The 72,089-nt window shown below is 31.9% G+C and overlaps 2 protein-coding genes across 2 annotated transcripts; one reads left to right on the top strand and one right to left on the bottom strand.

Moving 5' to 3' along the window:
- Window positions 1–46,829: 46,829 nt before the first annotated feature.
- LOC123660151 lies at window positions 46,830–63,682 on the bottom strand. Its single transcript, XM_045595253.1, has 3 exons — window positions 63,521–63,682; window positions 59,422–60,377; window positions 46,830–46,953 (listed from the first exon to the last, which is right to left on the bottom strand). Exons 1-3 carry the CDS (start codon window positions 63,680–63,682, stop codon window positions 46,830–46,832), a joined length of 1,242 nt encoding a protein of 413 aa, XP_045451209.1.
- A 6,515-nt stretch (window positions 63,683–70,197) lies between these two features.
- LOC123660147 (transcription factor hamlet-like) lies at window positions 70,198–71,262 on the top strand. Its single transcript, XM_045595250.1, has one exon. It carries the CDS (start codon window positions 70,198–70,200, stop codon window positions 70,969–70,971), a length of 774 nt encoding a protein of 257 aa, XP_045451206.1. The 3' UTR covers window positions 70,972–71,262.
- Window positions 71,263–72,089: the final 827 nt, after the last annotated feature.

The following is a 72,089-nucleotide window of genomic DNA, read 5'->3' as shown; positions in this document are numbered from 1 at the left end:
ACGAGAACATGTTTTTGTTTTAATAATATTTTATAGTTCACTCCATAACTGGTCGATGGCTGATCGGCTTTCTTGTTCAGATTATTTCAAGGCTGCGTCCACACAGTTACTCATTTTTTGTACCTCTTCATCGAGTAATATTATTGCGGCTTCATTTGATATTTTTTATGTAATTAAATACTTGTACCTCATCAAACCTCATTTTTTTAAATACTCCTTATGATAAAATATTCATGACATTAAAATTGTACGGTAGCGTAGCAGGCTTCGCTGGCCGATACTGCTTCTTATATTATTATTTTTTTACAAAATGGTATGTTGGTATTTTATTTTATAAATAAAATTATTATGATTTTTGTTAGTGTATCCAAGTACTTAGACACGCACTCAGCTTCTCAGGAGACAAGTCGCAGAGGCGTGGTCATATTTACAGTTATGGTCACCGAGACATAGCTTCGATACAAATATCCATATCAGAGGGTTATAGCGATAGGAATTAATTATTATATGGTTTTTTTATCGTAATTGCTCTATAATTTTATCTTTTAACATAAAGCATATGTCAGAGCTTTCTTGATATCTATTAATAGAGTCGCGGTTAAAAAATATAGAGTCGCTAGAACTAAATATGATACCATACAGTTGTCCACACTTTCTTAAGATCCATTCCATTCAACTGTCAACGTCTATATTAAATTAAAAATACATCTAATAAATGTTCTATAAAAAGTCGTCGCATATTACGCGTACAAGTACACAGCTTCGAAGTCGAATGCCATGTAAGCTAACTGTATTTAAATCGATCTAACAAAAACCGTATCTATTTGAATAGTGCATGCAATTTAAATATTCAGGGCGTTTTCACGTTCGTCATAAATATCCGAGTTAATTACGGGAAGACAGCCGACCACCCGCACGATGTTTTTGCTACGTATCAAATGACGAGGCTTTATAGGAGTGTATTTTGCATCGCGTATCAAGCGGTGATTTTAAGGCTTCTATATTTGTTCGTTGAACGAAGATAGCTGTGGTTTTTAATATCCCGTTTAAGGCTATTTCATCGTAGAGCAGAATCAGTTGCTCGTTAATTAATTGATTATACATGGAATAAAAAGATTACATGCAAATATAACGAGACATGTATTGTAAGTGTGATATATAAATTAACAAATTTACTGTTAAATATAAAAACATTTTTGGAATTAACAAAAAAAAACTACCGTAATTTTTTACTGTCACGCTTTTCAGATATATTTTTTAATTAATATGCAAAATATATCACGAACAAGTTTCATTTTATGACTTCTTATTCTATGTCTTATACACATATTCGTATATAAATATGACGGAAGGGCCTTACGAAATCGTTAGATGTATTGTGGTCGACGTACAATTCCGCGGTATTAGTTTCTCTACCGTTAAATGTGGCTTTTCTATATTCAATCAAGCTGCGTTGAACTGAAATGCAAATTTATATCGAGCCAAATTTCCCGATAGAAGTGAATGGGAAACGTCTAGAAACAGGTTTTAGAATATTTTGTTAATAGAAAACTGTTTTTCATATTGCATTTAAATTGTTTCAATAGGATACAATTATTTGTTACTATATGATGAAACACATTATTTGCATAGTATGATTAAAGTATATTTACAATCATTTCTGTCGAGTACAAATGTAGCTTTACTTATATATTATAAAGCTTAAATCCTTTGTTCCTGTGAAGATTAAAGGTTGGAACTGAACACATTTACGTCATATCACACACCATAACAACGCAATAAATTGCTATTGCTGTAAAAAAGTCCAAAACAAAATCACAGAATTTAATTTTTATAACACTCTCATTTTTAGGACGCAATATTTACTTACTACTTACTTATTGTAAATTTTGATATTTGTACACTAACGTGTCTTAAGTGTAATTTTAAATTGAGTGTAATTATAAAACAAAGAAAATTGGTAAAAACCCTCAAACATCAATTTATGGAGTTAACACATCAAACGCCGCAACCAATAAATTATTATTAAATTCGCGATAAATGATTTTATTGCTCCAGTTTTCTTATTTTATAATTAATTAAAATAAAAATCGTAATTTTTTACGAACTAATGTTGCGGATCCACCGGTATGAAGACATCACGATTGATTCTCACGGATCACAAACTTAAGATGCTTAGAAAGACCAGTTGTCATTAAAAGATAACCCAAGATATTTTCAACCAAAAGCAAAAATAATAAAGTCCAAAATTTAATATCATATGCAAATGTTGTATCTCGGACGCATCACATCAGCTGTCAATTCACACGGGGCTTTGGTTAGATAGCTTGTGAGTGTCTCTATGTCATTTCATTATAAACATTATAGATCAATTTTAAGCCATTTTGAACGACCGTAAGACTGTTCTAGTGTAGTGATACGTTAGTTTCTTTAATGTTGACGGTCGTAAATTCGAATCGAATAAACGTGTTTTTTTCTTTATTTCTGATAACGATGACGATGTACCTATAATTGTTAATAATACTCAAACCGATCAAGTCATAAAAATAATAATAAGGTAGGTACAGTAACGGAGGTAGGGCACAGCAGGAAATTCCCTGCTCAAAATATGGAGCAGCCCGACTAGGGTAGTGCGGTAATGGGGTAGTAGTAGGAGTGGGCCTCAATCTTACAGAAGACAGCTAAAAAATACTATTTTCAAGCAGTGTTTATTGTATTCCTGTTGGTGAGTAAGGTGACCAGAGCTCCTGGGAGCGATTGGGAATAGAGTCAGCAACGCGCTTGCGATGCTTCTTTCACACACAAAAATTTGTCTTGACTGAAGTCAAAGTTGCTATCATTATTACTAAGCTAGCGTTGCTATGTTCACTAAACCAATCCGTCGACGTCATAACGTTAACACCTAGCCTATAAAAAATATGAAAAATTACGTAACAAAATACATGATAAGTTCTTAGAAACCGACATAGTTGTACATAGTGAGATAATTAGCATGCAAACTTCGTTATCAACATTAATTAATGTGACACTGATTGAAAAAAAAAAACAGAATCGTTCATCATACCTGTTTGACGGTTGACATTACGCAACAATCAAGTACAGTTGAATTGAAATGTTGTAAACAATTTCATCAGTAATTAGAAACTTTTTGATCTGACTGACAACGTGCCTACCATTTAAATACTTTGTCAGAATATTAATGTATAAAAACAAATTTGTCAATGCCTTATAACTCCTTATGTGATAAACGCAAACAATTAAAGTGACATTTATCAAGTGCTTATTAATTATATATACCTAGTGTAAACGTAAAAACTTCTTACATTAACTATTAATGTTATATTTTAAAACATAAAGGTGAATACAATGTACGTTGGTAAATTTGCAAATCGGTCAATAATTTGCGGTCCCCAATTAAAGGCTTATCATTAAATATTAACAGCACTTAATATTAATCGGTTCTGATAAGCCAGTCAAAAGCGGTACCGCACTTCGCGGGATACAATTTAAGGTGATTTATCTTTTGCACTTTTAAGCACTTTCTACACACAAGTGAAAGCCTAAAATCGAAGCACATCAACCGTGAATCTTCTTACACTCGACGTAACGTGAAGCGGCCATTAAAATTATCTTCGCGACAACGTCCACTCTAATCTGCTTAAATATAAAGCTACGGTCGTAGAACATGACACAAGAAGAAAATGGCATTAAAATATTGTACATATTGAGGGATTATACAATAATATTTATTGCTTTTCTTTTGTTTCGATACGATTGTAATAATACTGATGATAAATAGATTTTGATTCCACATATTCTATAAAGATAAACAAAGTTGTTTTTTATTTATTTCTTTTATTTTATTAAAAGATGATATCTTTTGATCTCAGTATTGCCTTATTATTTTCGTTCGCTAGGAACTTCCACGCTACAGCTGTTACGCTATTGTTCTGTGTCGTACAAAAAGTAACCAAACCTCTTTGATGTCACCGACCCTGTTTAATTTAAGGTACTCGGCTCATTTGGGCATCCAATTAAGCGCGAAATATATCGCAACCTGAGTAAAGGGGTTCATCAAAATTTCTCATTCTCATTGTGGTCTTTTTTCCTCGGACAATGATATGGCTGTTAAAATTTTTTTGTTCTGCATTCATTCGCCGATTTAAAAATTATTATGGCATAATTTTGTCATCGTTTTATAATTTCGTGATAAACGAATTCTTACTAATATATGTTTATTTTTTTTTGTCAATATTAAATTTACTTATTGATTGTAGCCTGTCACTTCCCGGGGGTGTCGTAAGAAACGACTAAGGGATAACGCAGTTCCACTATCACCTTGGAACTCAAAAAGCCAACCGATGGCAAGATAACCATCCAAATGCTGGCTTTGAAATACACAGGCCGAAGACGAGCAGCAGCGTCTTCAGTGCGACAAAGCCAGCCCTGCGGTCATCAACCCGCCTGCCCAGCGTCGTGACTATGGGCAAAACACATGATTTTACGCCATTTTTGGCGCGAACTTGTGGAGACCCAAGTCCAGCTGTGGACTGCGATAGGCTGAAGTGATGAAATTTACTTATTGATTGGTCAATTTTTGGAAAACCAATAAATTAATGGCTATAAGCTAGTTCACATGATAGTAAAAAAATATGAATTACAAATTCGTCTTCATTTAATTATACGAGTACATACATTGTACACATACATACATACATACCTGACTAATTTACCTATGTGTAATTTACAATCATAGTTTCGATTAATTTTGCAAGTGAACCTTTATCTCATAGATGTTATGATAACACAATAAACTACGCAACGTAATATTCATTCGATGCCCATCTACCTCTGCATCAGTTTCATCACCCGTCCACTCCTTGACTCACTCCGATGTCTCATTCACGCATGCGTCACTCTTGCTACTATCACTAACATCAGTTTTCGATCACGCTTGATCCCATGACCCCTGATTTCGGCTACCGTGGGCACGATTTTTATAAACGTCTACAAATAAATTTGTTTCTTAATGATTTATAGATAAAGATGATTTTTAATCGTAATCTATATTCATCGGAGCCTTTGAAATAACTTATATTTAACGATTTATTTAATATTAAATATTACCGTCTAGTTCACTCTTTAAATGTTAGCCAAATGAACTATAATTTTACGCTCATTCATATGTAAATGTAATGTCTCAGTAATAAAGTCGGAACATTATATTTGTTGTAATGTCATTATAAAGTTTGTTTTTATATTTATAAGAGATAAAATTTTAACACCTTACTGAATAAAATACAAATTAAATATCACATGCTACGCGTATCCTGGTTTGTTTCATCGCTTATGCTTAAACAATAAAAAAAAACACACTTCCATAGAAATAAAACACTACTATTTGTCAATGCGCAAGTCATTTAGTCCCTAGTAGCCATTAGTAACTTAACACAAATATAATAAAAGCCGTTAATTAAATATTTGGTTAATTACTATGTAGATAACGTTTCGATAACAGCTCTCTGATTACACTGATTTTCTTATCGAAATAATTTAAAAATAATCATCATTTGTATCTCAGCTCCTCGGCTTGTTCGTTAAAAACGATTTCCGAGATCAAGATTTTGCAATAAAAATGATCGTCAGGCCAAAGCCATTAAGCTAATGAATCGCGAAAATGGGGCAACATCCTGCGAACGTAGGAAATCGGACCAGTTTATGACTAAAGCGGAGATGAGTCGGGTGCTCTTCAAAACCACGTACGGTAATGATTTCGTTTTAGAAATCGTACTATCCGGTCTGTGTACGTTGGATTGTTTATATTTATTTATTTACGAACGTGATTTTTGAATTAACTTATGCTTACTTTCAAATTTAATTTCAATATTTTGTGTGACAATTATTGTCATGAATTGCTTAACATCATATTGTAACATTACAAAAAAATGTAATTTAATAAAAAAAATCTACTTAAAAACTTTAAAGTTCTCGAAAATTAATGAACTTTATTTTATATATGGTTATCAAAAGTTACTAGGGGCGTTACATTCGAGGAATAAGATGAGCTCAATGATTAATTCCTTTAATTAATCCGTATCGTGAAAGATATCGCCTTAATACATTAGTAACATTACGATAATTCTTAAGATAAATTAATCCTGAATAACAAATTAGCTTAATTAAGCTTTTTTATGGTAATTACACTCCAGTTTCATTAATTACTCTGAAAAAAATTAAGTATTACCACTGATACAATTTGTTTTGATTTATGTTTAGTAAGTATGCCTTTACTTACTTATACTAGTTCATTCATAGATAAATTTGCCGTCAGAATTTTTTACAAGTTCACAAGATAGTTTTGTTTATAGACCATATATGCATTATAAATTAAACGCGCAATTATTGTCACCCTTCAACTTTGCTTATAAAACTACAACATAACATTATACTACGTTTATGTCATTAAATCAATTTTGCAAATTATGATATCGATATAATAGTGGTACACATAAGGTTTCGAACAAAACTTAATTACAGTAAAACCTTTAATTAGAGCTATTTTAAAAAGGCTTAATCATTAAATGGAAAAAATATCCTTTTTATTGTATCTTCTTATACATACATACTCAAGAACAACCGTCTCTAAAGTTCAAAAAAAAAAACAAAGATGTAACAATTTTTTTGTATCAAAAAATAGACTTCAACTTAAGAAAGTAGGTGGGTTAATATGAAGTTATATTTACCTATCAAACATTATTCAAAACACAAATATTATAGCAATCAAAATACCAGACGATTACGTATTACGATTGCCCTAAATAGAACATGAGCAGGGCGTAACAACTACGGCGCTCTGCAAAGTGCAAGGACAACGTTAAAGCACGCCAACACTTAAATGAACTGAGGTCAAGCAACAGTGTACAAGTTACAATAAAAAAACGTTTTTATAGAGTCAGCGAAAACATTCACATTTTCCGAATACTTACACTTTAAGATGTACCGTTAATGTTACAAGCGGCTACTTTTCAAAGGCATGACATTTTTTATGTTAACATTTTGCCAATATTTTAAAAACGATGCTATGGTCATTTTGTAAGTAACAAAATAAATATAACATAAACAGTTGAAGAATAAATACAATCAATCGCATCACACACTATTGTAAACATACACAGACAGAATGCATTTTATTAAATATTGCAATAAATAATGAAATTATATATTAGTACACATCACGTGGTTACTATATAATATATAAATCATTAATGATACAAATTATTCATGCACACAATAAATGTTCTTAGATCGTGAGTTAAGCCCTTGTTTCTTCAATTCAGATATATAGATATCGAATTTACGATTTAGTTAATACCGTTAACAAATATTATGAAACTAGCATTTGTTTCATAAAATATAGTCTAAATTTTCATTTTAATTTATTCTGATTGTGAATTTCTAGATAGTAGCTGTTTGAATAACTTTACATGTTTCTTAGAAGAAGTAAATTAAAAAATGAATATAATGTGTTTGCTAGCAAACGAAAAAACCCGACTTCAAAATTACATCGACAAGTACCTAATACAACGTAAGTGGACGAAAAAGATTAACGAACGCACTAGTCGCCACTACGATTTTCGAAAAAACAACTGCGAGTGAGATGCGTGTCTTCTGGTTATTTTACGTCACAACTGACAAATCTACCAGTTGTTTTGAATAACCATTGCCACCCTATTTTATCAAGAAGCATATTTTTTATTCATTAAGTTCCTGAAAAACTGCAGTCCACTAAATTAAATTTTTATCAAGTTAAAGATTTTTTTTTACGATTTATAACTTCAATTGAATGCTGAAAAAAGCTTAACGAATTTGTATAAATTTGTATAAGGCCAATAAGGAGTATTTCAATTCATATTTATTATAAATAAATTTCCATACTAGCTTATCTTCATGCTCACATTTAAATGAAATATAGCAACCTTTAACAGGTCAAGAAGGTTTATATATCAAAAACTACTAGCTCTTGAGTAAAATAATTTAATTTGATGTTATACGAATCTTCATACAATCTATCATCCGACTTATTATATTCATTTAATCGTAGCGCTTTCTTATTGATTTTTTTCCTAATCTTAAATGTAACTATTATGAAACTTTTATTCTAATTAAAAGACTTTTTTAGTTTTAAAACACATATATATAACATTGAAATTACCCTTAATTTTTAAGCAAACAAATTCATCTATATTTTACATAAAATGGTAGGAAAGTCAAAAATTTACATTGAATATTTTTTTAAAAGAATACTTGGGGTGTGATCTACAATCAATACCGGAGCCAAAAACATAGTTTTTAGATTTTTTGTCTGTTTGTCTATTTTTCTGTTTGTCTGTATGTATGTCCGGGATAAACTCAATAAGTACTACATGGATTTACTTCAAATTTGGCACGAATGTTATTAAGAAGTCGGGTCAACATATAGCCTACATATTATCACGCTATCACGTACGGGGAACGAGCAGTGAACCTTTATTTCTTCAACGCATTCTGTAACAACGTGTAATCTAACGACACATATTTGAATGTTGTTGTTATTATGTTAATAACCATGCTATAAGCTAGCTTCACACTATAAGGAAAGACACTCTGTAATATTTTTAGTATCAGCATAGCACCCGTGCGAAACCGGGGCGGGTCGCTAGTATTTAATTATGTGTTAGTTCTAAAGGCAGCCGTCAACCTCGGTGCAAATAGTTAAAAAATATCAATACGACATCGAGGCAAGTCACTATAAACTTCCTTATACGACATATAGGGAAAAAACTACTCGAATACAACTTACGGTTTCCATGAAATGCGATGATGTCGAGTAATTTTCCAAAGATTCATATTATTGTCAACAAATTATTCTTAAGATTGGTAGTTTAATACGGCATAATAAAATAAGACTTGGCGTCTTATATTTTAAACGATAAAAACACTGTCGTAACCTTATTTTATCGACATCCGTCAATCGTAACAATACAATTAAAGACTCCTTCATAAATTTGCATGCACTCTTGCATAAGAAGCAGCTTTCGAATGTAGTAAAAAATCAAATGTCCCAAATCGCGAAAAGAACCCTTCTCCTCATTTCGACGATCGTAAATGTTACCGGAGTTTCTGCAATTACCGCGGATGATATACATTTTTGTAAATTTTATATACGCTTATTATTTTCGTTATCTAAAGATTATTTACTTTTACTTCTCCTTTTGCAACACTTAATAAATAAATGCATCAGGTAGAGATACTTATTCTTATAAACCGTTTCAATTTATGTTACCGTACGTTAATATGCATATATGTATATCATGTAACAACAATTTATTGTTACTTACAAAAATATACTATAGCTATGAAAGTTATGTTACCGTAACGAGTAAGTTAACTTATTTTTAGCGATGCGGAGGAACGTTGTGTGAAGAATCACGTCCGTCATCGAAAAGGGAGGATCCTCCACCAGACGGGTGTTGTGTCTGGCGGGCTACCGGCCCCAACGGTTGTTGTCGGGATCTTGTATATATAGTTATTCACTTTGAAAACTCTGATAGCGCGATGTAGCATACGTCAGTAATTGCGTCTCTAATTACGTAGTTTTGAAGTCGTTCGTATTTCGCGCGATAGATGTCGCCACATCACTCCCCTCCGAGACCGGAGGTCGATAGCAGGTTAAATCGTCCATTCATCTTGTGATGCTTGCCGGGCCAGTAGAGTGTTCCAGTGAGTTGGAACCAGATGCCGCATAGTTCACGGTGAGTCGGAACTGTCTGCGGTGATGCTGCATATGCTCCAGTGAGTCGGAGTGGTGCAGTGCTGCGTAGTGGCTGGCTGCTGCGTCGACCAGGAGAGAAGTGCGTCTCTGCTTGCTGACCGGCCGAAGTGCAGTGTGCTGTGCCAAAGTCGCTGAGAAGGCTGTGGGTGATGAACAGGAATGCGCGTCCGCTGCATGCTGGTGGTCAGAATACCCGTAGTAGCCGTAGATGCTGGCTGGCTGAAGCCGTAGATGCTGGATGCTTCTTGCTGCTCGAAAGCTTGAGGAAGTGATGATGACGATGAAGGTTGCGCTGATGTTCATGCTCGGGGTCAAGTGATGATGAAGTCATGATGACGTAGCTTGCGAAGGCTGCGCTGATGTTCATGCTCGGGGTCAAGTGATGATGACGTCATGATGACGTAGCTTGCGAAGGCTGCGCTGATGTTCATGCTCGGGGTTACCAGTTTAGTAATGTGGAGGAACATGGTGTGAAGAATCACGTCCGCCATCGAAAAGGGAGGATCCTCCACCAGACGGGTGTTGTGTCTGGCGGGCTACCGGCCCCAACGGTTGTTGTCGGGATCTTGTATATATAGTTATTCACTTTGAAAACTCTGATAGCGCGATGTAGCATACGTCAGTAATTGCGTCTCTAATTACGTAGTTTTGAAGTCGTTCGTATTTCGCGCGATAGATGTCGCCACATATTAAAATATAGTAAGCGAATTATTTTCAATTATATTTTTACTGTTCAGTATTGCAACTCTATTTAAGCTTAAAATTAACGATTGAAACATAATTATATAAAGTAAATTTTATATGTTCATACATCAATTTATTTGAACATATATTATTGAATGAATAAAATAAATACAAACAAAATCAAATTATATCTGGTACCCAAATACTCAGAGCAATAAAATAAGTTTCGGCAAAATAAACTACAACATCAAAATTACTATTTGACTCAAGATGGCTAGAACTTAATTATTATTACATCAAATAGACCACCGGCATTCATTGGATTTTTCTCAAATAATAACTCTTATGTCATACAAAATAAAGATGAACCTAAAAAATGTGCTTTGAAACGTCTCATTCCACCATAATTGTAGGTTATGTCGTCGTCTACTGGTATAGAAGTATGATATTTTGTATAAACAAGCTCTCGGTTTTTTTAACTGCCTGGCTTGTGATACTACGTAACATCATGTCTTAACGTGATGAGGAAAATGAGTTATTTAATTTTCTGTAAATGTGCGTCTCCAAATGTTCCACTTCTACGCAAAAACTCCTCTATAAAGATGAATTAATAGGAGCTTCAAATAGAATTCCTTCACCGCGCACATCTTGATACTTGGGGATGTTACTTACTTTAAATGCGAACCTGCTGGATCTTTTGATTTAATTAATATTATTTTGTATTATTAATGTATTAAAAAATAACCTTAAAAGGATTCATAACTTTATTTGACAGAAATACATATTATAAATCTATATTAACGGTATGACATGGCTTTAATTATTCTTTGGTGCTTTAGTAGCTTTCCATTGTTTAAGGGTCACAATCTTACTCCACAGTGAACCTTAACCTACATCGAAAAAAGTGTATTACACATCAGAATGTCACAACAATCACCTATGACGATTAATAATCGCCTCCCAATGCTTTGTATTGGAATCATCGCCTATTGTGTGATATGATATGTATACGGTTCGAGACACACAAGTACTTAGAATTAAAACAAAAAACTGGTCTTAAAATAAACACAAAATGATATTCTTAATAAATTTTACTAAAAATATATTTTTTTTCAATTTATGAAAATACATTCGAGTTTTCTAAGCTTTAATCAAGTAGTCTAATTTACAGATAATCAAGTTAAAAAATATAGCATTGAATTTGAGCATAGGTAATATCACATGCGCCGAGTAGTGAATAAAATAAAACATTTTTTAAATCATTTTTCAATATAAAACAATTGTTAATCACTATACTATATACTAAATCATATTGCTGACTCAACACGATGGCTGCGTTTACGGCTACTTTTATCAATAACGAAACCTCTGATGAAGACCGCAAAATTTTTAAGCCTTTGTTTTCTAAATGTGAATGGGGCTCATTCATGCATATGTTATTTAAAAAATCCATCTTGTTGAGCAAGAGTATCATCATTTGTTATGAAAGGCAGACATTGTATGGAATTAAAGTGATTTGTTCGAGATCAAGCTATAAGGCTTATATTTATTGCTACAGACGTACGTGGGCGTATATTTTTTTTTAATTAACTTCGTTGCGCCTCATCTTTGTCTACTCAATTGCTTATAATACTGAGTTATTTTATTAAAAGTATTTATGTATTGCTATACCATTTTATATGTAAAAAGATTATTTATGAAATACATAAAGTATAAATTATTTTTCTTTTCTTAATTTGTGCGTGTTGTTCTTTAAGTTTCAGGTGATAGATGATTTTTTTTTATATTAAGCATATTTTTTACACGTTTAGAGTGGCAACATTTTTTCGGAATGTGTTTACTAAATTTATAACCTATAAACTTAATTACTATGAAATGTTATCTTTCCATTAAAGCGAGTTTATTACCTTGTGACATTACGAGAGCCTCAATTTGTTAATTTTTAATAAACTTAAAACAAAACGTCATAAATAACAACCGCTTTACACTCTCTTTATGACACATTAAAAAGTTCGTATTAAAACGCCTTTAAAAATAACGTCATCATTCCATTTACAACGGCAAACCTTTTTATGAATACTGTCAGTTTACAAGCAAAAGGTTCTATCACCTGTACTTACACCATGAGATAGACTTGAAATGCGTTAATTTATACAGAGATAAAAGGGAGCATAGAGCAAAAACAGAGAAGAGAAAAAAAACTAAAAAAAGGAGTAGAGAGCATGAGAGAGATCACATTAGTTTTCTTCTCTTCCCCTCATCGTATAAAGTAGGTACTATGAATTGTATCAACAAAATGCAATTAATGAGTTATTAAACTTTAATTTTATGTATAACTGTATTATTATACAAATATTTCTGTTTCATAGTAAAATCAATTAAAATGTTAATTATAAATATACTCATATTTCAACTTATAAAGTCATATATTTCAGAGTTGAAATATGAGTCGGCCATTTAATTACGGCATTCGCCTTCATCCTAATCTAATGACAATACAGGGTTTGTTAACGTTTGGCAATAGTTCAAAGATCACGCAATTAATTTCAAAAGTTGATTTCTAGAATCGGATCTGTGGCCACGGATCACGATGCGACTAATTCAGTGGTAATTTTGCAATGTTATCATAGAATAATTGTCATTGGATACAATGTCCCAATTGTTTGGATGTTGAAATATTAGGTGTCTCTGAAATAGTTATGTAACTCTGGATTTTATTGATATTCATTTTTTTAAAATATCTCTTACGATAGACATAATTGCACCCTCGATACAACAAAATGATACTTTAATATTTATTTATCTTTAGTTTATATTTTACAAATGAATTCGGTCATTACTGAAATACAGCTTTCCTTGTACTACTACTTTATTTACTTGTATTTAAAATACAAACTTTTTTAATATTTTAACCAATGAATTAGTTTTGTCACGGGAAAGCAAGCTTGATGTACAAGTAGGCATATTTACAGTTTCGCAGTTTTCGATTGTTTGTGATTTTGTTGAATCGAACTGTTAAAATTGTTATTGATAATTTCTGTATTTTTAATTTAAATTTTTACTGAATAAAATATTTATTTTATTTTTAATATGTTTAAAGTATATTTTTCTAATCATGAAACCATTACTTAGATCAAATAAAAATCTCAAATAATAACAGTAAAAAATATACGCTAATTATTTATTTTCGTCTTGTTCCAGAGTACAAAAAACGCCGCCAAACTGTCTACCGCAAATGAGATTATCCCCAGTTTCCACGTCCAAGCGCTAATAGGTAAGTCATTGAACTAATTTCCTTCTTTCTTTTTTCTTTTTTGTGTCTCAAAGCTGTAATATAGGCTCTGTTGTTAAAAAAATCTTTAGAAATGTTATCATCTAGTGGAATTAAGTATTAAAGTAAAATATAATAAAAGGATATATATGAATATAACTTTCCTACCGTATAATAAGGCGAATAGAGTTTTCATTCCATGTAAATTTACCAATGAAATAATTACTAGTAAGCGCGTTCATACTCTAAGATAAAATTAATTCCGCTAATGTAACCCTAACCGTATAAAGGGCGATGGCTAAACTTTATAATGGCTTATTATAATAAACGCGGTGGTCTCGACTCCTACACGGTCTGACCCGCGGCGATTAGTCGGCTACCGAGGCCAGTATCGGGTATAACTTGAACATGCTAATACCTATGAACCTACTAGAAGTGCTTAATTACGTAACTTGATTATATAAGAAATATGAGCAGCTTATTTCACGTACATCATAACATAGAATGATTGTTACTTTTACTGACAAGATATGTTGTAGTACTACAAAAAAGAAAAAAGGAAAATCCTTCAGTCAGTTAAATATAGGAAATTTTTTAATTAAATTATGATGTTTATATTAGAATATAAACATAAGAATATAAATCACATCCAGAATTAGAAAAGCTCTGTGTACTAATATCGCATGAGACGGTTCGTGTAACTGCTGCTAACGCGTAACATACTTCAATGCAGCTTAGCACATGACCGTTGCTTAGAAATTTCCTTCGGTATCCCAACGATTTTACGCCATAAACTATGCAAATTTAGATAATTTCATGCAACATTCTCGCTCGTCTATAAAACACCTTAACTAAAATCCAAAATAGGAAGATATCGTGCAAGCAGAGCGAACCAAAATCCAACTAGATGTTGCTTCTTAGAAATACTACGGAATTACTTAGAAGTTGATAGTAATACTACCTAAATAAAAAGTAGTTTGAGAATGTCGACTTACTATTGGTTACGCAGGCATTTTAAATGTATCTGGATCACGTCGAAATTAACAGTCTCCCACAGAATAATCGTAATTCAAGTTTTAATATTCATATACTACCAAACTTCTTTTTCTAAATAGATGTCTATAGATTATGTACTGAGATAATGAGCATATGTAATTCCAGAACATACCAAACATTTTTTTTTTTATTAAATTGATACAATTGATAGACTCTGATATACGCCACATACAAACAGCTATAAAGAAGTACATAGATATTATAAAATTGAATTGAGAATTATAAAAAGATTCAAAAAAGAAATGATTTTAACCTATTTGATGTAATTACTAGCTTCTGCCCGTTACTTCCGCTCCTATTGGTCTTAGCGTGATTATATATAGCCTGTATCCTTCCTCGATAAATGGGCTAACTAACACTGAAATAATTTTTCAAATCGGACCAGTAGTTCCTGATATTAGCGTGTTCAAGCATACAAACAAACAAACTCTTCAGCTTTATAATATTAGTATAGATTTTACAAAATATTACTATCTTGAAAAAGTTAATACTTTTGTATATAACAAAAATAACATCAAAAACAATAACGTTCAATAAAGATTTTACGCGAAAGATTTTACATAAACTACTAAACATTTACAATATCATTATTTAAAATTAAAGTGTAACAAAAAAACAAGCCTTTATCAACTGGTTGTGTTGCAGCAATAGAAAATAAAAAGTATAAATATATATATATATATATATAAATATATATATATATATATATATATATATATATATATATATATATATATATATATATATCACATACCATTACATATATATCTTATACCTATATATAAGCCTTTATTATTATACACTAGCAATAAAGTGAAAATGCTAACAAAAAGGCACAAATGAAAATAAACTCAATCTATATCGTCCTTTCAAAGCTCGAACAAGGTTTTAAGCAGATATAGTAGATAATAATTATAATGTAATAAACCTATTCATCGTAATATTATATTAATGCTCTCATTGCATTCACTGTAAAATAAAACAAAACCTAAGTACTTACATTGAGTACGAGCTTGATTCAAGAGCGCTACATACATTAGGTCTCTTACAAGTAAATTTAACATTAGTGCCTATTGAAATTTAGCATTAACTTCACTTAAAATTAACTACGTAAAAAGAATAATGTAATTTTAAAATATTGAAGAAATTATTGTGCAATAAAGGTTTTTCAAAAGTATAGTCTTTACTTGGGTATCTCAGTCAATATGTCAGTAAGTATTTGAGACACTATTATGCTAGATTGATTTCAATCTTAATATATATAAATCTCGTGTCACAATGTTTGTCCTCAATGGACTCCTAAACCACTTAACCGATTATAATAAAATTCGCACACCATGTGCAGTTCGATCCAACTTGAAAGATAGCCTATATTTTATTTTGATATATTAATTATTATATTTAAGAAAAAAATAAAGAGGGCGGTACAAAGTTCGCCAGGTCAGCTAGTTTACTATAAAATCTTCTCATACTACACATCTAATTACAGCCTTTTGTACTTATCTTCTGTTTATTTTTGTAATTATGCTCACTCTTTGTGTACAATAAAGAGTTTTTATTATTATTATTATGATTATTATTACTAATTACAGCTTTACATTATATATAACGTGTGTGGCTACGGCAGTAAAAATATAGCCACTCCCTCTCTTGCCGTGGGTGTCGTAAGAGGCGACTAAGAGATAATACAGTTCCACTATCACCTTGGAACTTATAGAGCCGACCAATGGCGGGATAACCATCCGCTTGCTGGCTTTAAAATACACAGGCCGAAGACGGGCAGCAGCGTCTTCGGTGCGACAAAGCCAGCCCAGCGTTGTGACTATGGGCAACACACATGAGTTCACGCCATTTTTGGCGCGAACTTGTGAAGGCCTATGTCTAGCAGTGTACTGCGATAGGCTGAAGTGAAGTGATTAAATATAAATTAAAAAAATATTATAGCTATTTCAATTAAGCAAAAATTATAGGAAAATTCGAATTACTTAGATAAAATCTAATATTGTTTTTTTTTTTTTGCATTTTGTATCTCCTATTTTTTTAGTGTTTCCTTTTTGGGGAACAAACAAATACTATTATTAACGTCATCGTTGCATTAAAAAGTCAATACAAGAATTAGAAGACGTATTATAATCTATATTATATAATAATAACTTAAAGATAAAGACACTAAGTAACTTGTGATAATTATCTTTAATAACGCATATTTACGTCGCAACCGGTAAAACTATTTGCAAAATGTGTCGTCATAAACATATCGCTCTTGAGACAGTACTAACTAATGCATGCGAAGATTCTAATTTATATGTATTCGCAATAAATTGCCGAGGAAATAACGCGTCACGAACATCGTACATTGTAACTTGTATATACTCCTACTCGCTAATAAAACAAATTGTTTATTACGTTCAGTGAAGACTAAGTAAATATATTGTTTGTTCTTGTAGATCCTTAAATATGTAAGTACATAAATGTCGCTCTTTCGAGGACTTTAGATAAGCGTCTGTTAAATAGGTGTATGCTAACATCTTTATCGTGATGTTTTAAAATAAGCATTTGAATTTTAAATCATGAAACTAATATTTGTTAATAAATGTATGATTTCATTTACCGAGTTCTTAGTATAAGTTGTATATTGCTGAATTAATTTGAAATATTCTGAAGTTCGATATGATATCAAAAATACGTAACGAGCCATTACAGGCGTCGATCCGTTTGAGTTTAAGTTTTACACCGTAACAGCACAATCGCAATCGCAATAGATTATAAAAAAGAGATAGGTATCTAACAGTACACGTTTCACTTTTCTATAAAGGCGTCGTAGCACGCGACCAGCCTTATCAAACAACATTGTGGACTAGCCCACTTTCCTCGATATATCGAAAGCGACGGAACCGTAGACCCGCCGTATCTGCGGTTACTTACAATCGAATGCCGCGAGGTTTCGCTTCACCACCTACTATGTTTGTCCACTCTCCCCTGCCCGTCTTTGTTTATTATATTTAATTTACGTATATCATTTGGAGAGGAAATCTCGTAGGCTTATTTATGACCAGACCAGCTGCTCGTTAAGCTAAATGAAATTTACTAGGTGTTTTACATAGCAATTTCATTAATGTTACTCACTTTATTATGTATTTTAATGTTTATTTAAATAACATATTTTTAAAGTACTTACAGACAATTTATTTTAATTAGTTTTAAAGAAAACATTAATATTTCCTGTTATGAAACATTTCGATGTAACTCATACCTGTCCTTAACAGAATATTAATTTTTATGTAGGTACTTGTACATTAATAACAATATTGTCACTAACCTCATCAAATTTTAAAGCTCGTTGACTATTTAGAAAAATATTCATCTTCAAAATAATTACAACCTCAAAGACCAAATATTTAAATAATAGGCTCTTACATCATAATTGAATATATTTCAAATTCGATAAGCGATGCTGATACTACCAGGAAACATTACGCAACGCGTTTTCAATGGTTATCTGGTGCATTTATTACGATGTAAAACGGTTATTGTAATCGTAAGAAAACAAATAAATTTTCATTACGGAAATCTATTGCAGCGATATAAAAATATATAACAGTCTACCGTCTTGTAGTCATATCGGACTACATTTATTTTACCGGCGAATTCATTAAAATAATCCTACCTCGATTCCTTATCGCTAACACTAAAGTAAGCCCGCCGCGATCCCTTATAAAGTCATTGGAGGCGTCAAAACGCGTCCAGTACTATAAAATATGTGGATATGCAAATGGATAGATAAAAGAAGGTTATAATATGCAAACCTAATGATGCAGACATCGGCACACTCCGAGGAAATATTATGAACTGGTTTAGTGTTGCGGTAGACACTCCTTACCGTAAACCTAGGTACACAATTTAACGCAATACATTTTTTAAGTGTTACTCTTGTATTTTTAAGCACTAAAATAGTAGAAACAATATGGTTTTAAGTATATAAACAATTTAAAATCTTTTTTGTCTGAGTAAAATTTTAAGCAATGATAAATGTAATAAAACGAGAAAACAGTGAGTGTTACGCTGCATGACAAAACTGTTATTGCTGTAAAATATTATTATATCGTGACTCTAAAAACACGATGTAATAATTTTTTAGCCTATTAGTGGAAATGGAATACAATTGTGTGTCAAATGTTCGTGAACTTTCTAACATTTTGTAAAAAAAAAATTAGCTCCAAACCATGTACAAAATTAAAGCTTTGGCTAAAAACTCTATTCCTGATAAGTGTGTGTGTGATTTGATTAATAATAAAATCAGTATAATTTAAAAAATAAATTAACTTAATTATATTAAAATTTAACAAAATTTGATGTTACTTTTAATCAAAAATAAATATATAATTTCACACAAATTTCTTTGTACATTTTAAAATCAGACGATATAGACAGAAAGATTGAGTAAAAAATGGCTCATGATTTTATGTAACGTAATCCGTGCTAATTCTAAAACGAAGCCTAATAGTGAAATAATTCACAAAAAGAGGTGAAACACCGAAATCGAAATGTCTTAAATCACGAAGCACTCACGCGTAAAGTGGTTACAAAAAGTAGGTACTCCTTTTTATTGATCTGTTTAACACAATTTACTGAAATAGTGTTATACTTTTACCTCCATTTAAGCGAAAGCCGCAGACAACGTCAGTTGACTAGATATATTCTACGAATAACTATTTGCTTTTAAGATGATTGTTATACCGTTATAACAAACGAATCAAAAATCAATGCACCGAAACTTTTATATACCATTACGCAACAGGAAAAGTTCGTACATTTAAAAATATTTACTCAAATATTTGTTCAACATTGCCGCGACTGCAAAATAATCATTGCTAATATGTAAACAAGTTAATTTAATCCATTTCTTATGTTGTCACTAAAAAGTAATAGCATAGAGTATTAATTTTTTAAACCTTAAAAAACCTTTAAAAATTGAAACTATGTTTATAAGATTAGGGTATTAATAAAATGTAGAAAATTTATTAAATAAAACAGATAAATACATACAAGTACACATACGTTCGCATTTATGATCAGCTCAAATGATATCGCAAGCGTGGAGCTATTAAATAAATTTCTTTCTTACCACATCTTATAATTTTATATCGAAGTTTCGAAGCGTAAATCTTTACAAACAACATTCACGCATTTAATGATCTAATATCTGGAGCAGTTCTCGTAGTTGACTGACAGATAAGTGATTGTGGAATTTGTTACCATCGTACACTTAATAGTTATCATATTGGATATATTGAACCACACCTGTATTCTTGTAATTATATGTTTGTGAACTGAGATAGCGACATCGATTTTACGTATAATTAACGTCGCTTACTCGGATATTCTTAACGCAAATAATCTTTATCGTCTATTATCGTATACTGGGAATAATTCAAATAGTTTTCTAAGTATAGCTGCCAGGAGTGAAAGTATTTGATTGTTTTACTATTCACCGATTATTTTAAACGTCAAACTGTAACTAACAATAAAGTATTGTAAACAAGCTTTTTACGTGTAGTTAAAAAGGCATAAAAACCAATGATACACATATATTTTTATACCATGTAATAACAGCTTAATAAAACACATTGACCATAGTAATAGTTATAAACTCTATCACGACCGTAAAAAAGGTAAATAGAGCGAACAGTCGTATATCATCAGTGTGTTATAATGAAGCGCGGTCTCTCAATGCGACCATGATTTATTCCGCTTGTACCTGTTTACATTCATTTGGTTCGGCAAGATACATTCAAAATTGTTATATTGTAATTAAATTCTTTTCTTTTTTGCAACTTCATTAAATTAAACTAATATTCAAATTTATGTACGTTTATTAAAGTTAATTTAAACTTATTACAGTTAATTTTAACTTTTTACTTCGGGGATTGTGAGTTAGATTTCTGAACCGGGTTTTTTTATTTATTTAAAAATTTACATCCACGGGCTCAAAATGCCCATGCCTTTTGTTAACACGCGTGCATTATTACTACCACAGGTGATTATTAATTACAACTACAAATCGACAGTCCTGTGACTGCCTAGTAAAACTAAGACTTTTTTTCCTTGTGGAACCTGGTTTGTATATAACGCTATCTACAATTTATTTCCGTCTGAACATAAGAGAGGTAATTAGTGCGATGGAATCATTTTATTTATTTTATTGTTGTTTAATCGATTGATAAATATAGTCGTGGAAGAAATCATAAAACGTTGAAAGCGTACGGGCGAAGACGGAACAAATCAGACGAGGCACTTATAACGAAGCGGTGGCTGGCACGCGCTCAGAGCATCAATTACCGGGTCGTGATCGCTCCCGCACTACAGCCACTATATATAAAACTGCCCATATACCAGTGGTGCAATAGCAAAAGGCTAGACGAAAGGTCTTCCGTTCGAACTTCAGACTGGTTTTCTAGTGATAATTAACTGATGATTCACTTTTCAAGTCTAGCTTAGATGTGCCAAATGTTGCAACGTTTAAGTGCACATACAAAATTTAGAGTGTGCCTCATCACATTAATATAATAAAGTATAAGTAAATCGCTTTTAACTTAGTCAATATAATATAAACGATCAAACGTTGCTACTATATAAGCGTACGGCGGTGCACGCTCGGCGGTCGTGACTTAGTAATGTGCGAAGTGGCACGTGCCGACACGTCACGTCACGGTGCAGATAAAAGCTAAAATACGGGTGCCTATTCTTCATTTTTTTTTCGCATCCGTCCTATTTTCGTTTTCCTAACAATAGCCTTGGTCACGCAGAAGTCGTTTGATTCGCTTTCGCTTCCTACGCGGTGACGACACAACTCGGCCCTTGCTACTGAGTTATTGACGCGAAAAGCTTGAATCATATTGTCAATTATACGGTTCTTGATTTACATCATTTACATCATATAATCCAAATTTTACAGTTTTTTTTTACAATTTCATAACTCATTTAAATGTATCAAATAAAAATCTATTTGGATATTTTTTGTAGTAGTTACATTTAGCAATGTATTATAATACTTTAATTTAAAATTATTGTTAGACCTTTTACCGTGATAAAACTGCTATAAAACAGCTTTATAAAATTTTCAACATTAATATATATTGTATGATAAAATATTAAAAAAATAAAGACGGCTATTTATACACGCGTAATATAGGCTATATAAAATCTTGGCAAGATAAGAAAAACTAGAAGAGTAAACGCAAACCTATCTTCTATATTCTCGATACATTCGTAGAAAATAATTTAGTTACCTAATAGCAATAGCCCCCAGTTTAATGTAAATATCGGCAGTAACATTAATACGTCGTTCATTCGACGTGACTCACATGTGTCTAACGATGCCCCCGAGCTATGCATTATTTGAACAAGATACGGCCAATTTATCTCTACACAAGATCACTAGTTTTCCTTGTCATCTCATCTAGTCTAGAAATATTTGACGGTATAATGAAGCAGTTTTGATAATTCTAACGATAAGTACTATTTCACGATATCGTAACTATATAATGTACATTTTAATCACAATATTGCATATTACTTAAACATGTTTACTTAAACTTTATTTCACCTGCATGTAATCATAACTCTTTTAAGGAATTTCAATTGTATATGATGCGTTTACTGACGTTTCACAGCTAAATATTTATGTAAGATGCGTTGAAAAAATAACAAAATGTAATAAAATAAATTATCGCTTTATATATTTTTAATTTCATCAAATATATAAAGAAATAAAATAAGATCCACTTTATACATGAAGAGATTAATATTACATGAGTATTAGTTACTGCTAACAAACGGTATCACATAAAATTTACGTAAATTGACAACTCTACCTAAATATTTATACATCAAGCTATCTTCTATTTATGTATAAACTTGAAATGATTGTTGTATAAAACAAGTGTGTTACACATACGCAATAATGATGTTATAAAAAAAATAATAAAGCCACATCATTTCATTGCGTCATTGTTAACATTTTAAAATAATATTCGATATTTTTTTTAATAAAATTAAAACATTAAAGCTATATTGTTTAATGTTTTAACCAGTTTAAGGTATGAAGAGATAACAAAACTTTTATTGGTTCATTTTAAACAGAAACCAATAATATTTTCGTAACGCCGCCGTATTCATTAAAAAAATAGTTATTACCATGATATTGCTTGCTATACAAGAAGTAAAAATACTTTTTCATTCATAAAAAGATTGTAAAAAGGAATATTCAATTTCAATAAAAAGTTGTTAAAAATTACTAAAAAATGTTTTTAAAAAAACAGTTAGTATATAATAAGTTTGCGTTTACTAATCCGCCAAAATTAAAACATTAATAAATATATTTTGTTAGAACTTAAAAAAAACCAGTTTAATTCAATTTCAATAAGAATAGTCGTTATTATTTTACGCAAACAATATTCGGTTAATGATACACGCATTGGCTAGTTTCACCGCTGGTTCGGTGTGCTCGTAACAATCGGTCAGCAAATAGCCTCCGGCAGCACATTATCGACCTGGAAACAAACAAATTCAATTAGGATTAAGAAATTAAACGCTCAAAGGAGCCGCGAAGATGTTATCCGAACGAGGTCATCGACTCATCGTCGAACGAATTAAAAAAAAATCGATTTTATCGCTAACTACTTTTTAAATAAAAAAAACTGCAACCAACAAAAAAATTCGAAATACTTGATTTTAATTATATTATTTCATCGATATCGATAGTAAATCAGTTAGATATTTTTTTGTTAGTTAGGCTTTAATGCTCGTTTGTTACGGTTTTATGGTGCGAAAAAAGCTGAACAGTTACTTTTTAAAACCGTTTATGCGTAACGTTGTGACATTCTCAGAACTAAGTGCGTGAGAACGTTTAGTTTTGAACCACCTTTGACTTGACCATCCAAAACGACCACTTAAGAAGTATATAATTGTACTAACTTCATATAACAACTTTAGGTTGTAGATTACATTGTATGTGCAACGTTGAACTATATTCACGCCATAAAAGTACTAGTGTTAAACCAATTTAAATAGATAATAAGGCTTTAAGGTTAACTTTTGAAAAATAACTGTTTAAATGCATATAAATAAGTATATCCTTGAAAACGTACATTTTATTAGAAATTATAATTGTTGATTTTGCAATCTTGTCAGCAGTACTCGTTGAAGTCTTTTCAATAAATAAAAACGAAATCAACGTTTATATTTAAAAGAGATCCATTTAGTCAATGCGAAATCATGTTCTTTAAAAGTTAAATTTGATTCAATTAATATTAATTATTAGATATAATAATTAGTTATTGTAAAGTTAAAGAAATTTTAATTTCTTTCATTTTTGTTCTGTTTAACACTATAAAATTCTATACATATCGCCGCTATATGACACTCCCTCTTCCATGACCGTTGGTTGACTGGAAGAGATGTCTTCTAGGGATAAGTCCCCATTTGCCATCACTTTACATGTAATTTTTTGTATATAATACGTATCAACACATTTATTCATATCTTAGACAAAACTTTCCATAATTCGTCTCCTTCCCATAAATTCTTATCGAGACGATAACAAGCAATAAACAAATGTTCGAAAATGATAGTATGACGTGATATAAATGGCAATATGAGACACGAGCGTTGTATTATCTTAAAGGGGACGGCTACTTTCATTCGATCGAGTTTTCTCAACTAGTTCTAGTCACATCACTTAGCGGAAACTGTCGTTTTCAATCGTATAACCGAAGCGATGATTCCTCTTATCAAATTGCGGGTGTTGGTCGGTGAAAATTTTCCCACATTTTCTCGTGGTCCATCGCTGATCATATGAATCAGTAGAAATTGTAAGTTGACGTCGCTCAAGGCTGATAATAGCCGGTTATTTGTCAGTTTTCTCTGGACGTTACGCGCCATCGCCTATCACCCGCTCCGTTTAGACACACCTTTTAAAATATAACGATTGATTAATTTAAAACAATTCGATATTTTACAATAACTGAATACAAATAGTTTTTTTTTATCTTCGAATAAATAACAAATTCTAAATCAAAGTAAAAACAAAACTTAAATATTAGATATTTTAAGCTTTTTAGTTAAATATGATGGAGTATAATGGGTGTGCTAACAGCTCACGTAGCCACCTACGTTTAGTTATATCATAATCTTACATACAGATGTCAACATACTATATATCTGAAACTATAATTTGAAATAAATTAGCACATTAATTTATAAAATTTGTTACAATCTTCTTTTTTTCATTAAACAGCATTAACATTTTTTTATCTATTAGAATAGCTGTGGCTTAAGTAGGTATGTATAATAATAATAATAATAATAATTTATTTCAGACATAATTATGTCCATATTTTTGTTAGTTACATTTTTTCCTACGCTATGTTAGTTCCAACAATTGTGATAAATGACAAACAAACAAATTATACCAAGTCAAAAATCAATAAAAATAACACTAACATCAAAATCAATATACAAAAATTCAATCAAACCCAAAAATTAAAATGATCACCAAATTCAATACTAAAATTCAATCAATATTACAATAATTAAAATTAAAAAATTAAAATAAATACTAAAATTCAAAATTACAATAATAAAAAATTTAAAAAAAAATCAATATTAAAATTCAATCAAAATTAAAATTAAAGCTAAAAACTAAAATCATAATTCAATCAATAGAAAAGCTTAAGAAATAATAACTTATTCAATTTAAATTAAGTTTCAAAAAATTTCAATATATTAAATTATCACAAATTATCACCGTAAAACCAAAATCAAAAATTAAAACTAAGAATCAAGGCAAAATCGAAATTGAAATCAAAATTATAATTAAATGTCAGTTACAATAATTCTTAACAACTATGTTAGTTATAAAAAAAAAAAAAAGTAAAAGCTATCAAAATTTATTTCTTTAAGCTTCCCTCGCAGCTACGTGTGCACCATCCCAGCGTCTCCAGAGGGGACTATCTAGCTTTACAGCCAATGTGCTGTATATGAATACAATATATATATTTACGCACTCGTGTATACAACTATACAACATATTTTATTTATTGTTGTAATAATGCAGTGAAATGCGTCAAGCAATAAAGCTCTTAATTACATCTGTTTATTAACGGATATGTCATTATTTTAACGAGTGAAAGTAAAAATAATAACGGTGAAGAAAATAGAGCATAATTGGGATATAATAATTTTATTGACTCATAATCTTATTTAATGTTTTTATTGCGTAGCGCGTCGATCTGTTATTGATTGATGTATTGTGTTCTGTAAAATGGTAAATAAATATATATCATACTCCTCCCAAACGGCTGGACCGATTTTTATCAAGTTTTGTGTGCATATCGGGTAGGTCTGAGAATCTGCCAACATCTATTTTTTTTATGTCACTAGGTCGGCAAACAAGCGTACGGCTCACCTGATGGTAAGCGATTACCGTAGCTTATAGACACCTGCAACACCAAAAGCATCGCAAGCGCGTTGCCGACACAATCCCCAATCCCCCCAGGAGCTCTGGTCACCTTACTCACCAACAGGAACACAATACTGCTTAAAAACAGTATTATTTAGCTGTGATCTTCTGTAAGGTCGAGGTACAACCCTAGTCGGGCTGCTCCATATTTTGAGCAGGAAATTCCTGCTCTGCCCTACCTCAGTTAAAGCTGATAGATCCAACGTTTTGATGTAACATACATAAAAAAAAATACAGTCGAATTGAGAACCTCCTGCTTTTTTGGAAGTCGGTTAAAATTGTTAATTATGATACAATGCTAAATGCTTATAAATTATAATTTATAGTTAATTATTTTACACTATTAATCCTATCGTATCGCGTGGGACGGTAGTATAAACGTTGACAGTATTAACTCCTTTGAATCGTTAATTGCTTTTTTTGTGAAATAAAGGAATGTAACAAGTGGTAGCCAAAAACTATGTAGTATGTAGTATGTGTATCTTTTAGGATTTTTATAATTACTTTTTTAATTTTATTTCCGTTATACCTACATATCATTATTTGTACATGTGTTAAATCTACATAATAAAATATCAAATGTCTTGTTTTTAATGATACTGCATTATATTGTATTCATGCGTTAAATATAATTCATCTTAAGAGACCATTAATAGTTCCCGATTTAGCGACAAGCGGTAAAGGGAGCGGTGAACTCATTACACGAAGCACGACCAGTGTTCGCCGCAGGCGCCGATCAACTGAGGAAGTGACGCCGCGCCCAGCGCACGCGCACCTTTATTTAAGGGCTGTAGACTATTTCTGTTTTATATTTATCACCTATAGAACATTAGATTATCTGCTCGGATGACATATTATGTAAATAAATGTCTGTAATATCATCAACATACCAAATCCGGTGTGAAATAAAATTATCGGCTTATTTTTTTTTAATGTTTGCTATTTTAATAAGGCTTAAAGAACGACAATAAGTTTTGTATTACTAGTTATTTTAAATATAAAAATCAACTCAGCAACTCGTAACACAGTCAGCGACAACCATAACACAATGGCTACAGGCGCAAGCACGGAGCCAGTATTTGCACAAAGCGGAGCCGCGCACCGCCCTCAGCAATCGAATGTCATTTCACAACTTAACATTAGTCGCATCATGACAGACACACAATTCCAACATTTCCTTCTTATAATTGCAAAATAGAATCTTATCAACTACGATCCTACACACTTTTATTACACGACAGCTACAGTGGTATTTTTATAAACAAAACAAAAAAAAACTAAAAATTAAATCTATGTCTCCTTTGATTTACGCCAACACCTATAGGCTGGTTATAATTAAGTTTCTATGTAATAAACTATGCGGGAGAGGCAACTATTCTAAACTGCATTCTCAAATTCCTGTCATAGTTAAAGATCTTAGGTACACGATAGCATCTGAGTATTGGGATAACGCGATACCAGCAACAAGTATTCAATTATGCCGCAAATCGCTTGTTTACAAATATTTATTCAAATAAACTCGCAAATAGCTCCACATGCAGATATTGAACTTAATAGTTTAACGGAATCGGTTAAATTTTCGCTTCGAATCACATTTATCATGATCTTCGCGTACGTACGCGTCATTCGATGAATATTTAATACATTCATTCGAAATGAATGACCACCATATTAAGTGTGTTAGATCTTTAATACCTGTATTTGAGCGTTTAAAGTTTGTTTTTAAATGGCTATATTGATTTATCTCTGATCTGTTGGAGATCTAAAAACTAGTCAGAGACATGTACATAACGTCACCGAGATGGGTTGTTGGTACAAATAAGTACAATGTTGTAGTTTCGCCTTAAATGAAAGCATTATGTAGCAAAATCGACCAAGATATACACTTAGAAATCGGATTTCGTTATGTTGTTAGACCTTAAAGTCCGTTGCTATCCAGGCGTATAAACGTTCTGTATTAATGCTTCGCGTGGGCCGTCCGTCCACATTTCTATGATGAATCGGTCTCCGGCGCCGGCACGTTACGAAAATTCGCCTCAATTTACATATAGATACAATCCTTTGACATACTCGTATTCCAACTTGAACCATTGATAGTTCACTGTATTGTATTGTTGTTACAGGAAATATTTATTGACCACCGCAATAGCCATTATGGAAGCTGAATCGAATTATGCAACTTATAAGTAAGAGCGATCATAACGACCACCGTCTTCTGTTTGAAGTAGAATTCAATTTGAATCGTATTATAAATTAACATTTGTCTAATGCGTGATAAGGCTTGTAAATTATTTAAATCACCACATGCCATTACACACACGCAGCTATTTTTTTTTTCAAAATTCTCGCTAATTACATAGCATGGTACACCAGAAGCGAACGGGTAATCAAAAAATACCAAGTATTTGGCGCTCGAGCACGTGACCTCGTCGTAAAAAATATAATCAAAGACATTGCGTCCAGACGGTCAAATGTTAACCCTGTGTTGCAAAACATTAAAGGCATTAGAATGTCATGTGGTAAAGAATGGCCCACTGGGTGATTGATGGTGCGCAAGGGCGTAGGCGGTGCGGCGCGCGCGCTGAAAACACTCGCTAAATTACACCATGCCATGTCAATTGTGATTGGATAATTTTAGTTCTACGACTATGAGTATGAAGATCATCATCTGTGGCCATTGTTTTGAGCGAATCATTATTTAGGCACATCTACGAAACGACTATAATTTATTACATGTGAAACCGAAAACATTGCTTAACTATATAAAGAGACTAAATAAGATTTACTAATGGCATGCGAAACATTAAATTTGTTTGTAGTTAATGATCGTTCTATTTTGTTTTATAACAACGCGCCGCACGCGCTGCGCACGCGCCGGTAATCATCTACTTATAGAAGGCCCTATTTGATTGCTATAAAAATTATACATATAATAAAATATGTCAAGCTCTTGCTATAACAAATATATTATAAATATATGAGTTAGGAAAAATGCAATTGCTACTATACATCTCTTACAACACTTAGAGGTAATAATAGAGAAACAAACAAGAAATATATTAGTCAAGGATACAAGATTAGATTTTAAAAAGTAGTATAGACCATTCACCTCATTTTTGCGTGCGATTATAAATGCCTATATATAGTTGTAAATATGAACTATGATATGACTGGCTGTGACGCAACATTCGCCATCCGAGTAAAGCGTATCTTATTGTTTATTATGTACTTTACTAAGGTAGGTCAATATAAAACTACTGAAATTCTCGACGTAGCGATTTTTAGTTTTTATTTTGGACAATGACGAAATCGTCAATCATTTCAGCCTATCACAGTCCACTGCTGGACATAGGCCTCCACAACTTCACGCTAAAAATGGCGTGAACTCATGTATTTTGCCCATAGTCACCACGCTGGGCAGGCGGGTTGGTGACCGCAGAGCTAGCTTTGTCGCACCGAAGACGCTGCTGCCCGTGTATTTCACCCAGTTTCACCCTCCGGCCTGTGTATTTCAAAGCCAGCTTGTTGGGTGGTTATCCCGCCATCGATCAGCTTTTTAAGTTCCAAGGTAGTAGTGGAACTGAGTTATCCCTTAGTCACCTCTTACGGCACCCACGGGAAGAGAGGGGATGGCTATATTCTTTACTACCGTAGCCACACAGCAATATTGCGATTTCAGCGAAATTGTCAAATTTATATTCATTTAGTTATTTATTTACAAACACCACCACCAGCATTACAAACATTATATTACAATAAGCTATACTCTACAATATTAAGATAGTATGCATTTTTATTAACATTTATATATAAAAACGCATGTACGCGAAATTATAATTTTCGCGTACACAATACCACTGCAAAAAATGAAATGAAACATCTTTAGTAGATCTGTTTCTAACAAGTGCAACACTACAAAATCGTATTTACATAGCAGAGTAACACATATAATACATTAACAAGAGAAACTTATGCTTTCCGTAAGCTACATATTAGAGGTATTAATAAATTGACCAATGCTTACATCTGAAGTAGCTGTGTAATTAGGAACGGTGCTCGGAGGCAACTCACGTGAATGTATAAATGGGATGCGGTCGTAAATGTACACGAAGATAGATTATTGTTTAAATAACAATACCTTACCTTAATGAAAATATCTTGTGGTACAAATGATGTTACTCTTTTTCTTTCGTTCTTTACCGTCACACTTCGACAGCGTGTAAGGGTCAAGATCACTAAATAACTATAGACACCTACCTATAGACAGCTACTTTACATATGAAAGACTATAAATGTTGTTTAACTGTCAGAAACGAATACTTAACAATAAACAATTCATCTCATGAATTATATACCATAGACTTGTGCTTAAAAATATGCTTTCAATATTTTTATTTTTATAAAAAAAAATAATTTAACGAAAAAATAGCACAGTAAATGTATAACAATATAAGTTTAATCTTCGTCTATCGTAATTTAAACCACTGTTACATACACTTCATGAGGCTAACAATCACCTATCAAAGTTTACAAAATGTTTACTTTTACTCGTAATAACATAAAATAATAATATGACAAGATAAATACACATATGTTTTTATCTTCTCTAATATATAAAATTCTCGTGTTAAACATTGATCTCCTCCGAAACGGCTCGACCGATTTTAATAAAATTTTGTGGGCATATCGGGTAGATCTGAGAATCGGCCAACATCTATTTTTCATACCTCTAAGTTATGAGGGGGGGGGGATTAAGCGGGTTAATAACATATATGGCAAAGAAACGTTTGCGGGGTCAGCTAGTTGTGATATATTAATAGTAGAAACACTTTTGATAAGAAGGTAGATTAAAAATAAAAGAAAAGAGCTGTGTTCAATATTACACGATAAATAAATAAATATATTTTTAACGAACTTCAAAAAAGGAGGAAGTTCCTCAATTCACCCGTATATTTTTTATGTGTGTTCGCGGATGACATGATGATAATAATTTATTGTTTATGAACCGATTTCGATTATTCTTTTTTGTTAGAAAGGAGATATCTCACGGGTGATACCATGATAAAGAAACCAGAATCTCATGATGGCATCCTAGAGATATAAAGAGAAGCCTTCGAAAACTGTAGTGGCGACTAGTGCGTTTGTTAATTTTTTTCGTCTACTTACGTCATATTATTTGTCGATTTAATAAAGTCGGATTTTTTTTTTCATTTGCTAGCAAACAATTATAACATACACGCACAGTCGCCTATTCCTAAGATTAGCAACTTAATGCTTGTGTTATAGCTAGCAGCGGACTGTTTTAGGTAAATATTTTTTTATAAGTATCATCATCATCATCATCATCATCATACTTAGATATAATACATATATAAATACATAAATACAAATATTACAGTCAGGCCCGGGTGGAAACCAAACCCGCAACCCGCAGAATAGAAAGCAGGGCCACTAATCAACAAAAATTAATGAAACCAATTTAAACTATCAATAGTGTAACCTATTCGTGCATAAAGAGACACTAATGTCAATTTATACCTATACAATATTAGCAATTGCATACATCATTCAATTAAAGGCTCCGGACATTGAACACGGCCTGTCCGTAATCGCAATGGCCCAGTATTTTATAAAGGCATGCACACAATCATATTTAAGAGCGAGGCACGCAACGAAATGCAAGAGGGTAATAAAATGAGCGTTCCAGTGGACACTAGACGTTTACCGCATTGATGTAGTGCCGCATCAGTTTCAGCTTAGATGGCGACCAAGATTTACTGTTCTCTAAGTCATGCGGGCGATTTGAACGTATTTTGCGGTGACATGACGCGAGTTAGAGACTTCGAGCGGTGTTAGTGCGTTCAATTGTTTTACACCTCACAAAACCGTACTGTATCAAAGACTATATCAACTTATCAATCGATCGATCTAAATAATTCAAACACATTAGCTTTTGTTAAGTTTTAATATAAAAATGTACATAACATTTTAAATACTTCGTTTTTCATAAAACTGCATTGATATGACATAAATATTCGGTTCAATATTTATTAATTAAATTAACATTGAACTTAACATAGGTATGTTTTATTGATTCTTGCGCCATAGATGTTTGTCGCTTTGACGATACTAAAGAGTGGCTAGGTATATTATTTAGCTGATTGTGATGTATGACAGGATCGTGCGCATAATAGCCGGCTAAGTTTCGATTGGGAGGGCTTTGTGTAAATCTCATTCGCTTCGCTTTGCTTCGACTAATGCACGCGACTTGTGTTTTATACATTAATAATATAAATTCTATTAAGATATTAGAATGTACAGAAATATTTCTTGCTTTTAACAAATACAATTTTTCATATATCACTTTTTAATTTTTTTTAAAGTATTATGGACTTTCTTTTATCTTTTGTTACACATTTCGAATTTGACCATCCATAACCTATAGACACTTCTCAAAGCTTTAAGCAAACACAAATCTGCATTTCTATAAAGATACATACGATCTTAAGTTTACAATATTTTTATAACTTTTTATGTGTGTGTGTGTGTGTGTGTAAATTATATAAAACTAGTTTCAAAAGACATAAATTGATTGTTACACTGAATACCTTAAAGCGTTTCAATCTGTATTTTAAAAAAAAAGGTAATATAAATAAACAAGTGTAAAAAACTAATATAAATATGTCGAACATACTAGCATTTTATTAACGAATCTCTTACTTTACTACAACTATCGTGAGCTATATTATTTTATGTTGTAAATAGAACCTCGTAATTTTTCATCTGAACCTCATAAAATCTCATTGCCACGACCACCTATCAGACCAGGCTGTGTAACTTTACACTTATTACAGGTCCAAAGGACAGATTGGTATCGATGTAAAATAGCCTTTATGGGATTCTAGTTCAAGAAAAGCCTTTGTTCCGTGGGTGGCGAGGGCGATACAGGTCATTATTGGCTAATAACTAAAATTAATCTGGTAAACAATCACCAACGGAAAAGTCTAACTACTCTAAGTAAGTGTTAGTATTTTATTAGGGATGACATTCTATAAAATAATTTCGCTTTATTTTATTTTTATTTATTTGATTTTTATTTACTTGCTTCTATTTATTTGACTAGCCCGTTGATGCAGTTCTCAGTGACTCTGCTTTGGTAAATACCTACTGCCTAATGCGTTAACAGGTTACTGCTGGATGTAATATTTGTATATATATATTATTTCCATGTATATTTATCAAAAAAAAATAAGCTATAGCAGTCGCCTGTTACATATAACACAAGCATTAAGTTACCTTAATGATCACGTGTGAATAGTATAGGATATTTATTTATTTATTTATTTTGCTAATAGTTCAAATCAAAAAATAATAATTACTATTAATGTTTTATTTTTGGGGATAAAGATTGCTTTATGTTGACTACATTTACATGCTTTGACGCACACGAGGCTCACGAAATAATCATATTCAGTAAAAATTTATTTAAGGCCTGCAACGGATATTTTATAAACTAGTTACGAGTATATATATTTTTAATTTTATTTAATGAATTATAAATATTATGCGAATATTAAAGATGTCTTTAACTCCGCATGTTTTAAATTACGAATAAAGTTATAAATTTAAATTATATTCGTCGCCTTCCTTGACATTTATTAAAAAACTCATTTCGAGACGTCATATGAACTTTATTGCAATATAATTTGGACAAGTACGATCGATGGTAAAAAGAGCGATGCGTCCCAAATGTGTCGCTGAGTAATTACGGTAGTGTTTCGCCTCTGATGATATGCGTAGGCGCCGATCCATGTATACGTATGAGTATATTGACCAGTAACAGCTCAATTTGTACACTTAGGGTTGCCAGAATATCAAGAGCTAAGTAAGACAACGTGTAACGTAACTAGAGACGATAAAGGTGGTTGTGGTGATCATTTAAACTAAGAGTAAACATTTCAAATTTCATTGATTTTATAAAGTTTATTAATATCTCAAAAAAAATATATGAAAATAATTTCGGTGGGCAACCCTAACGTACATATCAGTCGCAAGGTGAGACTTCTGCGAAACTTTTGAGTGTCCGACGATATTTCAACTAGACAGAAAATTTTCATACATCGAATAAATGATTTATGACAGCATTCAATACGATGTCTTCATTTAGTAGCTTCAGGCGGGTCGTGAGTGGGAGTGTTTCGGATGACCCAAAAGAATCTCAAAGGAGAATTCCGGATGGAGTAATAAATCAAAATTCTTTCCATTCGAGTCTCTTGATACGATTCATTTCGCACGGGCCCGAGATACATTTATCATTACGATCACAACACCCCTTTGTCAGAGCGAAAATTTAACATGTTGTTGTGACGGACAAAATGAAGAAATAAAAGAGATGTGTTTATTATGATTCAACAACATTGACGATTGGTATTTGTGATTCGTAATATTTGTTTACGGTTTCCTCTTAACTTTATTAGTTTGTAGCGTTCCTCGTATACTTCCATGACTCGGTGACACTTCAAAGGCACTTATCACTTAAAACATCCTTGAATTTGTAACTAAACTTGTTGAATATCAACAGAGAGATATTATATTAAATATTGTAAAGGAAAACATAAAATAATACTAAAATATGTAAAAATATGTAGTTCTGCTCAATCCAAGACAGTTCCGTATTAATATAAAATTGCGCTGTAAAAATTTATTGCTATGTATTGTATTTATTTTTATTTATTAGGTGAATCTACAATTCTGTGTTATGTAAAATCTATTCAAGTATCGTTTTTAATCTAGAAATACATTATTAATAAATTATTTATGAATTCAATGTCTACATTTAAAGTCTATACTTCATAAACGCTTCAGCCTGTAATATCCCACTACTGGGCATAGGCCTCTTTCCCCATGTAGGAGAAGGATCAGAGCTATACTTCATAAATTTTTTTTTTTCTATTTGGAGTAATCGTAGCAAAAGCACGTTTTATTTTATTTATTTTATTAAAGTTATTTGGTGAGTACTAAATCGGTTCTTCGTTTAAGTACCAGGAAGGGATCACAGTGTAAATCCAGGGCATATCACTTTCGTATCGGCTCCAGTTATGTCAATAACGGTCCCTATCGTAATAGAAACGTATCTAGTGTTATTTCACAAAACAATAGCCGTCTGCAACAACAAGGAAGCTGTATCAAGTCATCGATTTGGGCTTGCGTACACATAAGACAAAAACTCAGACACAAAGACATACTTATTTATATTTAATCGTCAAACTTATATTATGAAAAAAAAATTTGAAAAACCTTAGCTGTGCAACGATTCTTAAAATACGGCCATATGAGTTTTATTTGAATTTTGAGTTTAGTCGTTTAATTCAAACGTGAAACTAATCTCTACGTTAATATATAAATAAAAATGATTCATGAAATGTGTTATGAAACTTAAGAACGGTTACCAGTTTAGCACTTTTTTTCTACTCTAATTTTTTTTTAATATTCTTGTGGAATGAACAATAAAGAATATTGTATACAATATAGAAAACATAATTGATTAACTACGGATTATTTCAAATTTCATGCGTTTGAGAGTTCCAGAGTAAGACCAGACAACGACTGTAAGATTACTTTGAAAAGAATATTGATCTAAAAAATAATAGTATAATATAAATAGCTGTTTATTTTAGAAGTTTTTATTCATTAATTTCTTATATATACAATATTTAAATTTTTCGGTTAATAATATAAATTATTTCGGTTCGATTTCGTTAATAATATAAATTATTTCGGTTAAATTTTGTCTCCAGTGTATAGAGACGCTTATTTTAGTGGACAGAGGGCAGTGTCGCAGCATGCCGTTGTGCCTTGTGCCCTGCTTGCATACTTTCACCAACCGCTTCCTGATGGCTTAAAAGCACTCGTTCAGATTCAACGAGTACACATGATAGTAAATAGACCATTATATAAAACAATATTAATGTCATTTTATAAACAGCACATAAACTTACTTACATGTATATAGAAATTTCCGATAGTAATAACGTTTTTATATATTACATAAAGAAATTAATTAGATGATAAAAGTAATTGTGTTATTAAAATTAATTAAAAACTATTAGTATAGTAGTAGTTAAGTCATATTGTAAATATTTTTTCAAGTTTTAAATGCAAATATTAAACACATTTTCCGTCCTCGATCGTTCTAAACTTGTTACAGATCGCTTGTAAGAGCGAATCTCGAACGACGCCTTGTATTGCCTGAGGGTAACTTTATTTATATTTACGCGATATAGGTACAAATACGCAATTTACTAACATTATTAAAACTACGCATTATTCTTGATTATTTAACATATAATTTTGTTGATTAAAATAAAACTACAGTAGATTTTCTACGCATCATGTTTCTTAAAAAAGAAAAAAACGATTTAATTAAACATATTACAACGAACTAGTCGCAATTTGCTTTTTTTATAATGATCAACAAAGATCTTATCTGTTTAGATTACGTAAAGAAAGGAGAGCACTTCAACACTAAAGTACCAAAATAATTTCACTCAACACCAATAAATTGTCCACTTAACGTGATTCACTTTTTGCTTACTTTCTTTCCAGCCAGAGGCTCCGCTCTCGAAACTTTATTACGCGATAAAATTGTTGGCGACTCCTGCGCTGTTACGAGCAGTCAGCGAAATATGATATTTTTCCACAGAGTAACGCGGGACAATATCAATGTCGGGTTATGGACGGTTCACATCGTTTGTTACTCGCAATGAATTTCCGGAAGGCTTGTGACATTCGTTGAAAGCTTTTAACGTCTTTATACGGCCGATTTAATATTATACATTATTTTAAGTTATAAATGAAAAACCATATTTATTTTTAAATTAAATATAATGATGGTACTAGCTAATATTAAATTTGATATAGATTTAAAATAAAATACATTATTACTGTATTCCTTAAGGCTTATAATTTTCAAAATAACCTTAATTTAGTAATAAATCAAAGTAACAAAAATTCCTACCATACTCATATTTTTGCAACATTAAAACAGTGGAACTACATAAAAATAAAATTACATGCAAAGAGTTTTAGTTTTATTTTACACATGTTTTGATAAAATCTGCTCAGTAATGTAAACCTTTAATAAATTCGATACATTTAATTGCGTGAACCTACTTTACACTAATTTTACCGTGTTCTTATTGCCTCCCATACAAACACTATCAGCATTAATTTTCATGATTATGGTCATTTTTTGCAACATAACATGCCATACTTCATTTGTACGTACGAAAAAGTACTGTAATGATTTACATTATAAATTAAATATACAATGTTTGTTATATTAAGTGAATATATGATTGAGTTTTACTGAATTAAAAAAGGCACATTTTTTATGTATAATATATATGTTCTATCATAACAGGTCCTTATTATACGACACACGTCTAAAGTAAAACCTTTGGTGCAAAAAGAATATAGGTTTTAATAAATATATAAACCCCTACGGTACCCTACGGTATGAAACCCCGGAGAATAGTGAAATATTAAATACATAAATAAAAGTATCACAGACGATCTTCAGTTTAATGAAATCATTTGTCAAGCGTCCCTAAGCATACACACACAAACAACACAGACACAATCATCTGTGTAACTTATACAAACATTTGAAATAATAGGGCATCGATCTCGCGCGATTCACTCTGTAACATGCCATGGTTGGGCATAGGCCTCTTTCTCTATGTAGAACAAGGATTGCAGCTTAACCGACACCGACGGTTTAATGTATTCTCTGAGGTACGGTGGAGAGACAAAGACAGACATTAAAACCGGAAAGAAATATTTGTACAAGTACCATCCCGAGCGGGAGTCGAACCCGTAAACTGTCGGTGTTTTAGGCGACTACTGGCACCGCTACACCAGAGCAGACCGTTGCTCTAATCGAGGAAACGATATTATAAAATACAGTCACAGTATTTTTTAATATATTTATATCAATAACTTAAGAAATATATATTAAATAACAAATAACAAGGTTACAACAGTGTTAAATTAAACAAATTGAAACAACGCTGCTGTATTTACAATAATATATGCGTCAATGATACTGGTTTAGAAGTTATTCTTTGACTTACAAATGGCTGAGACGAAATAGTACACATACAGTTTACGGCACATTAGCCTCTCCGTTTTGCCGTTAACCAGTTTTACATACATACAAACACCATTATTAATTTGTTTGTAGATAATTAAGAGCACAAACGGCTAAATAATATTTTTGTAAAGAAATATTCTATGATTTAATTGTATTTATATGATTTAACATTATGTGCTATTCTTGTTGTGTACAAAGGTTTTGTACATATAACATGACAATAATTAGTATTTTATTTTTATTACGCTTATTCAATACTTATCAAATTTAAAATTAAAAAAATAATCAAGCAAGAGAATCCACGGTACGAAATAGTATACCGTAACGAATAGTATGTGATATCATATAAATTTTTACGGTCATTTATTATTAGTTCGTAATATTTCTATTTGATGATCGAAAATCATAATAAATTTTATTTTGTATGAATAATACGCCGACTTCATCGTTTCTTTATTATAAATCACTTAATCGTTTTTGGCGAGAATCGAAATTAAATGCTTCTAACTAGATTCATCGTTTATCATCATTCAATCGAACGTATACGATTAAATTACTTAATGAAACTCGTCTTCAATAAAACATTCTTTCAATGAAAGCATAGTGTGAAAATGTTATTACATACTTAGATTTTATTGACATCTATAAATTAATACTGCTTTTGATTAAGCTTTTTATCTATTGGGAAATACAATGAACAAATCAATCTACATATTATAATGAAGTTTTAAACGGCATATGTCTGTACGTGTGAGATATTTAGGAAAATCAAATTTTAGGTCTCTTTATTAGATTGTCTGTTTACCTGTCTGTACATACTTGTATGTATTTCCAGATAATGAAATCATAACGAGGTCGTTTTTTACACACAATATTTTTTTATATCGAATGTTTTGTGTTTAAAAAAAAATGTCTATCAGTTTAAGCGTCATGCACAGACTGCAGTAAAAAAAACCTTTTTTACTGCAGTCTGTGGCTTCATGCTATAACGCAGAATCAGTGCCAGAACCATTTAAATCAACGCAGGTAGAACCTCTGATACACTAGTGTCCATATAAAAAGTAACGTTATTCTAGTGACTTCTATTTTAGTATTTTTTTTTAAAGTCCAATATAAAAACTTCTTGTTGTTTTTACTGTATAAATGCAAATACACGTACACATATAAAACCAAAAAATCATTAATCACGTTTCGCTGTACGTAGAAGTGTGATTTATTAGTCCCTTAACATTAATGAATGTGTAGTTAATGATAATCATCACGTATCGAAAAAAAAATGTATATATATATATCTGGTTGAGTAAAATTTCGCAATATTTTAATTGAACATGGTAGTTTAAACTTTTCTTCTCGCCGATGCCGACAGCGATTACCGTTTCTTAATTAAATGATGTGTCGTTACGACCTCGTGTCGTGAAATATCTCACAGGGTTTATTGACCACGTGATATAAGGCGTTCGGTGGCTTGAAGGGACTTAAACATTATGGTCTAAAAGATTGATGAAGTAATACAGTAATACTGCTTCACCTAAATGAAGATTTTCACTTGTTAGTTGTTACTACTGTTTTATTTATTACGTTATATTTGTATTGACATTTATGCAATTGTTAACTATATGCCGATAATAATTATAATCGACCATATAGAACTGCAAATCGAACCGGTAATGTCTCGTTCTTACCCTTCCATCTATTCTATATTTATCTCTATTTATTATCAATTAATTATTATATTAATCTTTTCTAAAATAAATATAAAAAACTTTTTCACCCTCTTTAAAAAAATATAAGCTACTAAAGGACTTTAATTTCAATTCTCACAAAATATTTTATATTTTGAAAAATCGCCGTTAATAAATTGATTGCCAGACAGATTTTCCTATATATATACGTAGTGACTATTTGTATATTTCCACTTAGTGTTATTGTATCGTTCTAATGTCACTGTTTTTTTTAATCTTAAAAGTAAAAGTGTTTATTAATTTTTTTTTTTAATTTAGGTGCGGTAATATAATAATCTGCTATTCAAATTTAGAAAAATACCTTTAAACGCCTGTTTCTTAAGAGTTTTATAGGCTAAAAAACATACAAGTTGTACAAGTATCACCAATAATTCTGACAACTAATGGAACTTTGAGCTCGTCCGTTGTATGTATATGGCGATTAACCACATAATATTAAGGTGAAGTTATGGTATTACAAATAAAAACAGATTCCTATAACATCCGCTTTATTACGCGTTGTCACCGGTTGCCCATCTTCGTTTATTAATGTCAGGGTTGTCAGCTCGAGGATTTACTCTGTATGGCAATGTATGGTGTAGATTATAGTTCAGGTTAAAGTTAATTGTTACGATTTACCACTTCGACGTATTTTTAATAAAGACACATCTATGCAAGGGTTTTTTTCATTATGCTTTGCTTAATTATTGACTTTCTTAAAGAAAAAAAATATACCTATAAAGTTATTCAGCACATTTTTTTAAAATATCCTCAAATCGCTTGTAGGAGAAGGATCAGAGCTTAATCCACCACGCTGCTCCAATACAGGTTGACGGATATATTCCCTACTATGAGTAACGATCGCTATCAGGTGTACATGATAACAACCGGGACCGACAGCTTAACGTTCTCTCTGAGGCACGGTGGAGAGAACCAAAAGGACTGCGCAAAACCCAGACCACGTTAAATATTTGCATGGCCAACACAAATGTTTGCGGGGATCGAATCCGCGACCATTAGCGCAACAGCCAAAGACCAGTTCTGCGAGCGTTGCGCCAACGCGTCGTTAGTCGTATAATTGTTGTTGTTGTTTTATTATTGTGTTGTCATCTTTGTATACAGACTAGTATTATTTATATATTCGCTATCTGAACGCAAATTCTGATTATGTAACAATAAACTAATTTTTGGGGAAGACACTGTGGCCTGTAACACAGCTTTTTTAAGCTAGCACGGGTCGCAGGGCTTCTTGATAATGTAAACTACATAATTTGAGCAAATAAAAACTATTTATTATTATATAATTTAATTTGTTAATTATTAAAATAAATTAGTTATATATTATATATATATAACTAATTTATTTTAATAATTAACAAATTAAATTAACTAGTAAATTGTTAGCCCTCATTAGAAGCGCCAGTCAAAACTGGAACGTTGCAAATTTCACCACTTTAGACGCACTCAACCTTATTTTAATTACCAACACCGTATTATGTCAGTAAATAATTGCCCTTTTAAATCACATTCGCTCTTTCAATCAATAACGTGTGTCACAAATTGCGAAGAAAGTGCTATAAAATTTATGCGACCAATTAAATTAGAGCTTAAAACAGGATCAGTAATGAGGTTGGCACGAAATGTGCCTCGTTTAGCGGTGAATGTCTTTGGCGTCCTTTTTGGCAACAATGAGCGGATTTCGGTTCATATTACAGTTTCGTTGAATAAAAAAAACGTATCACTGAATATTCAGAGGCAAGTCAAAAGTTAATGATAGCCATAAATTTGAAGGGTTCCAGTTTTTCTGGCCGCGAACGTCTCTTTAACGAGGCAGCTGAATCAAAAACAATGGGTGGTCAATGCCTCTTAATTGAATTGTTCCATAACATTTTCGTGCATGTCTTACACATCATAAAACACACGTAATTATTTATATACTTTTAAAAGTTGTAAAGTTTTTATACAATGATTTAAAGCTAATTAATATCGATAACTTTTGAGCTGTTGCTTTATTTATAAAGATATAAAACAGGTAAATTCATTCATTGCATTTCGTTATGTTTGTGAAGCATTTTTGTCAATTGTTTTTTGTAAGTTTTGATTATTGGCACTGATATTATGGCAATAAATAGAACCATTAAACTAAAATACGTTATCTCTCCATAAAAATTACAGCTACTAAGTGGTTTATCTCATGTTGTTGATATGTTGACTAACGAACGACGAATAATGTTGAAGTATAAAAATGATAACTTTTACGATGGCAACAAAACTTGACTGGAACATGAGATGGACTAATTATATTCTAATTATACTTATCTAAAACACGTTGTAACATAAAAAATAGGTAATAATGATTTTTAAAAGAAGTCATTGACCCTGAACGCATCCACGAGAAAACACCTTTATCAATATTTTTTTGTATAAAAAATTTCCGTCATAACATTAATTTCGTAATGGTTATGGCTAATTCTAAATCTACGTAAATAGCAAGTAGGTGTTAATTGTATTATTGGACATTTGCGTTGTTGGTTATCAAAAATACCGAAACATTTTACAGTTTTCTAAATTGTATTGATGTCGAATCCTCTATGCAATCAATCCCTTATGTATATGTAATATATATATAGCTATATTGTGGCTAATGAAAGCCATCAATCTATGCAAATAAAAATAAATCGTCGTAATGTACGAAGTACGCGCAAAACTTTTGAACAATTGCACCAATCTTGATAAATTTTTCAATGTCAGAAACACGATGGTATGAAGTTCGCTGAGTTCTAGTTCTAGATAATAATAAATCCACGCACTTCATATTTACAGTATGCTAAACATTAATTATTAAGTAAGTCCGTTATCAATTTTTTATTTATTTTTTATTAAGTCCGTTATCACAGTAATATAATGAAAGTAATTATTCTGTTAGCGAAAACATGTTTAAGCTCACATTTAATGCCCTAACGAGAATTCAAACGATGTTTATATTTCGCAAGACTGCTGTCTATGAAAAAGATCACGAAATTGTCGAGACTATTTTTTTTTTTTTATATGTTTGTATCAACTTATAAATGAGTTTTTTTTTTCTTATTTCAGGTAATGACAAAGCTGTTTATATTCCATCCAGGCTAGTGTTTAATATAAGGTACTTAACATTTAAAAATAAAACTCATCACCTTACGAAAACATTAAAATTATTTCTAAATACTTTCTTTCTAATAAGTATTATAAGTGAATGAAATGAAATTTGAAGTATTGTCTCAAGAACAATCTTGCTAGAAGAAAATATAAAACGATCTTTAGATGATATATCAAAAAACTTTAATAAAAAATATATCTTTTAATAAAATTCGTAGCTCCAAATTGTTGTCGAGCCCTCATAGGTTTCACAACCAGTCAGTGCTCCTTCGGACGCATCGATCTTAGCTAATCGTAATTAACGACTTTGCTCTGTGAAATCGAATTATGTCGACAAATCGACTCGCGACGATCATTCTTGGTTATTATCAATAAATTAAATAAACACTCTAAAGTCAATGTATCTCAAAATAGATAATACAACAATAAAGAATACACAATAATACTAAAAATCTGGAACAATAAGTATACATATATGGGACGATGTGTAACCTACGTTCAAAAGATGCGATTAAAACCACAAATGGTTTTCAAGTTATAAAACTAGTACGACGAATGTTGATAACTACTCAAAAATACAATAAAAACAATAAATTTCACAACTTAAGTATGCGTAAATGCTATAAATATAGAAGCCTTAAGCATCAAAAGAAACTACGAAATTTAAATAAACATCGGCACGGAGTTGAAACTATAATTGGTTTAAAAATAACTGTAAGTGAAACTTTAAAAATAATTTCCCTTAAAATATTTATATTTCAATTATATCAGTAGATACTTAAGGTACTTGGAAGGTACTTAGTATGCAAGTTGCAGTTTACGTTAATTTCCGAATAAGTTAAATATTGCAGTGGTAAAATTGAAGATTATAATAAAAATTGAAAATAATCGGTGCGCATCCAAACCTCGATGTAAATGAGGCAAGTGGTTTTAATATCGACAAAATGAAGTTGAAGTAACTCACAAATTATTGAAATTACGGAATTACAATCTGAATTTATTAATTGAATTAACTTACAATGAATATTATTAAATGAAAGAGCGAGAATTTGTTTACTTAAATGCGGTAATTGGTATCATGATACCGATACGTAATATTCTTTTCGATTTTAAAAGCCTATTTTTTTGTTAGTGAAGCTTTAGGCTATAAAACATCACGCTACAAGGCACAACGAGAATTAAAATCGTGATTTGGAAATATTCGTTAAAATTATTCATTTGATAATTACCATAAAAACTAACTCTCTGTGCTCGCAACTAGAACAATCTCTATTAAAGCATCGGAGCTATTTAGTAAAGTACCCGGGACGATCGTTAAATACTAAGTGCATAAGATTGAAACTTAATAAGGAGCAGTTTCACCGTTAATGGTTTAACTGACATCTTCGCAGCAGCGACGTGCGAAGATTAACACCGGTTTTCATACAAGTGATGTCCGCTTATTCTAATAACATATCGATAAAATCCAATAACAATGGCGCAGAAAAAAGTCAAGCAGAAATAAAGCAGTTCGACAATTATAAAAAATATTGGTTTTATTAAATATTGGTATTATTGTAGAATTTTATTAATTAATGATTTATACAAGTATTTTAAAATGTATTAAGGTATATATTTTTTTAACTATATCGTATTTAAATGACTAATTAGTTAAATATCTCCCAACCTATCACTACTAAAATCTATTTCATAACATTCATACAAATGTCGTCAATTTAAATACATATTAAATATTTCTTTCTTAAAGGCTTCTTTCCCGATGTACGAGAAGGATTGGATCGTGATAAATATTTACAATAAGCTAATTAAATATTTAATAATAAATATTTGGTTGAAAAAATAAAATGTCATAAGATAAAATAAAGTATCGATACGAGCGTGCACATCACTTGGAATTGGTTCGCGCTCGAAATGGTCAAGATGTGTATGTAAAGCAGGTGCGGGTAAGGTAATGATGAGGGCTTTCCAGTGCTTCACGTGAAAGTACGCATCGAAATCCGTGTAATTAACTCCGCCTGTTTCGGTTGTGGTGCAACACTATTGAATGTTTTAGCTATCAGATCGACTTAATGGATGCTTGTTTGTAATTCTGTATTGTGTTGTCTATTATGTGTGTTGAATTTTATCGAATCGACTACGTTTTGTAAGACAAATCGGCGTGTCATACCGACAAGAAATATGTTCAGTTGTATGGTTATTAGAAATATGCACTCACAAATGGGTAGGTATAATTTACTTGATAATTCCTTTTCAAGATAAATGTTTTTTGAGTAAATTTTAGATAATAATGAAATTAATATAATGATTATTACTTTTTTATATGGTGATGCCGTAACCTGACTGATTGATATGACATTTATCCTAAGCCAAGGTCTTCATTACATAATATGGGTCAAGAACTTAAAATATAATTACTCGCCTAACTGTTCTGATTTAACAAGTCATTTCCGTCGATTAAAAAAAATGTATGAATAATTAATACATTTGGAGTATAATCGGCAATTTCATTGCTACCAGTTTTAAGACTTTAACTAAACAGGAAGTTAACTGGTTCTAGTTTAATCTAAATTTAATATAGTAATCGTGGCTACCAGCGGAAATTATTGATTATAAACTATTGCTAACAGTTCGAAACACACTCGACTAATAGCCTACGCACTCCTCTCTATCTAAACTGCTTAATTACTCTGACGTGTGCTGGTGCAATAAACATAATTCAAAAAACATATTATAAAACTAGTTATATCTAACATAACTTTGCGAGATTTAAGACTGCTATGCTTTTGACATACACGAGTAAAATTGTTCGTGAATAAATTTAATTAATTGATTTAAAAATCGTTCGTGTGTATTAAGCTTGAATACGAGAACTTAAATAATAGAAGTAGTGTTAATGAAAGTGTGTACTTCCAAACAAGTTTTGAATCATAGAATCATATATATATCATCAACTGCTTTGAAACTGAGGGTGAATTACACACCAACCCGTATTTCTCTATGCTATGAATGCTCTATGGGGTCTCTGGTCTGGGGTCCAGCAATGGAATGAATGTATGGCCTAAATGAGTATCATAAATCAATTTAAAAGTATAGTCACATAATAGGAATCACTAAAGTTGTAATATTTAATTTACACCATTAAGAACTATACGGTACGGTACCTATACGAAATAAAATTGTATATTATTTCAATCTGAAAATTATATAAACAAACAAACCTTTAATAAAATCAGAATATATTGGCTTATTTAAACCAAGAGAGTTGTATAAGCACCATGCTCTTGAAGTACTATACAATTAAGGCAATTTGTTGGTTTTGACTTATTTTTATAATAAGCATTTACCATACAGGGTCAGCACAATTGTGAGATAACTTCGACGAGATTGTTGGATACATTTCGCAACATCCATCGTGCAACACTACCAGCAGTAACAATGTACTCGTCGATCAGACGTTAATTAAAAAAAGCTCTTGTTTAAGCGTCCAAAGCTCCGTATTCTTTTTTGTAAAGCCTTAATGAAGCCCATACATGGTGCAAACGACCGCTCCAGTATTTGCATTGATCTTCGTTGGTGATTCTCAAGCCAATTTTCGGTACTCTTGAGGATTGACAATTTTTATTAATTGTAACGACGAATAATGTTATTTTAAAGCATGAGTACTTACCATTTATTAAATTACTAAATTACTACTGCTTTACAAAGAATATGTAAAATATTTTGACAGATTATACGATAGGAATGAAATATAAATGATACAAAAGGAATTAAATTTGAGTTACTCAATAGTTGAGGTAATTAATTTAAAACGACTAGATATAATTAATTATTTACTCCAAGTTAATATTTTTATTGAGAACCAATAGAATTCAATTAGTAGGTTAATCGATAATTTACATCTATCGTTAAACATAGCTTTATGTTTACTTACGCTTTGAATTACCGAGAGAAGTAATCGATGGAATGTTTATTACACGTTTCAATACATAATTGTTTAAAAGTCAAGTGACTGCGGAGCACAGATCGTTTAATGTAGGTTAAAATGATTTATAGTAGATGAGGCGTACATATGTGAACGAAACTGGTTCAATTTTTTAACAAAAAGTTCACAATTTTTGTACTTATGTAAGTAGACTTTATAATCGATCGGAACAAGTTTACGGTATAAATAACGAAATGAACTTTTGTAAAATAACCGCAGTTACTGATTGCGTTCAGATTTATATAAGAAGTAAAGAAAGTTGTTACAGTTAACATCTATAATTTACCGAACGAATACCAATGATCATATTCAATTTCGTAATAACAAAACCCATCTCGTTACTGTAGGCAAGCGGCAGATAGCGACAGCCAATAAACAATGAAATCGCAAACACGTCAACAATAATAACTAGATTTATACACGTGAATTGGTTAGATATAATGCCGAAAGTTGTTGCACAATACGCATTGCATTCATTACATACGGGGCTTAATTTGAGCAGACATTTAACGAGAAAAAAACCGTTAATTAAAACTTTTTGATATTACTACAAGTATTTCAAATGTTTACTATATTGATAACTTACAAGTGATTGTTTTTTATTCTTAAATATTTCCTTTCTTTGCTTATTATTTATGGGTCATCGGAATCTAGGCTTGTGTAAGAATCATCTAATAATACAAAACGTTTCACACTATAAGAATAAGAATAAAAGGAAGTTTAAAAAAGCAAGATTTGATGAACATTATTGTACGACTCTCTCCACACTATATGAAATCCAACTATTGTAGCTACTTAGCACCAAGTTTTTGGAAAAATTTTGGACTGCATTAGTTAAACTATAAGTGTATATTCTATACGCTAGTACTAAATGTAAACACGTAATCTACCCTAATTAAAATATGAAACTTTTTCACAATATTTTCTAAAGGCAATCAAAACAAGATTAGATTTATTAACCCGTTATACTGGTAGAAAAGACAAATTAAAAATAATATCAAATAAAGAATTTATTATTGATTAATTACACCATTAGTTCGAAACTATTCTACAATACTATCGATAATAGCGATCGAAGCAATTATTCGATAAGAAATTACAGATCATTAATATCGTACGTCACTAGATGCTATATACATAGGAGCTATCGTGATCTTCCGCGTATGAATTATATGTAATCTGACTCGTCAAAATAAATGCGCGTATGTTTTCTTACTCATCGTATCGAGTGTCGTCAACTTAAGCATCAGCACTTAACAAAGCTCGTCGATATCGTCCTGAGGAATCGCCCAGACATTTGCCGTAATGCCAAGGCTCTCAAATTAAATGTGGGTAGCCATTGTACATTTCGCTATTGTCAATTAGCTTTGGAAATATTGTAACACTTCTCTTACTTCATATGTATGATAGGTCATCTGCGCGTTTGACGGTTCAGTAAATCACCGACGCAGTCATCAGATAAAAAAATGTTATTCGTTATATTGGCTATTTGATATTACGAAATACAAACACAATGTATGAATATGTTTACCGTTACAAGCTCTTATGTAAAATAAAAAATGAGAAAAGTTATGTCGATCTATAAAATTTAATGTAGTAAAAGTGGTGCGCGAGGTCCTTTACTAGGTATGTGGTTTTAAATATCATTCACATGAAGGTGACGCAAATAATGATGTATTTGTACACACGATGTACACGTACAACACCAAAAATAGTAAATAATATTGTATTTATATTTTGTCTGCCCAGCGTGGTGACTATGGGCAAAACATGAGTTCACGCCATTTTTGGCTCGAACTTGTGGAGGCCTATGTCGAGTAGTGGCCTGCGATAGGCTGATGTAATGATGATGTGATTTTGTCTACATTTCTGTGTCTCTTTTAGCATATTGTACTGTTTGTAATCTGTACTCTATGCTTAGTGCCTACATACGTAGATACGTACGATACGAAGAAAAAAAAGTGTGTGTTAGACCACACAACTGAAGTAAAACTACTTTAGCTCCATCTAACTTATATCTCCCTCTCAACTTACGTTCGCCTCGACCGATTATATTTTTCGTAACGCTCGCGTCACGCATTCACCAGCTTACTCCTAAAGTCAAGCTGGCGTAAAGAAGTTTTACTTCAAAAAGTTGAAGCCTAATCCCCTCTTAAGCCCCACTTAAGCCTAATTCACACTTCTTCATAGTTCTCATGTATCTTACTAATCTTGTAATTTTTTTTTGGGGTATGGTATCAATTTACAACAAATTCAGTGATAGTTATCTCAGCGATGAATAGTAGGATGTGATTTGTGCATATACCCTCCAAATTAATTCACGAATTTTATATATCTTAAGCATATAGTTGCTTATGATACGTATAGACGAGCGTGTGTGTATATTTTAAGATATTTAAAAAAATGAAAAAAATATCTTGGCTATATAAATATCAATCTGGAACTATAACATATATGATCTTTGAAACAGTACTCATAACTGTTTTGTATACATATAGGTATACATATCTCCACACTTTGTATGAAATATATAATGCCCTTACGTATCTCTGAATATCATATTGATGTTAGAAATAGCAGCATCTCGTGTAGTAATCTTGACCTGCATTATCTGCAGAGCTTGCGATTACCCGTGTCATTAGCCGCCCTCGTTGCACCGGCACTGCGTTCGGCCCTAATGACAGTCCGTCGGTGGACCAGTTCTGTTATCATTGGCGTGGAAGGTCGATTGCCCGTAATGAAGCCGATTAACAGGTGGGTCGTTGCGCTTGCACTGTGTAATTTTGTGTCGATGATTTGGTACGATAGACTTATAAATTTATAATGCATTTATCCGTAAGCAAGAACTTTGAGAACGTTGCGTGTTTTTGCGTATCTTTATACGCAACAAATACAAGTAATATTTATCAATATTCAAAACATAACTGAAAATATTAAAGCTTTAATCAAACGCATGTGCATCCAAAGTGCATCATAATTGTACTAAGATTGATTTCTTGATAATAATGTTAAAAATGTAAAACAATTTTGCAACGTTACTTGGTACAAAGCTTTAAAACTAAGAAAGCAAGATACCCTTTTTATACACGAAGGGCCTGTTTCACCAATTGTGAATACTTTGACGAATGACAGTAGCCGACAGTAAAAAGTTTTTTATTAATTATTCTATTTTACCATCGAATTCTACTATATTTATGAAATTTTTATAATAGCATATCTTAAAGTTGCAGTTTATTAATTGAGGGGAAACAGATCCGACTGGTTTATTTTACCTCCCGCTGTCAAAGTCTATTTGTATCGTCATTCGTCAAATAGCGTTATCCACAAGTGGTAAAACAGACCCTAAGCCTTAAATCGGAAACGTGTCCTCAACCGCTCTCTGTAAATAAACAAACAATATAACTAGCTAGCTTTAGTCTTCACATATTGTCTCAACCAGTTTCACAAGCACTTGTCGTTACATAAAATTAGGTCAGCTAGTCCAGCTATAGTCTAGATTCATCCATCGCCAGGTGGACCTTGTGCGTCAATAGCTACATAAATTGTACCTTTATAACATCGTAAATCAAGTCAACATTAATATGCAGCTTAACAAGAATATACATTGGTTTCGTAGTAGGCATAGATGCTCTAATGAAATACAATTATGACGGTCGGAATGACCACTGATAAGCGATATTGTGTACTTTACATACATGTCCAATTTGCTATTCAAAAGTTAGTATGCAAAGGTTTTATTTCAACGTGTATCGAGGCGTGGACAGGAGTAGGTCACTGCAGTCGATATTGCTTGTCATTTGTGCTAATAAATAGTTATTGTGTCTACATACCTACTGTATTTGTTTAATATAAAAGTCGTGTTTGTAACAAAAGAAAAGTATTTTCGTAATATGTTTTTGCCGCTTCTTACTAATATTACTTATATAAGTGATATAAAATAATTGTGAATTCAATTAAACATTTGAAAATAATTTAATAATAACTAAAACGTCAATCACTTTATCTTGTAATTATTAAATTCTACGGACATGGTTAGACTGATTTAGTAAAATCTTCGTATACCTATACAGGCTGTTCGACTCCTAACTGCATTCCTTCAAATGGAGGGTTCTGTAGGTGTAATAGATTACTTTTCACCTGAAAAAAAATCCTAGCCTACAAATACCTATAACACATATAACCGTGTTCAATTCCAAAAATAAAACTTAATCATTGAGGTAATAAGCTATATGTAAGCAGTAAAAACTATCCTACTTCACAGACCGACCGATTTTATGAACAGCATTATTATTCATTCGTATTATTTATTAAAGATTACGAAGCAGTTAAATAATAGGCGTATTATGTGTTTTACAGGTATCATAAAACATGAGACATGCACGAAATTTACCGAAACCGTTTATTTATATAACAAATTACAATATATCGGTAATAATGTGAGAGTACAATACAGAATACATAATACTATTGTATTCTGTTTTACGTTTAAACACTATCTTACGAGTTCCTTGTTTATTTATTTAAATAATCTTTGCTAACTGAGCATAAAATAAAAATTATGCAATTATATATGTACTTTTGTTTCGTGAGTAATTACTGCTCTAATTACAAGCGACTGATAAATATATATTTCAAATAATCCAAATATCATTTAAATTATTTTGATTTTATTGTCTTTTTGGAATGTGCATAATTCTTTATGAGTGTAGATCATCTTAAGCCTAGAACTATAAACTTATTAAAAGGGCCACCCCTTTTGAGGCATTTGAGAAGGAATCGCAAGTAAAGCAATATAAGTTTTATACATAACTTGGCGAAGAAAATTACAATATGATGTTATGCAACATTAATCATAATTGACTTTTTAGAAACATTAAGTGACCTGTTTCCGGCCTTTCCTGACCTTCTTTCTCTAATTACATGTCTTTCGGGCAATAAAACGCATTAGAACATTATAATTATTATACAAAATGTAGTTCTTCAATAAGCAGCGGCTGCCTTAAAGTTTTGAGTACAAATGACTATACAAAACACATACAATTAGAAAATAAACAAAAAGTTTAATGACCTTATTCACAAGGATATAAATTGACTCAGTAAGCAAATTACTTTTTAATAATAATTGGTATAGTTGTTTCAATGATGTAAGTTGATTTGTTTATAAACAAGTATAAAGTACAATAAGTATTTTATCCTCTTTTACCACGAAATAATAGGGTAAAATATAAAAAATATATTTTATATTATTTAGTTATTCTGCACAAGATCGCAGTGCTTAATTATAAGTGCCTACGAGTATGTTCATAATAATACGGGGTCGAACCTGCACTGAATCCTCTACAACAATGCTAACTGGTTTATTAACATAATGCTATAACTAGAACTATTAGAAGGCTGAGATACTTTGGTATCAATAGAAATTTTATAATACACACTACTTTATAATTTAAAAAAATTATTTAGGTTATTTTTTATATATGTTATACGCTATTTATATTTTAACACTTAAATGTTAGTAATGAATAAATTATTTTAAAAGTAAAATATTAATTTTGGACTTAATAACGTGCTTTCAACTGTATGCGTCACTTTTTTGTTCGAGAATTACTTAAGTCATTACAATAACAAGAAAAAAATAAACAAAATCGAGGTATCCAAGTTTTGATTCACTAAAATTATTTTATAATTATTATAAAAAATAAGACAAAAAAAAAACAAATAATTTTTGTAATATAGTGCAATATCAGCCGTAATATAATTTTCTCTACTCTAGTCTAAAGTGTGTACGAGTTACTTGTACTTGACGTTTTCTTGATTTATGATTGTAATAACATTTTTATGTGGACATCCATACAAGGCTTAGTGTACTCGTATCAAATGAACAAAAACTAGCAGCCATTAGTGTTTATGAGAATAATTAACGTAATAAAGACTAAGCACGAGAATTGTAATTAATATTCTGTGTAACTACACCATTAAGATTGCATTAATATGTGTTTTGTTGGTGTGTTTGTTCATAAGTGATGCAAATATTGTTTTTACTTTACATTGTTAGCATTTGCCTACAAAACTCTTTGCTAAATCAGTGCTGTCATCTGCTACATCGCTTAAATAAATGTAATCAACCAGTCAATAGTCAAAATAAACGTAAATAATTGTGTTTGCTCGCAAACGAAAAAAAAACCGACTTCAATTACATCGGCGAGTAATACAACGTAGATCGACGAAAAAATACTCAAGTAACTACGCGTTATCAAAGATTACTCAAAAAGTAGTTATCAGATCTCAATAAAATTTATATATGCCCACATGACAAACATCAACTTTCGATTAAATTAAAAATTATTAAAATCGGTACACCCAGTAAAAAGTTATTGCGGATTTTTAAGAGTTTTCCTCGATTTCTCTGGGATACCATCATCAGATCCTGGTTTCCTTATCATGGTACTAAACTAAGGATATCTTCTTTCTAACAAAAAAAGAATTATCAAAATCGGTACACCCAGTAAAAAGTTATTGCGGATTTTTAAAAGTTTCCCTCGATTTATCTGGGATCCCATAATCAGATCCTGGTTTCCTTATCATGGTACTAAACTTGGAATATCTTCTTTCCAACAAAAAAAGAAATATCAAAATCGGTACATCCAGTAGAAAGTTATGCGGTATAATACAACGTAGGTCGACGAAAAAAGCGTCAAGTAAAAACGCATTATTAGATATAACTCGAAAAGTAGTTGATAGATCTCAAATAAATTTAAATGGGACCAATTGGCACACACCACCTTTCGATTAAAAGAAAATTTGTCGAAATCGGTCCACACGGTCAAAAGTTCTGATGTAACATACATAATAAAAAAAAAATACAGTCGGATTGAGAACCTCCTCCTTTTTTGGAAGTCGGTTAAAAATAATAATGTAAGTCCTGTAAAAGTATTTATAGCTTGGAAATTTAAAAAAAATAATAATTAATATTTATATATTATTCTCATAAGTACTATAATATTTTCTTCTATTCTTGTCACTTTGCTAAATTATAGAATGTTCTTCCCAATAAAAATAGGTAAAAAAACTTTTTAAGTTAAACGGTTTTATGTTAAACATACATTGCAATGTTTAAGATAAATGTACTAAAAACCAAAAAATAATAAAATAGATACAGTCGTGGGAATTATAAACATATGCATAGACTAGACTAAAATAAAACCGTGGGGCACGTCAATTGTCTACAATCGTTGATTAAAATGTTTGTTTTGTAATGTTACACTATAATTAGGCAGTTGTTCAACCGACAAAGATGGACGTGTGATAAGTAGGGCTAGAATGTAGAAACAAGCTAGCAAGCTCGATTATAAGCGAGTTTTAGGGTTTCATAGTGGTGAGCGAGTAGTACTTTTATCATATGTTTTGTCGATTAAAGACAAACTACGAGCAGTGAAACGATTCCTCGCCAGCCAGCAGTGTGAATGTCCAACGATAAACTAGTTGAAACATCTCTTTTATTTACATGGAGTGTATAACTATTGGAATTTCCATGAGCAAGAAAATAGTAAGTAATTTCCTCACCGTCTGCGGGCCAACTGCCTATTTTAACGACGAATTAAACGATTCTTCTATCGCACATTAAGTCGATAATTTGTAGACAATTGACGTGCCCCACGGTTTTATTTTAGTCTAGTCTATGCATATGTTTATAATTCCCACGACTGTATCTATTTTATTATTTTTTGGTTTTTAGTACATTTATCTTAAACATTGCAATGTATGTTTAACATAAAACCGTTTAACTTAAAAAGTTTTTTTACCTATTTTTATTTTCTAGTTTTTAGTTTTTATTTCGCATTCTGTTTAATTCATTTAGTGCTTCATTATTGCAAGGCCCATCTTAAATATTGAGGTTGTATAGTGCACTGTATTCTTCTTGTCAAGCCCTTTTATTTGATACCCATATTGGTGAGATTGACAAAAAATTGTTATCAGACATTTGGTAGCGGCGGCCAGCTTAGATTTCAATTTTGCATAGTAAATTGTATTCTACTTGTTGAGACCTTTCATTTGATACCCATGTTGATGGGATTGATAAAACCTAAGTTATCCGCCATTTTGTAGAGGCCGCCATCTTGGATTTTAATTTTATATAGTACATTGATTATACTGGTTGAGCACTTTCATTTGATACCCATATTGATGGGATCGATAAAACCTACGTTATCCGCCATTTTGTAGCGGCCGCCATCTTGTATTTCAATTTTTTATAGTATATTGTATTCTGCTTGTTGAGCCCTTTCATTTGATACTCATATTGATGGGATTGATAAAACCTACGTTATCCGCCATTTTGTAGCGGCCGCCATCTTGGATTTCAATTTTTTATAGTATATTGTATTCTGCTTGTTGAGCCTTTTCATTTGATACCCATATTGATGGGATTAATAAAACATAAATTATCCGCAATTTTGTAGCGGCGGCCATCTTGAATTTATAATGATAATGAATAAACATAATTGTATTGTCACCAAAATCCAAAGTGTATACAAAATTTCAGATTAATCGGTTGACAGGAAGAGGGTGAAATTTGAATTACTAAATTTGACCCAAGAATAAATAATAAAAAATAAATAAAACAAACGGGCTGAGCTAAATAAAACCGTTTAAAAATAAGAAACTCGCTACTTAAACGGGGAAAATCTCAACGATTTAGCGACCTTTAAGACTCAAAATAATTAACACCCAAAACGAAATCTACTCAAGTCACTTTGTCCAGTTTTACTCGTTATCGAAATGACATTAAAATATTAAAATGATACTAAAATAAATATAACAGATTGCGTAATAAAATTCCGGCTGAAGTGAATTGGTAATCAAAGAGAAATAAAAAAAATTAATCAGTTAATAAAATTGAAGTGACAAGTAAGACAGATTTCACTTTCACCCACGTCGTAAATATTTAAATATAATTTCTAAATACATACACATAACAATTATTTAATCTATATTTCGCATAATATTACTTAATGCACTAATTTTAGAGACTATATTTGCTCGTTTATTTTTTTGCAAATAGTAACGTTTGGAGGCTCTGAGGTTGGTTTGCATGCAATTAGCGACACTTGAAACATCCGGTCGCCTGGCAGTTTAGTGACGAAATGATTTATCTAATTATCATCTCAGGATAAGAAGTATCTTTTATCTTATTAGGCCTTATTAGTCGATGCAATATAGATAATAGATTATATCGAGTATTGAGTGTTTCACTTACGTTATCTAGGAATTTAATAATACTTCTAATTGCTGCATACGACTTTGGAGAAGTGTGAAGAATCACGTCGGCCATCGAAAAGGGAGGATCCTCCAACCAGACGGGTGTTGTGTCTGGCGGGCTAACGCCCCAGACTGTTGTGGTCGGGTTCTTGTATCGACTCGATCGCTCTGAAAATTTTGATAGCGCGATGTAGCTACGTCAGTTTTCTCTAATTACGTAGTTAGTATGTTGCGCGATAGATGTCGCCACACTACTATGTAACTGTAATAAAATAATTTACTCCGTGTATCAGAATAATAAAAATTTTTCTCTCTTCTAATATACATTAAAATTAATACTAACTATATTCAAAAAAAATTACATATAACTGTATACAATATGTAATAAGTGAGGAAATTGTATAAAATGTGATGAAAACCTTAATAATAAAAAATGTCCAAGTGCTAGTCAAATTTTACATAAGCTGTCACTACAAAATATACTCACAATACATAATTTTTAACCGACTTCAAAAAAGGAGGAGGTTACTCAATTCGACCGCATATATATATTATGTATGTTCGGGGATAACTTCGTCGTTTATGAACCGATTTTGATACTTCTTTTTTTTTGTTGGAAAGCAAATATCCCTGGTATGGAAATATCCATGATAAGGAAAACAAGGTCTGATGATAGGATCCCAGAGAAATCGAGGAAAACTCGAAAATCCGTATAACTTTTTACTGGGTATACCGATTTTGATAATTTTTAATTTAATCGAAAGCCGATGTTTATCATGTGATCACATTTAAATTTCATCGAGATCTGATTACAACTTTTGGAGTAATCTTTGATAATGCGTATTTACTTGACTAATTTTTCGTCTACCTACGTTGTATTACTTGGAGATATAATTGAAGTCGGTTTTTTTTTTTTTCGTTTGCCAACAAACACAATTAATATTTAAATTTTTCACATTTATTATTCAGCAAAACAATTTTTAACTTATTTTTATTTCATTATTTATTGTTATAACAACAATAGTATATGGACATTTTTGTTAAAGCTTTCAACTCCAATTTTTGCAATTTCAAAAGTTTAACAACGTGTCCAGAGGATGTGTAAACGTAACGTTTAATATCTTTTTAACGTCAAAACCTTAGAAACGTCTACGATTCAGTAATTTAACTAACTATGTAATAAACATATTCAACTTAATACCTGTAACATCCTCTAACGCTTATAAACATTTCATGTAATTTTACGATTGCAGTTATCTATATTTATATAAATAAAAATGAATGTTGCTAAGCGCATAACTCGAGAATGGCTCGACCAATTCGGCTAATTTATTATTTGTATGTTTCTTAAAGCACACGGAAGGTTTTAATATAGGTTTTATTAATAATAATAAAATATTATAAAAATTTAATTTTTACTATTAACTGTTAACATAACGAAGTCTGTCCGGGCAGCTAGTATAAAAATATTTCGTCATTATAGTTTTTATCAACAAAGATTTATTAAAAATTAAGCTCGAATAATAAAAACGTCAGTAATATTACTCGCTTGTAATTGAAAAATATTATGATTTACGAATGTTGATCTAATTGTAATAATTGAAGTCAATATAAAATATAATCATATATCAAATGTCGTTATCAAATCGCAATCAATTTGATTTACCGCTGGAAGTCGAATTATTTAAATTAATAATTATTTAAATTGTTTCTAATCTAATTGTTTATGTGATCTTTTTAATTAAATAGTTTTTTTTTTTATTTGATAGCGCTACAATCACATATCTGCATAATAAAACAGTATATAAATAGACATTAATATATAAAAACATTCTTAGAAGGCATAATTATTCAAATTGTAAAATTGAATTCAGTATCTATCTATATTTCAGTACATTTGTATCTTGTAGGTTTCTAAAATAAAAACATCAACACTACGATTTTCCGAGTCTACACGACACGCGACACTTCCGCTATTTATTAAGTGTATGTCTAATAAAATCCAGCGCTATTTCTTGATAAAGGCATAACCACCTACATACTGTTGCGTTGGCGAAATGTCGTGTTGGTCCTCTTAGATTATTATAGTTTAGCATTCCGTTCTTTGATATCAGTCGCCAACCTGCCCTGCCTTTATTTACACTATATTATCCAAATATAATTGTAACTGTACGATAAACATATTTTATTTACAATACAGTTTTATTCTATTACTTTGTAATTTTTCATATACCTCAACGTATCAGTTTTACTAAATTCCTAATACATATAACAAAATGTATGAGATATAATAGAAAAGTCATATTTATTTATTTAAATAAATAAATAAAACGGTTTACCAACAGTGTTTGTACTAATACATTCATAAAATTAAAAAAAAAACTAACACTAAATACAAAAACCAATTAAAGGTAAACACAGCATGCAAGTACACAAAAAAAAACAATTTTCCGAATATCAGTCAGTACCTAACTGTCACTGTACGCTTTCACTACAATATAATAGTAACTATTGGTAAAACTTGGTCAAATAAAATAAGCTCTTCACGTGACTAAAATTCGCACTGAATATGTCAGTACTAGTGCTATAGTGTATAGCGGTTGACTATTCTACAGAGTCTAGGGATAGCGGAGTTGGCTCCTAGGACTTTACGCCGCAGTGGAGGGCACAGGGGTGTAATAAGTTTTCGTGGGCACCTACGAGGGACTCTAAAATAATATTTTTTTTGTTACAGTAGTGGACAATCTATTTTATTATTAACTAGCTTCTGGATAAAAATAAAATCTATGTATTCAAATCTTTCGCTCATAGACGGTATTTTAAAATACTTTAACCGCTCGTTGTAAGACTTCAACTGATTTGTCAGTCTCTGCGAGCAGGTAAGGTGCCACATAAACCTTTTCTGAATCCGTTCAATTCGAAGCATATGTATAGCATAATGTGGACGCCATACTACACTAGCATACTCCAACAGGCTTCGTACAATACTAAAATAAAGAGTTATCCTTATTTCGGGTCTCCTAAAGGCTCTTCCATTTCTAATAATGAAGCCCAACATCCTCGATGCTCTCTTTACAGTGTCATAAATATGTGGGACAAAAGACATCTTTTTGTCGAAAATAGCACCTAAATCTCTAACCGAATCCTTTTCCTCCAATTCAAGACAACCAATAAGATACTGGGTTAGTATGGGCTGACTCTTTCGAGTGAATGTAATTTGTGAACATTTACTAGGGTTAATTTGCATACCGTTTTTGTCACACCATTTCTTTAAATTATCTAAATCTTTCTGTAACAGATGGGCATCTGTTCTTACATTTATATCTCGTAGCAGCTTCAGATCATCAGCGTATAAAAGATCAGAGGTATTTTTAAAGCATCGGCTTAAGTCATTCAAAAACAAATTGAATAGGATAGGCCCTAAGTGTGACCCCTGGAGAACACCAGATGTTATTATAAATTTATCTGATTCAAACCCATTAGCTATAACATAGAAATAAAGATTTGTCAAATAAGATCTGAACCAGTTTAACATCGAGCCTGAGAAACCGTACAATGATAACTTCTTTAACAATGCGCAATGTAGAACCTTGTCGAATGCCTTACTGAAGTCAGTGTATACAACGTTCACTTGAGTATTTTTATCCAAAGCTTCAACCAACGCATTCTCGAACAAAATCAAATTAGTAACCGTTGATCTTGCTTCAAGAAAGCCATGTTGATCTTCTGAGAAGAATTTTCTGCAATAGGATCGTATGTTAGGGCATATCAATGACTCAAATATCTTTGCAAATATACACAACATAGATATTACATCTTATGCTCTCATTTTATACAATTTATAATTACATGCATGTAAAAAATGGTCCATCAACAAAAAATGTTGATCGATAAGACTATAAAACTATAAAACCAATTTAACACTGATTAATTAAATTGATCTACGATTATTTGTAATGATGAAACCGCAAAATAACGGGTTCTAAAAACATCCTGTTACATTTTTATCAAAATAGAATGTTAAAAAATTACATTGACTTCCTATCTGTGTAAGTAATTTGAGCATATTTAAGCGAGGTCAAACAAATGTTTGTTTTTCGTCTATAGTGAATCGAGATAATAGTAAGTAAATCTACTTCCCCGTTTTTATTATCATTTTTTGATATAACAGTAAAATAAGATATAAAAATCAATAAAAAAATTTGTGCTATTTCCGTTTTACTAGAAGCGGTAAATGTTGACGAATAAGACGAATTATATACATAGGTACAAAATGCAGACACAATAAAAAATGAACAACAAATTAAAGGCTTAAGTAGCACTTTTCAACCTGTAAGAAAATATAAAAATAAATTAGTCTTGCACATTGCGTATCTCCAACACTGAGATGATTAGTGTGAGCATTTATTAATAAATTAACACATAAATTGAATTTTCATTTATGGAAACATAAGGTATGCCTTCGAGATACTTGTAGGCATTTATCTCAAGGAACCGTGCTTTAAATCATAAATGGATAATTAAAGACATCTTAACTGTTTTTATATTAAAACTATTTATATATTGTATTAATAGCGATCCTGGTGCTTAAACAAAACAAACATATGAGAATGTCAGCCAATATAACGAGAAAATAAAACATGTTTTACAAGCTAAACTAAAAATCTAAATAAATATAAATATATTATGACATACACACACGATCGTCAGTTCCTATAAAATTGAAAACGTTCTCATAAAAATATAAAATTGAAAATCTTAATATATATAAATCTCGTGTCACAATGTTTGTCCTCAATGGACTCCTAAACCACTTAACCGATTATAATAAAATTCGCACACCATGTGCAGTTCGATCCAACTTGAAAGATAGGCTATATTTTATTTTGATATATTAATTATTATATTTAAGAAAAAAATAAAGAAGGCGGTACAAAGTTCGCCAGGTCAGCTAGTATTAATTATAAAAATATAAATTAATACAATATGAAAACATCACTTTCATTTTTCATTAAGTATTTTTTTGTTATTAAGTATTTTTATACAATATTTTTTTACATTCTTTAAGCTGAGCCTCATAATGGCTTAGTTAGTTCCTTAATTATATAACCCGAATAAATAGGTTTAGTAATGATCAAAATACAACAATTCCTACACAGTTTAACACAAGACCGATAAAACCGTTTATGTTAAACAAGAATAACAGAACTTGTTCCCAGTTCACCCACTACAAGACCCCTACATCCCAGATCCCTAATCAGAGCCCCATACATCATCTTAATACCGCCCGTGTCACTGCAAATCCGAATCACCAATGCAAATGTGCCAGGTTTCCTGCCTTCATTCTAATACCGCGTCGTAATTTATGAGACAACTCCTGCTATCTACCTTCTACACAGTTTTGTGGAGATTATGTGCTGAATAAATAATGAAAATGAAGTATTATATCTGTACCGTAATGATCACAATCGTTAACCTTTATTTAACAGATATAACTGATTACTTTTCAATAGAACTTTAGTGGATAGTGGAGTTTAAAGATTAGTTTTTTAAATAAATATGTTTATATGTGTCACGTGGTCGTCTATTTGTAGGATAGGCAACTTATTTCCTATGTTTAAGATGTAACTGACAGACATTTACTTTTATTAATAAACATACATCTACAGTCGCGATGAGAATCGAACCCACAACCCTAGGAGCAAAAGCTGGATCTCTACCGTATGCGCAAAAAGCCCATTAGGGCCGTCAGAGCAAGTTAAAAAAAATCACAATCTCATAATTTAAAAATGTACCTATGATAATATTAATTAAACAACATTGTAGGCCTGTTTATTACATTGAATAGGAATATGAATAAAACTCACAAGTATGTACTCTTGACATATATGTAGCACTAATTATATTTTAAAACAATTTTATTGCATTGTTTATTTGTTTCATTTCTATCATTATTTCTTTTTATATTTATTGTGACCGGAACACGACAGCTCTGTAAATTTTATTTTATTTAAATAACTGTTATTTGAATTAGACATATATTTGTTTTTTGCTTTAAAATTAAAAAAAAATTAAAGATTTGTATCTAAAAGATAACTTTTTTTACTAATGGATAACGGATCAACAGAACAAAAACGTTTATAATGAAACTGATATTTTTCTTTTTAACAAGTGAAATCTTTAATTAAAATCCTTACTTTTAAGTGCTGCTATTAAATAATGAAAAAACTTATAAGTACTTTATTTGACTCGTGATCAATATTGATGACGTCAATTCTTAGATGCCGCATTAAATCTATTTACGACTACATCTTCAGCCTGTAATATCCCACTACTGGGCATAGGCCTCTTTCCCCATGTAGGAGAAGGATCAGAGCTTAATCCACCACGCTGCTCCAATGCGGGTTGGCGGATATATTCCCTACTATGAGTAACGATCGCTATCAGGTGTACATGAAAGCAACCGGGACCGACGGCTTAACGTGCTCTCCGAGGCACGGTGGGGAGACCCACAAGGACTGCACAAATACCCAGACCACGGCAAACACCTGTATGGCCAATACAAATGTTTGTCATGTGTGGGGATCGAACCCGCAACCGGCAGCGCAACAGGTACAATCCATGGCTGTAACCGTTGCGCCGTATTGGCCGTGGATATTCTTAAATGCCGCATTAAATTTATTTTACGACTATAACTCCGAGACAACAGAGGAATTTTGCCTATAAAAGTATAAACATTGTAAAACAGCTTATTACTTAACGTAGACAACGCTTCTCGTTGAATCTAGTCGATCGCTCGAAGAAAAGTATGTATATATTAAAATTAACACGTATCATATTAAGTTAGAAAATTATGTAAATAGATATGCTTTACATTATTAAGGGCGAAACCAAAGTGATGATAGTGGACAAGCTTGCACATGTCACCTGTAACTTGTCAATGTCTTGTGCAATGATGGCAGCTGTGTCCTCGATATAAAAAGGTGAATCGGAATTACCAAAGATGACCCGTTCAAACAACATCTGGAAGAAAAGAGGAATTGGTATCAAAACTAAGATCAGATTGTGACGAACTTTGGTATTCCCCATCGTTCTATATAGGGTAGAGACGTGGACCATCTGGCCCGAAAAGGATTAAGAATCGATGCATTCGAGATGTGATGCCGTCGTAGAATACTAATAATTCTATGGACAGCAAAACGCACTAATGCATCGATTCTGACCAACTCGTATGTCGACCACATGCCAACAACGTATTATCTCCTATTTCGAACACACAATGTGCAGAGACAATGAAAACTTAGAAAAGCTCATTGTCGTAGGGAACACTGAGAACGAAAAATCGTGTGGCCATTTAACAGCAAAATGTTTCGATCAAATAAAAGACTCGGCGCCCAATCTCTACAATTTCGTGAAAGATGTGCTGGACAGGAACCGGTGCAGACAGATCATCCGCACCAGATGCAACATTGATTCTAACTACGATCCACAGATATAAAAGACCGACTTCAGAGAGAGACATTATTAAATGTCAAAATAAGAAATTTACTTATTTAAGTAATTTTCTTTCATCTAAAGGTAATAAATAAATTAATTTTACATGTCAATAAACACGAAATCGTTCACATGCACTTATTTATTAAGTCATTAAAATAATCGCACTCACGTATAAGAGTGATGATTATATGATGATGATTTATATGTGAAAAATAATTAGGTGATAATTTTTATATGTTGTAAATTGCTATACTTAGCTAATGAGATCAGATAACACACGTTTCAAGTGTAATCTCACATTTAATATTAGATTAACTATAAGCCCTACCACGGTTTCGACTGCGTTGACATTGCTGACTGCTGTTCCTCTACTGGTTGTCGTAGCTAGGCGAAAGAATTTGTTTCAGTCCTTACAAATAAATAATACCTAATATTCTCTAAGTTAGTGTAGATATTGTAACATTAGATCAGACAGCCAAGATACTTACAAAAAAGTTCAACTTTTCAGTAATTTACGACATGCATCGCTCCCATTCTCACGTGTGGTGTTTTACTTGCAATATCGGTGAGCGCATGCGCGGTAAATACCCCAGCTATTGGATACTTGGACACTCTAGATACTCCTACCTAAAAATATTACGAGTACATAATACATTTGCTATGTTCATCTGTAAATCTGTTGAGCGTTCATTTATTTTATGTTGAACTATGATATATTTTTGTTAAATCTTATAAAATGTAACATTTGTTGATAAACTGTACAGTAAAAATATTGAATGAAATAAGATCGGTAACCAAAATCAAAATCAAGCAACAGCTTTATTCAAATAGGCCTAAAAAGAACTTTCAAATCGTCATTTTACAAATCCAAACTATAAATAAATTATTATTTTTGTAAAAGTAAAGCTACCATCGATTCGCAATATAGATTCTGCAGAGAAGAATTGGAAAGAAACTCCGCAATTACTCATTAATCATGTCAAAGTTGTCGGTTCAAATTTCACCCTGTCGGGGAGTAAAATGTGTTTATAGAGACGTTTATAAATATCTACATCAGCCGACTGTTAACCTAAACCACAGGCATTAATCTCTTATTATCATAACATATAAATATAAAACATATTTATGTTTAAATATCGAAGATTGCTTTTAATAATACCTATTTTTTTATGTTACTGATGCAGGATAAAAAGTTAGAACACGATCGTCATGTTATCTCATACATAATGCATAAATATTCATGTCATCATGTGTACCATCAACAGAACTGGTATAATGTATGTGGGATCATTTGCTCACTGTTTTTTTCTAACAACAGTTCGTTTAGATGTCCGAGGACACAAACCATAACTTCTGAGTATGATACATTTCTCATACATCGTATAGTAATTTCATATCTTGCCATAAGGTGATCGGCGCGACGCGTTTCCTAAAATAGTGATGTGAAATAAATCTATGATCTCGGTTGTCGATACGTAGCCTAAAAAACTAAGGCGCGTGTGAATCTCCTGCGGCCTCGATCTTATGAGAGAGTATGTGGAGTATTTGTGTGACAGATTGCCCGATTTGATATTACTTGCGCTTTTGCAAGCGCTTACCGTTTAAATTGAAACCAACGGAAATGTTATTATATGAGCAAATGTATTACTTATATTGGCATTTTGTTTCCAAATTCGGAAATTTATTAAATTTAACGAATTTATTACCACTGATGGTTATTACATGACTTCGCTTGTATAGAGTACGTTTTAGAATTATTATTTTTTTATTCTATTTTTATATAACTCATTACTCTTAGTCTAACGTTATAAATGTTATTTATTTTAAATGACCGCCTTATAGAGACTACGAGTTCGAAGATATTTGGTGCTATTTACAGCTTAACATTATGTTTTACACAAATCATAGTTTTTTTATCAATTGACAACTGGAGGCGATATTAGGTATGTATTAAAACATTAACTACTAACATTTTGGTATGGCGGCGTTTTTCACAAAAGTCAAATGTAATAATTTTTAATTAGCGACCATTTAAACAAACTAGACAATTTTAGGTTAAAAAAAATATCAATACTTTAAAATTTTTTAATATAACTAATCAATAAATAAGATCGATATAAGATAAATTTCCTATCATTGGAATAATCGAAGATAAAGCAATATTTTATTAACATTATTAGATTCCATTCAAATGATATCCTCGGTAAAGCGAAGCACCACCCGCATGTTCCGCACTACCGACCATGCAAAACGCGTATCATTGGTAGTTTACTTCACACACTATTCAAGTCACATCAAAACACACTACACGCCAGTATAAACTTTATTGTATACTCGCTGATACTAAATTAGTATGAACGTTGGAACCGTTGATAATACCTGTGTTTGATAGACTCATTGTGATTGATGAGCGGACGTAGTAAATCACTATGATAAATACCTAAACGCTTATGGTATAGTTGCCGTGATGATAGATTTATGAAGCATGATTAAATAAGGTCTACTGATGTGACCCTTTGTCGCAACTGGAATTTGTCGTTGCAACTTGTAATACTAGACAAACTATTGGAACATGTTGTATGAAACACTTAACACAATATATTCTATTCTGTGCTATTAGCAGTAAAAATAATACAGACAATTCGAATCTTCAACGTGTTTATCTATCTTTAATAAAATACGTACATAGTTAAAATAAAGGTACTATTTTACACGTTGGAAATAGAAACTACAGCGTTTACACGGAATGAAATCATTATAGATAAACTTACGATGTCCCATTTCAATTCACACCTCACCTCCAGTATAATACCTGAATTATTATTAGTTGATAATGATAAATAAAGTAATTTATTGACGGTGGGTTTTATCGCGAAGCAACGCCGTAATATTAGTATTCGATACATAGATTTTCTATATACCGATTCGGATACCGTAATTTATTAAATTTTACTTTACATAACAAACCAGTGGGACGAGTTGAAGAGCCTATTCGAAATGTATAAAGGCCCACAAAAGTCAAGAGTCGGAACGTTTGGAGTGGCGCTCGAAGTAGCGGTAAGAACGAATAAGCGATTCAAATGCTAATATATCACAAGGCGGCGCGGCGTGATGGCGCTCATTGGCCACGCTATTTACATTAACATACATAACCGTGTTCGCTCCGCCTACCACACAGTACGTCACGACGCTTCCAAACGTCGTTAATTACGAGTAATTAGTTGATCGTGACTAGCCTCGTGATGGGCGCACTCAAATATGCTCTAAATGCTATTTGCTCAACGTGTAAATAGTTAGAAGCGCAAATAGTGCGAGTAATTCTTTCATACTGCCGACAAATTCATCTACGTTCCGATATTATTGGCGTACGTGCAAATATCGCACGGCTGGAGCCGCCGTCTGTAATGTCGATACTGCGGTTAACCTGATAGTTTCTTAATGCGCAATTATTTTCTCAGTTTCTCCAGGGGCTGAATGGTCCGCGAGAAACATTGGTTACAAATCATAAACAAGCGGCCCCGGCCTCACGAGCTCTCCAAATAAGGCTCCCGAGACGTCGATAGCTGACTCTTGTTCAAAGGATTTATGTCGTCTGCTTTTGGCACAAATTAGCGGCGTGTCTGATCGTAGGCGTGAGCCAGCAAATTTGTAGCGGCACTGTTGAGAAGATATCCTTCATTTTATATTCACCAAATACTAAAATATATGTAAATGTAAAGCAATATAATTCACGAATACACTTCGGCTTGTCCAATAAAGATGACGTATGAAGGCAAATTTAATTATTATAAAATTGACCTCGCATGCAAACATACTACACAATGTACCTCTACAGAGTAATCAGTCACACTTAATGCGTAATGAAATCGTAATAATAATATGCACGTCGTTTTATCATATCGATAGTCTGATCTGGACGGCGTCGGCACAGGCCTCCGACATCCGTGACAAGACGATACGTAGTTGATGCATGTGTATTGTACACTAATCAATCATATCAATAGAGTTGTTCGTTGGACATAAAGCCACTTTTTACAAGTATATGTAATAGCGAAGTGTGGGCACGAAACTGGATCAGGTGAAAGGGACGAAGAAATAAATAAATCAACAACGTCTTGTGTTCTTACACAAGACTCTTCTTACCTTTATTTCGAATTCTTATTATAAATTAAGTAATAAAATAAAATTCGAAAATATGTCTGGCCTGTCAAATTCGATAAATTAAATATTTTATGATATCATAAATAAATAAATGTTAAGTCTGTGAATAATGGCTAATTATACTTTATTTTTATCATTTATAAATTCGTATTTGCAAGCACTATTGAGATCAATATCATTACGTTTCTATCAACATAATTCAAGCGGTCGCAATCTTGTTCGTAAGCAATATATATTTATTTCATCGGAAAGTACTCAATAAAGTATCGTTAATAATTAATTTAAAAAAAAACATCGTTTCTGTATCGATTGCTCTAGTTTCGATGTCGCAAGTAAGTGGGCGTGCGTCGAAGGCGAGCGTAGGAGCAGTGTCGATCAGATGGTCACCCTCCGCCCGGTCAAGCTCTTTCGCAATTTTACGAAACAGCTTAGCATAACAACGTATTTATTCTATTTATTTCATCGTAATAAATTTTGGTGTACCGTTTATGACTAAAAACATTTTTAAACGGTTTTATTTAGCTCACGCCGTTTGTTTTATTTTTTATTTATTATTTATTCTTGGGTCAAATTTAGTAATTCAAATTTCACCCTCTTCCTGTCAACCGATTAATCTGAAATTTTGTATACACTTTGGATTTTGGTGACAATACAATTATGTTTATTCATTATCATTATAAATTCAAGATGGCCGCCGTTACAAAATGGCGGATAATTTATGTTTTATTAATCCCATTAATATGGGTATCAAATGAAAGGGCTCAACAAGCAGAATACAATATACTATAAAAAATTGAAATCCAAGATGGCGGCCGCTACAAAATGGCGGATAACGTAGGTTTTATCAATCCCATCAATATGGGTATCAAATGAAAGGGCTCAACAAGCAGAATACAATATACTATAAAAAATCGAAATACAAGATGGCGGCCGCTACAAAATGGCGGCTAACGTAGGTTTTATCGATCCCATCAATATGGGTATCAAATGAAAGTGCTCAACCAGTATAATCAATGTACTATAAAAAATTAAAATCCAAGATGGCGGCCTCTACAAAATGGCGGATAACTTAGGTTTTATCAATCTCATCAACATGGGTATCAAATGAAAGGTCTCAACAAGTAGAATACAATTTACTATGCAAAATTGAAATCTAAGCTGGCCGCCGCTACCAAATGTCTGATAACAATTTTTTATCAATCCCACCAATATGGGTATCAAATAAAAGGGCTTGACAAGAAGAATACAGTGCACTTTACAACCTCAATATTTAAGATGGGCCTTGCAATAATGAAGCACTAAATGAATTAAACAGAATGCGAAATAAAAACTAAAAACTAGAAAATAAAAATAGGTAAAAAAACTTTTTAAGTTAAACGGTTTTATGTTAAGCATACATTGCAATGTTTAAGATAAATGTACTAAAAACCAAAAAATAATAAAATAGATACAGTCGTGGGAATTATAAACATATGCATAGACTAGACTAAAATAAAACCGTGGGGCACGTCAATTGTCTACAAGTTGAAACATCTCTTTTATTTACATGGAGTGTATAACTATTGGAATTTCCATGAGCAAGAAAATAGTAAGTAATTTCCTCACCGTCTGCGGGCCAACTGCCTATTTTAACGACGAATTAAACGATTCTTCTATCGCACATTAAGTCGATAATTTGTAGACAATTGACGTGCCCCACGGTTTTATTTTAGTCTAGTCTATGCATATGTTTATAATTCCCACGACTGTATCTATTTTATTATTTTTTGGTTTTTAGTACATTTATCTTAAACATTGCAATGTATGCTTAACATAAAACCGTTTAACTTAAAAAGTTTTTTTACCTATTTTTATTTTATTGTTTTTGTTTAAACAAAACGTTTATTATAATTATATTAAATACTAAATACGACTTTTTTGTTCCAGGTCGGTGGCGCACGAGCCCGATGAGCGCGTGCGCGGCGGCCGCCATGCGCGAAAAGCACGCGGCGCCGCGCCGCCTCGCCTCACCGCCGTCCTCGCCCCTCGAGCGACATCCAAGCCCTCTCGGCTCTCCTCGTGCTGACGAACCTCTCGACCTTAGAGTCACGCATAAGCGTCCGCAACGATTAGAAGATGAAAACTGCAATCTCATCGTCCCCTCGCCGCCTCCTCACCCAACACACCCGGCTCATCCAGCACATCCAGCACTGCTACAATTCTGCCGGCGGTTGCCTCTAGCTCTGCCAGCGTCTTTCGGCCGCTATCCATTCCTACCCGCAGCAGCAGCAACTCTCCTCGCACCCGGAGCTCCAAGAGCGCCTCCAGTTCCCCAAAACCCTGGAGTTAACCGAGCACGTGACCGTTACACATGCTCCTATTGTGGAAAAGCGTTCCCACGAAGTGCGAACTTGACAAGACATTTACGGACACACACAGGCGAACAACCTTACCGTTGTAAATACTGTGAACGATCCTTCTCGATATCTTCAAACCTGCAAAGACATGTGCGAAATATTCATAATAAGGAACGGCCGTTTCGATGTCGTCATTGCGACCGTTGTTTTGGACAGCAAACAAATCTAGACAGGCACTTAAAGAAACATGAAGCAGAAAATGGAGATGATAGCCGTCGAAGATCTCCAGAGGAGACCTACTTCGAAGAGATTAGGTCGTTCATGGGGCGCGTGGCTCCGAATCGCCGAGCCGCTACAGCTGCTAGTGTGACGGACCATACCTGATAGTGACTCAAGAAATATTCCATTGTACAATAATCTGGTCGATACATCCAAATGACTGTTATTTGTAATTACAACTGTTCGTCATTACCTGCTCGTATGTGAGTTGATGCTTGATCATTTGTGAGTTGCGCTGAAAAATAAGACTTTTGAAGATTTTACAAAAACATTAAAATATGATATGTTTTTTGTTTCACTTTTTACATTTATGATCAATACGTATTGTATTCGATATTCCTAATCGTTACCGAATTTTCTTATCTCACAAAATGACGAAATGAAATGCAAAGAAATGTTTAACAACACGTGTCGGCTTTAAGGTTATAAAGAAGTGATATGTATACTTTATGTAAATATGAAGTTATTGTTCAAAGTAGTTTAGTTAGAACGCGTACCGAATTTTTACTACCGATGAAGTTATACGAGCTAGAATTTATTTTATATTCATTGTGAATAAAAGACGTAAATAGGTATCATCATAGGATAAGTATGCAGAGAGTGTTCGCTATTTTAGTTATAGATATAAAGATAAAATCGTATGGATGTAAGTAGACTTTTGTATTATTATTATTATTATTTTGTAAATTTTGCTTCATTTGATGTTATATATTAGTGTTTTAGTCTGAGAGGAAACGCCGGTTACCAATAAAAATATAACTTGTTGCTTATTGAAGATATTAATAATTTTATAAAATGTTAGAAAATTTGTTAAAAATGATCTGATCAGTGAATATTATATTATACTGTGTGTTGGATAAATAAAATATTTAAGATTAAGGCGAAACCACAAAGTAGGTACGATTATTGAAGTCGGACGCCGTGACGTCCTGATTGTTATGTTTAAAAATGTTACGCAAATTAAAAGTTTTTTTTTTATACTTCTGAGATTTTATATTATAATTTAATGAAAAGGATTTTGTAAAACTGGCATACTTGCTGTTTTGTTTTCTAAATCTTTAAACTAAATTAAGAAAAACAACTGTGATTTTATTTATTACTTGGCTGCAATTGGATCCGTGTATTATGATTATTATTGTATCAAATATGTTGACGAAAGTCTCTCAAAGAACTAATGTAAACGTTCCTTTAAGTATAGATAGATCTCTATTATTGTTACGAGT

The sequence above is a fragment of the Melitaea cinxia genome, chromosome 15 (assembly GCF_905220565.1).
Source record: "Melitaea cinxia chromosome 15, ilMelCinx1.1, whole genome shotgun sequence".
NCBI classification, from domain to species: Eukaryota; Metazoa; Arthropoda; class Insecta; order Lepidoptera; family Nymphalidae; genus Melitaea; species Melitaea cinxia.
The sequence above is the reverse complement of the archived record's forward strand: the minus strand, read 5'-3'. Positions and strand labels throughout refer to the sequence as shown.

Bases quoted from the DNA above. Each gene is read 5' to 3' on its own strand.
- LOC123660151 (XM_045595253.1), bottom strand. From the start codon at position 63,682: ATGGGGAATACCAAAGTTCGTCACAATCTGATCTTAGTTTTGATACCA. The intron at 60,378-63,520 runs GTGACATGTGCA...ATATTTGCAAAG, and splicing joins AAGACATTGACAAGTTACAG to ATATTTGAGTCATTGATATG. The intron at 46,954-59,421 runs GTATTTTAAAAT...TCAATCCTCAAG, and splicing joins TCTTACAACGAGCGGTTAAA to AGTACCGAAAATTGGCTTGA.
- LOC123660147 (XM_045595250.1), top strand. From the start codon at position 70,198: ATGAGCGCGTGCGCGGCGGCCGCCATGCGCGAAAAGCACGCGGCGCCG.